This window comes from Mustela putorius, unplaced genomic scaffold (assembly GCF_011764305.1).
Source record: "Mustela putorius furo isolate JIRA1106 unplaced genomic scaffold, ASM1176430v1.1 tig00003846_pilon_pilon_pilon, whole genome shotgun sequence".
Classification (NCBI taxonomy): domain Eukaryota; kingdom Metazoa; phylum Chordata; class Mammalia; order Carnivora; family Mustelidae; genus Mustela; species Mustela putorius.
The window spans coordinates 16979139-17051227 of NW_025421999.1; the positions used below are offsets into that span (position 1 = coordinate 16979139).

Consider the following 72089-nt stretch of genomic DNA (forward strand, 5'->3'; position numbering starts at 1 on the left):
AGAAACATTTTACTTACTAGATTACCAGTTTATGATAAAAGGATGTAACTCAGGAACAGACAGATGGAAGAGGTGGGCCAAGCAAGGAATGTGGGAAGGACAAGGACTTTCATGCCCCTCCTGGTGCCCTCTCCCTAAACTTCCTTGTGTTCACCAACCCCAAAGCTCTCAGAACTCTGTGGTTTTTCTTTATCTATGGAGGCTGCAAAAGAGAGGCATGATTGATTATATCATTGATCATTGGCTATTGATTCAAATTCCAGCCCCTCTCCCCTCCTGGGACATCAGGGGGTGGGACTGAAATTTCCAAGCCTCTAATCACAGGGTTGGTTCCATTGACAACCAGCCCACATTCTTACCTGCTTTCTAAAAGTCACCTCATTAACATAACACACCTTTCTCACTCTCTGTCAACACTTAGGAATTCCAAGGATTTGGGAAGCTCTGAGTCAGAAATCAGAGGAAGAACAAATATGTATTTCTTATAATAAATCACAATATCACATATAATAAGGAGAATTTTAAAGTCCTAGATTCAGATACTTCTCAGCGTCCTGGCCTGTGAGATGTACATTTCGCCAGAGAGAAAGGAGTTACTCTTCTATAAGGTAGAGCCACCCTAGGAATCACTATCCTTGGGCCAACTAGTGGCCTGAGGTGTGCCTCTTCCCCAGGAACATTTACGGTTTCTCTTCAGGCTTTCTATGTGGGGAAGCATAAATATATTTGAGTTCAACTATTACAATTTTCCACAGCCAGAACTACTTGATGAACATTGATCTTTTCCTCTTCCTCCATGGAAATGTCTTTTATATTTTTACTTCAAAATATTATTTGGAATTGAGTAGAAAAAGAAGGGAAGAAGGAAAGACTGAGGCAGGGAAGAGAAGAAAGAAAGGGGAAAATAGGAAAACAGAAGATTATTGGTATATTTCAGTGATGCATTAAAGATAAAATCATTGTTGCTTTAGAGATGTACCTCATCATACCTTATCAAAATTATCATGCCATCTAGTTCTAAGTCTATTTGAAAAATCTTCTGAAAACAAGAAAACAGATATACTTTTAAAACAAAACAATTATAGTATTTTATTGAAAGAAAGAAAATATAGCAGAGTTCAAAAAGCTACACTTGTTATGCTTTATAAGAACAGAGGTTTACACAGGTTTTATGTATGTACACATTCATGACATTATATCACAAAATCAAAGCACCTTTCACTGCCACAGTGTTAGGTAACGAATAAAACTTATCCAAATTAGTCTTTAAAAAAATGTAAATCGATATGGTATATTTTAGGATTATGTACATATTCAAAATGTTTAGATATTTAAAAAATACATTGTTTTCATATGTGCACCACAATTATCTCCAATTCCCAAACTACAATGGTACCAAAATTCTGTTTGTCAAACAACAAAACATGAGATCCTGTAAGTTATCTGTAAACACCAAAGTTAACATTTGATTCTTCATCACACCAGTAAAGTGAAGTGGGTATTGAAATAATTCAGTGCCTCAAATTTTTTCTTATTTTAATTACCTGATTGTTTTAGAGAAAAATAGGGGGGAACTAGATGTTTTAGATCATGTTTTTCTGTTTAATGGAATTCTTGGGCTCTACGAAAAACCATTCTGCTCACTGGGGAAAGTTTGGAGTTTGAGCACATCCATTTTGTATGCAGTATATGTTAGAGTTTTATATATAATTGAGATCATAAAAAGTGTTCTTTTGCTTTAAAATAAGTTTGAAAATACTACTGTGGAAAACTGCTTCAAAATATATTTCATTCGGTTATGCTAACATAGTAAAAGAAACATTCCTGTCCGAACAGGTTCTCACAATTGTGTGGTACCTACACATAATGTCAATGACAACCTCAACTGGAAGTTTACAAAAAACTTTTGTCTTCATTAGTTATATCAAGTGATATAATTCTAAGTTTTTATATACATCTGTTAGGCTAGAAGGACTTTGAATGGAATAATACAATTTTATCATTAGCTAAATACTATGACCAGAGAACATTATCAGATTTTAGACCAACAAGTAAAAATAGAGATGTAATCCTTTTTTATGAAATGAATTATTTTAACATATCTCCTTTTAATCTTACATACTACGTTAAATAAAAATAATCACTTCTGAAAATGAGACATACTTATAATTCTGTTCCCTAACTTTAACTCTAATTGTATTTATGTTGTAAACCAAGTGAAAAACATACTTTAGTAATACTTAGTTTAAAAAAAAACACTTCGATGAGCACCTTAGAACTAAAATATCATTACAAAACATTATTATTTAAGAAAGTGGATGCCAAGACATAGTCTCTCTCTTATCCTCTTTGAAAATTATATCAATACAGCCAAGCATTTTCAAATACTGTCAGATTTAAAGAGTACCCAAGAGTTCCAATATTGAGGAACTTAAATTTTTTTGAACAAAAGAAACTGCTCTTTTTGCAACCCAAGCAGCCACCAAAAATCTATTTTCACAATCACCAGAGGGCGCCAGTGTCCGCAGCACGACTGGTGTAGGTGTACTCCAACCTTCAGGTGATACTTGAATTTGGATACTGCCAAGCTAAAAATGACTTAAAAAAAAGGAAATTGATAACTTCTAAAAAATTATATTTACATTCTGTAACACCTAGGTAATGTTGGATTGTTAGATAAATAAGAGAGTTCACTGGCCCATTTCTGGGTAACATTAATTTAACAGGATCTTATTAATATTTCTGAATCAGAAATTGAACGGATATCACTTTTAACAATGAATAAAAAGAGCATTACTAAAACTATTAACACTAACAATTCATTTAGCACCACGTATTTAGCACCAGAATCAATAATCAATATCGATAGTTCACACTTAGTAAAAACTTTAACTGAAAAGAACCTCAAAATGGTAACAAGTATATGGTTGGTTTTAATGCATTTCAGCAGCATTAACGAGTGAACTGTTAAACTTTGTAAACTTTTGATTGACCTCTCATAAGACAAAATTATATCATGGCATAATTTTTAAAAATAATTTTGCATGTGTTTAAATATGTCTCTCTCCACACAAATAATGACAATATTATATATATATATATATATATATATATATATATACTGTTTATAGAAACTATATATATCAAATATACTGTTAGGCACTGATAGAAATCTAACTTTACTCTCCCTAAACACTTTGGTAGGTAAAAGCTTCCATTTATGTCAAAATTTGCATCCTTTGATACTGAGGAAGACAGGGAATGGTGTTTTACAAAGGGGAGAACACAGAGCACAGGCTGTTACTTTTCCTTCCTGGACACAATCAAATTGCCTGTGTAGCTTATATATTCATTTACTAGTAGGGTATGAAGATAAAACACTTCAGCTGGTCTAAATGTGTATCAGGTTTGCTTCTGTAGATGTTATAAGTTGATTTAATACAAGCATGTATTAATGAGAAAAATGCACGCTGTTTCAGTCCAAATAGTCTGAGTAAATCGTACTGGGTCAACTTGCCTTCGTGTTTGGTCAGCTCTGTGCTAGAGCTGCACGGATCTTTGGAATGAATGTTTCCACGAAGGTTTCAAGTGAACGCTATGGCGCTGCCAAGTGAAGCTGGTACGGGAAACCCTGACGGACCACAGAAATCATGACGCTTAGACTACTGAACAGAAGCAAAAATGGTACTAATAAAAATTGTTTCCACCACATTTTAAAAGCAAACTTATCTGTCATAACCAGCAACATTAAGATTGTGCCTACACGACTTAAATACAATTCTGTAAAGAAATCCATCAGTTTAAGAGTTAAAATTGTCATTTTTCCTGATGACATGGAAGCAAAAAAAAAAAGTCCTGTATTGTGACAGAGTGTTTTCTTTTTTACTGTATAAAGGGTGATCTGAAAACTCTTTGCCATAGAGAGAGGATCTGTACTGTGGAATATGGAGAATACTCTTTCTTTTGAGTGATATGTTTGGAAATGAAAACCTCAACATTGACTGTTTAAAGCTGCTCTTAAGAAATATCCAATACCCAGACTCTTTCTGCCCCTGGGAATTACAGGAAGAAGGAGCCATCTTAGCACCATGGTTGAATGCTGTGAAAAACAGAGCACACTGTGGATATCAGCAAATTTTCATTTGCTTTTGCCTGGAAAATGAAACATTTCACTTGCCTACCTTACGCTACTCACTTTAAAAAGTACACATAGCATAACAAAAATACCCGTTATATTTTCAGCTGAGTTGTTAAGTTACAAATAAATGCATAGCTCTAGTTGTGATTTGGAAAGGATTGTGGTGTAAGTTATTCATGCCTAGATCCTAGGTCTTAATCTGGTATGTTTGATGACTTATCTGGATTTCTGATGCATCCAGAGCTTTATATTTAAGACATTTTTTGTCTTAATAAAATACAGAAAGGAGGGAATCCCTTAAATTGTTGCAATTCTAGTTTATAGAATAATTCTAACTTTATAGTTAAATCTAAAAATATATTCATAGACACATTTATTAAACACTTACTGCATTATAGGCACTCTATAAGAAGTAGGGATGAGAATCAGACAGTTTCTGCCAAAGAGAAGCTCATAAAACTTAATTTTTTCCAATAAGTTTCACAACATTAATGATGCTTTTACTATTCATAAATTTGTTATTAATATGGTAACTTTAGTCTCATAGGAACCTCTGTGAAATATGTAGCAAATATCATTATTCTTTTTCAGAACTGAGAAACCAAGCCACACAAGCAATCCAGCAACAGGACTGGAACTGAGAACAGTCATCTTTGTTTAATAGTACTTTTGCTACTTCTATAGAAGAACTCTAGGGAAATGTAAGTTGGAAATACTTTGTAGAGAAAGCATGTAAACTTCCCACTAATTAGCTTTCTCTCCAATTGCCCATAGCTAGATAAAAGTTAGACTGGGGCTTGAATCTTACTTACAACTACTTCTGCTCTCCAGTTTAGTCTCCAAAAACATTTATTTTTAATACAGTCTATGTATGTGCCCACAAAAGCAGAGTAGTATGATATCAAAAACTTTTGGTCACCACATTCAATTTGTAAAAAGGAATCAGACCAATTGTTTGTCATCATGCAAACCCAGAACTCCAGATGGTGGATTTTTCCCTCGTTGACTGGATTTAATTGTCAACTTTCAGTGCCTCCGCCCTGAAAAACTGCAAATGTGTAGAGAATTTTAAACAAGTAGCTTCCTTCTGTTATTTGCACTCTGGAACTAACCCTGTTTGCTTATGCTGTAATTCTATGGAAGCATTACAGAACTTGTGAAAACACACACACACACACACACACACACACACACACACCATAATATAAGATGTCTCGACCCAGATGTTGAATTTTTCTCTCTAATAGCAAATTCCTGAAGGAGGAAACATTGCATTTCCAAACCACATGAGTGAAATTGTCACAGTGACTTTGATTTGATTTCCACAATCCAACTTAATGGAGAACTGAAAAATTATTCTTCTACGTGGACACGGAATTAAGCTTTGCTAAGTAGTCCTTAGCAAATCATCTGAAGAGGGCCACTTTGCCAAACCCTAACCATGCTGTGCATGCAGGATCTTTATGATGATTGGAGGGATGCTCACCAAACAATGATGTGAAGAGATGCAAATGTCCTTGGCATCTCACATGTCTCTGGCACCCTTCACCCCTGCTGACAGGCCTCAGGATATACAAGACTCTCCGGATAAGCCCTTCTGAAGCTCTCACCTGTAATTTTTTGTGCAGTGACCCGGTCTCTGTCACTTTTCATACCTGTCTCCTAAATCTTAATTCTCCTGGGCTTTGTCAGGTTTTTCAGCGTCTTGCCTCCGCCTTCTGAATTCACAACTACTTACTCTGGTACAGTAATCCCTGGGCAGTTCAGACTCTTTTAGTTCCAAGTGGTGTAGCTACATTTTCCTGCTAATCAGAAGCCTTTCATATTACAGTGTTCTCATCACCTGTTTCACCTATAGGTGACCATCGTGGCATCTAGTTCCTCAAACTTACACTGACATTAGTTTGTTAAAAAAACTGTAATTTTGCAGCGAAATCTTAAACTGCATTGTTTCCTGAATATTTTTTGTGAGCTTCTTGAAGGCAGGAACCGTATCTCATGATTTTTGCATTATCAGAACATAACTAACAGAGTGCCTTGCACATAGGAAGCACTCAACACATGATTACTAATTCAATAAAAGAGATTAAGCAAAATGCATGACGTGACCTTACATAAGTTGGGCATATCCTTTGGTGAACCCAAATAAGACAAGATACCTCCAGAATAAAATCCTTGGTTGCTTAATTAAATTATTAAGCCCAGAGATCACTGAATGTTATCTCGTAAATTATCACTTTGTAGGTATTATAGGAATGGGAGCTGAAGATGTCCCAGCACCTCATATATATTTTTAGAATAGTGTAATTTTAAATTTCCCTCAAGTTAACAACTGAATCACATTATTGCCTGTATTACATCATCTATTATATGTCTCTGCATGTAAATATACATATACACCTATGTGTATATGTATATCTACATAATACACATGAATTACAGGTCAAATATATATATTTTATTCCTCACAAATGTAACATCTTCTTTTTGGAAAGTAAGTTTTAGAACTGGATGCCTCAACTATGTCAATACTACATAGACACCATTCTAACTTGGGCTTAGTGGTCAGAAGATAGAAATGGATGTTTTGATTACCTCAAAGATGAAACAAACAAACTAGACAAACACTAATTTATACAAGGAATAATAAAAGGAAAACAAGATTATTATAAAATATGTATAATATGTGCAAAACTCAATATATATATATGCCTATTAGTCCCAGAAAACATTCTGTTTCCTGGAGGAAAAGATAAGCTTATTTAAACCAGTATAGGTAGTTTGATGTTACTCCTGGAAAACAAAGATTATCAGTACAAGAGCCTCCGTAACTTGGAGGGCAAGCAGAACATGGTACTCCTACTTTATAGGGTGCTTCTCCAATCCAATTGCCCCTAAAAAAAGAAAAAAAAGTACAAAGATAACATTAGTGCTCTATTAGTGCTCATTTAAAGAAATGTGCTTGTCCTTAAGCATATGTCTGCATGGATTGACATGTAATGATCTTTTTGAGAAGTTTAGAAAGTCACTGAAAATGATATCCATTTCTTTCTTTTCTTTTTTTTTTTTTTTAAAGATTTCATTTATTTACTTGAGAGAGGGAGAGACTGGGAGTGAGCCTGAGGTGGAGGAGGTGTGGCACAAAAGGAGAGGGACCAGTAGATTCTCCAGGGAGCAGCGAGCCCCAGGCTGGATCCCAGGACCTGAGACTATGCCCTGAGCCCAAGGTAGACGCTTAACCCACTGAGCCACCCAGGCATCCCTCCATTTCTTATTTACACAGTAACTTATTTTTCTATCATACCTTACTTCTTAAATATTTCTCTCTGCAACACTTAGTATTATCTTAATTTACAGATAAGACGTGAAGCACTACAATGAATGATGACATCATTAGTCATCTGATGCCAGGCTCGATACTCATTCAATCACCACATCTGTGTCTGCCCTGTAACTGCCTTCTAGAGCATGTTGGCAGGACACACTCCCATTTCTAAACTCCTGCTAATGCTAAGAATGGTAATATATATATGCACTTACTATTTTCTGGGAGGCTTAGAAATGATGAGATAAGCAAGAAGTTGTCATGGTAAGAGATTAAGGGCTCAGGGAAGCAATTAAAGGTGATTTCAAAACCTTTACCTATGTGTAAACTCATAGCTTTTGTTTTTAGTAATACTATCTGTTTTTTGATAATGTTAAACACTGTGTTGTCAATCTTTTCATCTGTATTGATGGCCATGATCATAATACTACATCAAATTCATCATTTACAATAGTCAGAAGTAGCTACAATGTCTTACTGTTCAATTATGAGGGAGGTAATAGATGTATTTTCAATAGCATGGTGATTAGCCCTAAAAATAGCAACATAGCCATATTTTGAAGGAAACTGAATGGTCAGGAGGAAATTTCTTTGTCAATAGTAAAAAAAGTCAGGGTTGAAGATAAGACAACTGTAAGAAAGAGCCTAAAATATGAAACAGGTGGTTCTCATCTTCTTTACAACCTGAAGAAGCCCAAACAGCAACTCTTAAAGTGAATCTACATAAAATATCTGCTGACATCAGTCAGTTTAAAAATTCAGGATTTGGGATGCCCGGGTGGCTCAGTGGGTGAAGCATCTGCCTTTGGCTCAGGTCAGGGTCCTGGGACTGAGTCCTGCACTGGGCTCCCTGCTCATCCCTCTCCCTCCACCTGCCCCTCCCGCTGCTTTCTGTCTCTCCCACACTCACTTTCTGTCTCCCAAATAAATAAATACACACATACATAAAATCTTTATAAAAAGTCAGGCTTTGATCTACAAAATATTTATGGAGGAAAAGTTACCTATAAAAATGAAATACATGCTGATTAGTGATTCATACCACAAAAAGTCATCAGATTCCAAGAACACCCACCTCCATTTAGTTTATTGTATACTCTGCCCTCCGGATAAGATTCCTCGAGTATAATTTGGATAATGACACGTGCTTACTCCAAAACACTTGAGGAGGCCCCTTCTCTTATGAGTGTAACTCACTCCTTTATCCTAATCTCTCCTATTCTATATTAATAATCTCATTTCCCTCTATATCTTTATCCAAAGCCCATAAGTGCATATGGGCAACCTATGCTCTTTTAATGTCATATTTTTCTATTTATTCTACATAACTTTTTGAAATTACACAGCACATATTTTTTGTAACATAAGCTTAGAAATACATTTTATTATGCGTCAAAAGTATTACATATTACAAACTTTTACATAAATCACAGATTTTTACTGAATAGAGGACAATTACATTCAGAAGTAAACCGTCAACCAATGAACTTATATTATTTATCCTTCCATTTTTTGTTGTATTCCATCTAATTAAAATTCCCTTCTTTCACTCCTTCCCTCCCTCCACCTCTCTCTTTTTTTCCCCCTAAAAAACAGACTTGAGATAGCTTTATATTGGCATTGGAAAATTCACACTCAAATAACAGTCAAGTTTTTAAAACTTCTTTCATTGCCTAGGTTTCAAAATAATGGCTTTTTTTTTTACAACAAATTAAGCGTTTTAACACAATATCTTAATCTCTCATTGAAAACAATCCGATATCCCACCAATAATAATATTAGAAAAGTCAAATCAATGTTTAAAAACAAAACAGCTAAACAAATGAAATAAAAATCTCTTTCACCATTTGAGTACTCCGTGGCCTATTTATGTCAAGAAGAAGAGTAAAGTCTTAATAGGAAAATATAAAGTGTGAAACTGAAAATATCAAGCAAATGCACAGTTTCAATGTTTTTGGTAATGCAAACACATTCTACTTTCCAAACCTAATTATTCCAATAATTATGAAGGGGCACCATGGGGAAAATCGCTATTTTTCTAACTTTGCAAAAACACTGCCACTGGCATTTTACCATATAAATGAGTAATGCAGTTATTTGTGAAACGTTTTCTCATTCCCTCCCCATATTGGCAAAGCTGGAGAAAATCTTTGTTTGGGACTTACTTTGGAAGACACCAAGAGTGTCATAAATCCTTTTGCACATTTTGCTATTTACTCCAAATGGGAACAGACTCATGTATAAATATTGGAAGGTTTTATCGTCTCAAGAGTTATTGTTATCAGGAAGGCATTTTATCAAATGTTAACAAATGCTTATTTATACTCATCTTATAAAGAATATTTATAAATATGGCTATATTTTATAATCTTTGATCAATTTTCACAATACACTTTTATGTATGCCATAAAATATAACTAATGAAAAAATTGTGTTTTATTTTTCTTTAGATTTATTTATTTGAGATAGAGACAGAGTGCACACATGTATACAGGAGAGGGGGAGGGGCAGAGGTAGAGGGACAGAGCTAATCTGAAGTAGACTCCCTACTGAGTGGAGTCCTACCCTGAGACCATGACCTGACCTGAAATCAAGAGGGGGATTCTAACTCAACTGAGTCTCCCAGGCACCCCCAATGAGAAAATTCTAAATTTTCAATACTGAAACTTAAATCATGGCAAAGCTTTAATTTAAAAAGAAGTCACAGCATTTAAATTTCCCTTCTGGCAGTGAATGACTCCTTAGCCAACTATGAAATTAGTAAACTATAATTTTTAGTTTACTCTTAAAGGAAGAAGGACTCTGTTTTGCTTTCCCAGTGAAAAAAATAAGCCAACATTCTAGTACTGATAGCTGGGAATAGTGCAGTACTGATAAATTTCCTAAAAGATTCTTCTCTTTTTTTTAAAGAACAGTCAAAAGCCTGAAAGTACAGTATTTATTTTACAATTATCATGACTAAAAAACGGGTGAAGGGAATTTAGTGAGTTTCTGTATCTCAAATTATTTTGCCCACAATTTTAGCTGGAAATACCTATCTGTGAAAAATAACTGTTCATCTCATTATTTTTCAGGTATATGAGGTCACGGGAGACTTGAGGATTAGAGGCTATTATAATTAAATCTTATTCACATTAAAATAACTAGCAGACTGGAGATATTTAATATCATTAAAAGTTCCAAGAAGTAGAAGCCAGCCTAGTACTTACTTTGGGGCATAGTTGCATACCAGGTAAACTGCACGTCGCCACACAGCTCCCCAGACATTCATGTTTTGACAAGTATGAATTGCACATCCTACCCGATTGGAGGTGGCCCAAACCATCTGCAAAAATAAACCAATACATCATTATTGAAGCTAAAGCTAAGAAAATGCATATTCCCCAAAAGAGTAAGAGCATTGTTGAAACTATGAATCAAAAATTAACAAGACAATTGAAATAACCTGTGTATAATGTGTGCACATGGGGCCAAAACATCTCATAGGACATCTGGGGTTGCAATCCTGAGGATATGGGAAAGCATAATCTTTCACCTCATCATACCACGGCTTGACCAACTGGAGAATAGAGCGATATCTAGATACCAAGAAAAAAAAAAAAAGAGAGAGAAAGAGAGAGTGAGAGAACTTAGAGTATAGCAGTCGTAATTTATTGTGGACTCATGTTAAGTTGTAAGTTAATAGTTCTTTTTGCAGATTATTCATGATGACTCAGTAGCAAACCCATACCTCATAATTACCACCATCACCTATTCCTCCAAGTAGGGCCAAGCTTGAAAATGCCCGGGACTAAAGCAAGTGAGACTATATTCGTTTAAGTATATGTCTGGTTGTTTCAAAAAGAAAAATGCAAATTTCAGGAATCTTCATCTTTATCTTGTTTTATATTGTTAAAAATTTCTCCACCAGAATCATATATACAATTAAAAATTAGATAAATAAATTGTAGTTGTGATACTAGAATTAAATGTGTTTTTTCCCTTAAACTTGATTCACTTTAATTTTAATAATAGCACACCTGATTTTTCTCTTGTATATAGAAGAGAATGGGTCTTTGGAATCTTGGATAATGACATTCCTTGGTGATGGAAAAGTTAGCCTATCACTGGGAACAGACTTTCCCATAGTTGAACAGACATATATGACTATAGATATATGCAACCATGGGAAAGTTTCATAGACACAAGAATGGTTTCTGCCACACTGAAAAAAATTTCCTGAGGTGGGAGAGTTAGGGTATAGGCTATAACATATGCCTAATCCTTTCAAAGATTCTGTGACGTAAGCAAAGAATACAGGCTAAGAGAGCGTGTTCCAAGGGTGAAAGGGGAAACTGGTCTTATTAGGACCTTTTAACCAATTAAATAATCCTTGAAGACATCTGAAACAGTCCCAGGCCAAGCATCATTGCCTGACACATAGTGAGCACTCAGTAAGTATTTGCTTATATTACTTGAAGGTGGTATCACTCCCCCTTGGGGTCCCTAAGTAATAAAATGTGTGGATGAACAGTATCAGTGAAACTGCTTCCTACCTTCCAGTTCGTACAGAAAGGTTTTGGCCCAAAAATCTCAGTAAATAAGAAGGTCCATGGTCCCAAATGCAAGTAGCTGCCCACGCCTCCGCAGATTTTGCAAGATTTTCATCCCAAACCTGTGAAGGGGAAAAAACCTTGAGCTTTACCAGTTTTGCCAGTAACTGACAAAAGTTAAGAGGAAGAAATGGTACTACGATTTCCTAAAGTTCTTTCAATTCTGGTTTCTTAGACTATTTTCACTAAAGAAAGCAAATTCACACCATTGATATTAAAAGTTCTATAATGTAATATGATTATATCACAGAAAACATTACTGTTCTTACAGTGTCATCCAAATCTGAAGTCCAAATATCAGTTTTATTAACAGAGGGACTAACAAAAATACCACATCCATCTAGATGTAGCTTGGGGACACATCATACTGACTACTGAATTTTTAATCCACCCGAGTCAACTGATTTTCCTTAGATGTCATCTTCATAACAATGAGGAGCGATGTTATTAATGTATCTTAAAAACTAATATCATCAAATTATTTATTCAAACTGATCTACCCAAATTAATAATGTCTAACATTATACCGCAATTTTTAAAGGTCAAACTATATTGTTGTGTTACGATTCCCAAGGAGCCTTCATATTTTACAACATTTGAATCTTTGGTAGTAATAATAGTATGAGAACTAAATTTTAGTGTGTATGAACTAGAAACAAATTATGATCAAGAATAATTTGAACTATGCCACATAAGACTTCTTTGAAAATATAGTATATTATAATTCAATTAATAAATTAAGAAAAATAGTAATTGTTCTCAAAAAAGGAAGTTGTTTACATTGATAAGGGTGTTATTGACGTATAATAACTTTTATTTAATTAAAAAAACCTGTGGGACAAAATTGAATGAGCCTTAGATTTAATAGATATTTATATTAGTTACCATATAGATTGATATTTTCATTTCTAAAACTGTATGGGGAAATGAAAGCAAGAATTTGTGGACCTGCCAATTATAAATCAACCTAAAATGGTAATCTATTTTATTAGATGCTTCTGGTACAAAAACACAAAATAGAGAATATTTATAATTCTTGTAACTCAATATACAAAAAATGCATTCAAACATTTTCCATAGTAAAAATATAATTTAGTAAAGTATTTTTCTTCTCTGTAGAATGGTTTTAATTGAAGTTGATAGTTTGTATCATGACATTATTTCCTAAGTTATTTAAATATTTAAATATTATTCTAGCGCTCTGAAAAAAATTTGTCCGAATTTTGACTAGATAGTAGCATATGTTAGAAGGTAAGAACTTGCATGAAAAAAATACATGTCAATTTTATGATTACTCAAACTCACATGGAGCTCCCCATAGGAAAGTGTATAGATGTTCTTCTACTGATCATTATTTTTCTGTTTTTCATTATTTTATCTTATTTTATTTTTTATTTTTTATTTTATTTTATTCTTTATTTTTCTTATTTTATCATTCTTTGATGACTTTCTCCTTCACCAGGTTGTATGGAGATAAGTAAGACTCACCTACATTAGGGTTGATGGTCATGAGTTCACTTTGAGTTATAAGCTTTCAAGAAACTCATGAGACTGCTTGACTAGGACACAGGGAGGCTTAATTTTACACAAGGATGATGGGATACATATATTTAGTTAAGATAACAATGTATTTAAGGGAAGAGAACTTATTTTAGTGACTTTGAAATAAAACAGGCAAAAATCAAAATAATGGATGAACTTTTCCAGAGACACTTTCATCCCATGAGGCCACCTTCAAAAGAAATTTGTTAGTTACTCTGAAGTTGTTTTAAATTAGGAAAGCAATGTCATCTTACATATACTTATCTAGAATTACATTAAGGTAAACATAAGGTTTGTATAAAATGAGAAGTATTTAGAAAGAATCTGGAGCAATTCTATAGTGACAATGGCCACATCTTAAGGAACTATAACAAGACACACTTTTCTAGAATATCATCTGCCAATTTTGAAGATTAAATTAAATGTGGCAAAATATTACACAATGCCATTTTAGTCGGTGAGCAATCAATGATATATACAGTATCAAAAACTGAAAACACTCTATCATGAGAAACTTTGTACTACAGTTTTCACAGTTACTTAGGTCAGAGATAAGTTTTATGAATTACTGTTTCAAACTCCTCCTTTGTCTTATCTGTAAAAATTTGGGCAAAGTGTATCAACAGTGTGAAATAAATTTATAATTAAAGTCACAAGATCTAAGGACTGGAATTAACTTTTAAAAACATTGGGGTACCTGGGTAGCACAGTCATTTGAGCATAGGACTCTTGATTTCAGCTCAGGTCACGATCTCAGGGTCTTGAGATCAAACTCCAAGTCAGGCTCCACACTCTCTCTCCTGCTCTTCCCTTCTTCCCCACTCTCTTTCTATCCTTCTCTCTAAAATAAATAAATAGGGCGCCTGGGTGGCTCAGTGGGTTAAGCCACTGCCTTCGGCTCAGGTCATGATCTCGGGGTCCTGGGATCGAGCCCCCATATCGGGCTCTCTGCTCAGCAGGGAGCCTGCTTCCCTCTCTCTCTCTCTCTGCCAGCCTCTCCACTTACCTGTGATCTCTCTCTGTCAAATAAATAAATAAAATATTAAAAATAAACAAACAAACAAATAAAATCTTTATAAAAAAGTATTTGTTAGGCTGATAGTGGATTTATCTAGTAGTTATTCTTTTGAAGTTTTCTCAATCAAATATGGATTATAGTTCACTGAACTACAAAATAGCATAATTAATTCACAAAGGAATTCCAGATGGCATGGCATCAAAAAATTATGTCCCCTGATGGGTTCTTAATTAATTGTAATCACTTGGGGAAAAAATGCATCTAAGTATTATTTACATATTGAACTACAATATATACTCAGCTCAAGAACTGCTAAGAACACTTTCCTATAGTTTTATCCTAAAATATAAGCACAGCATGGCACAGATAACACTGACCTGAAAATAAAAATATCGTGTTCTAACCCTAATTATACTACTAAGATCAATTATGGTGAAGACATGTCAATTATTTTCTCCCATTTACCTCATCTGTAAAATAAGATTGGATGAGGTCATTTCTGGGGAACCTTTCATCTCCACTTCTCATGATTTAATATGCGTGAGTAGCACCAGCATCAAAGCCAGTAAGATGTATGTTATACTGGTCTACAACTTGCTCAATTCTAGCCCTTTCCATTCCATAGAGAGGATAAAACCAGATTTTTTTCAAAATAATTAACAATATTTAAAGCTGTTAAGAATTTAGAAGTAATTTACCATGTATAAGTCTATCTTTATACTCATTCATATATTTAAAAAAATATTTTAGGGGCGCCTGGGTGGCTCAGTCATTAAGCGTCTGTCTTTGGCTCGGGTCTTGATCCCAGGGTCCCAGGATCCAGCCCTGCATCGGGTTCCCTGCTCGGCGGGAAGCCTGCTTCTCCCTCTCCCCCTTCCCCTCCTTCTGTTTCCTCTCTCACTGTGTCTCTCTCTGTCAAATAGATAAATTTAAAAAATCTTAAAAAAAAATAAACTTCATATTTTATATGTCAAAATCTGTATTTATCTGAAATATTTCCACTCAAAACATCAGTTTGGATATACAGATGAATCCTTTATGTATGGCTAAAAGCATTTTTACTTTATTAAAATGTTGGCAACAGTTGGGGGGGGGGATGAACCACAATTTCATTCCCCAAAAATATCTTACATGTACAAACCTTATTAACCATGATAAGGGATTTTGATTAAGAAGACAATGTATTTAGAATTACTGATGCCTACATTTTTAGGCATGAGTTTCTATGTATAAATATTAAAATAAAAATTTTGGGGAAGATGGTTATGGAGAAGGGATAATCACTTTCTTCTCTCTCCATATTTACTTTAAAGGAACTGATGGGAGGGATTTCTGCCTGTCTCTATGCTCCTGAAGGAAGATGCTAGAGAGACTGATAGGCATGGACTTCATCCCACCCCCCCAGAGAGCTGGTCATTTTGACTCCCCTTGGGAGACATGGTCCAGACATACCCACTGCAGGAGAAGTCAAAGGGGCTATACTTTTTCTTGCTTCTTTGTCCTCAAATAAGGCTCACACTCATTCTATAGAGAGGGGAAGATCCAGCTTGAGTAGGGAGCTCTGAAATTTAAGAATTACATCAACCACGTCAACTGGTGAAGTTAAGATCTATGTTTGCTATCTGTCTTTCTTCTGGAGTTACAGCTTCCAGGAGTAAATGGGTACATTATTTATTCCCTTAAGATCTAGTGGTATTTAAATTTATTAATATGATGAGAGGTCTTTGAGGTTTGAAAATAGCAAGCAACAATAACTTTATTTAATAACAGTAGGAGATTTCAACAAAAAAATTGTGGCTATAGGGAGTGGTCCAGTATGATCTTCTTTTTCCTATCCAGAATCTCTAAATTATAGTGAATGTGGCGAAGCACAACCATGTGAAAGAACTCCTACAACTTACGAAGTTCAGGAAATGAAGATGTAAATTGCTTAAGCATGTAACTTAACATATAGGTTTCTGGATGCTTGATGGGTAATATATCTGCTGAATTTTTCTAAGTAGGTGCAGCATTTATTTGAAATTATTTTATTTTTTAAAAGATTTTATTTATTTATTTGACAGAAAGACAGAGAGAGAGAGAACAGCAAAGCAGGGAGACCAATGTGGGACTCGATCCCAGCACCTAGGGATCATGACCAGAGCCTAAGGCCGACAACAAACTGACTCAGCCACCCAGGCAATCAGAAATAATTTCAATATTGGATCCTGCAAATACAGCAACAGAAAAGAGCACACATGTGCATTCTATGGAATGTCTAGTAAATATGTAACATACTATTTGTTACCTTTTGTTGGAAAAACTAGATATCTGATACTTGGATTTTATTCAACCAGGTTGAACATCCTGTATTTTTGGGTTTTGCCCTTCTAAATAGGTAAGATGAGTTCACAATAAATTAAGTTGTAAACACTTAAAATTTGATCTTGCCTCCTAAAAGTGAGGCAAAAATTAAGAATATTATGCATGGAGGCACCTGCTCAGTCGGTTAAGCATCTGCTTTTGGCTCAAGTTATAATCCCAGGGTTCTAGGATTGAGCCCCACATCGGGCTCCCTGCTCAGCAGAGAGCCTGCTTCTCCCTCTACCTCTGCCTGCTGCTCTGCCTACTTATGCTCTCTCTCTCTATTTCTCTGTTGAAGAAATAAATGAATAAAATATTTTTTAAAAAAATATTATGCATGGATACTCAAAAACATTTACAGGACATGCTAGAAATTAGATATTATGATTAAATTAGTTCACAAAGTAAAGATGGCTTAAAACAGTGTGAGGTGTGTCCTATTGCTCCAAATGCTTTTCTTCCAATCCTTGCTGTTAGAGCCATTTAGTTGGTTGGCCTATAAAAGGACTGATTTATCTTTGTACTAAAATATTCATCATGAACTATTCTACTTGTAAATAAAAGTTAGCATCTTGTCTGCAGCAACCACATAGTTGGACTAAGCCCTAAGAGATATCCCAAATTCAAACTGATGTCATTTAAATATCTGCAAGAGTTCTGGCTCCAAGAAATAGGAGGTGTATGAAAAGAATGTAGATTCTCATCAAGTTTAGAAGTCTTTAGAGCTTGAGCCAAAGAAATACCAAGTCAAATCAAAGAATGTTGCAGTATGGGAGAAGTTTGCTGACTTTCATAAGCAGACAGAAGAATTGAGTAGTGACATGATCCAGCCAGGGATAAGGTTGTTTTGCCAGCCATCCATGAGTTTTGGTATCCACAACACACTGACAGCCAGAATCATGAAGCACATTGACATCTGAAGTACCCATCACAGTCAACATCTTGGACAAGAAGTGTACTCAGACTAGAAGGCATCCCTAAAAATTACTTGGGAATACATCCTCACATCTTTGACATTGTTTGAAATGAAATAGTGCTTTTTAAAAAATGGGTAAGATATTTTAAATCCACACATAAGATTTAAATGTAGGACTGTTTGAAAGAATCAAATTTAAGGTATTAGGAAAGAATTTCTGGCTAAGGAACCTGTGTGTACTTGATATTAAAAATCTGTAAAGGTTAAGAAAATGTGCCTATTAAAGCAACAGGTTAGACTTGTAATTTCAACATAAGTACATCAGTGAGTAATTATTTAACGTGTTTTTAAGTTGAAAAATATTAGAAAAATCTTAAATTTTTAAAATAGCACTGCACAATTTAAAACTGAAGAGTCACTGTATTTCTTAGACTTTTAAGATCCTTTAAGGGGAACCTGGGTGGCTCAGTTGGTAGACTGTTTTCCTCCTGCTCAGGTCATAGGGCCGAGCTACATGTCAGGCTCCCCACTCAGCAGGAAGCCTGCTTTTCCCTCTTCTCTTGCCCCCCACCCTGTTCATGCTGTTTCTCCCTATCTTTCTCTCTCTGTCAAATAAATAAATAAATAAATATTTTTTAAAAAAAGATACTTAAATGTATGAAAATAATTTTCAATAAATCAATTGAAATACTTTTAAAACCCAGATAAATGAAATGTATACATGCGGCTTAGTAAATTTAATTAATTAAATCTGCTGGTAATAAATATTAAATAAATGTGTCTGTCAGAATCCTAGATTTATAAATAGGACAAAAGATTAATGAATTGTGACTAAATTAAGGAAGAACCAGGAATACTAATTTTGGCCTCTTGAAAGAATCTATTCTGCTCATGGATAGTATCTTTGAAGACATAAAATGCTAAAAATAAAAATAACACACTTTGAATTTTCAGAGGCACATTTCTTTTTTTTTTTTTTTAAAGATTTTATTTATTTGACAGAGAGAGAGAGAGAGAGATCACAAGCCGTCAGGCAGGCAGAGAGAGAAGGGGAAGCAGGCTTCCTGCTGAGCAGAGAGCCCGATGTGGGGCTCGATCCCAGGACCCTGGGATCATGACCTGAGCCGAAGGCAGAGGCTTAACCCACTTAACCCACTGAGCCACCCAGGCACCCTCAGAGACACATTTCTAAATTGGTTATTGTCATAGATACTATGGTGACAATGCCATTGGAGAGAGTTTGGCGTGTCCCATAATTATGTTGCCATTTCTTATATATTTTGAAAAAATGTAAAGTTAATTTAGACAGACATGCTTTGAGGTTTTAAAGAAATAACTCATCTAAGAATGTTTGATCTTTTCCTAGGTTAGTCAAATTGGAAAAGGGGTACTGGCTTACGAAAGTGAGAAAGAACCATTACAAAGAAGTTAAGTGATGATAAAATTATTTCCTCTGAGGGCAGCCAAAAGCTTTTAAAAAGCTTCACATGCATGATTGTGGTTCTGATTTGAAATTGGTTGGTTTTTCCCTGTTAGGTATAAATGTGCCCAAAAAGGACACTGAAAGTGGAATATAGAGACCCAGTGTTAAACCAGGCAGGAGGGTAGAAATGAGCTTTGGTAAGACTAGAGAGGGATGGGTTGAGGTCTGGTTGGGTGGGGCAGAAGAAGAGAAAATGCCTTCTTATGGCAAATTCTGGGCATTGGTTAAACTAATGAAACTGATTCTACTTTATAGAAGGAGATAGTTAAAGGAATTTGATTAAAAAAATTCCCTCAACCCTCAAAAATAACTACAAAATATGGGAACACATTACATTACAAAATAACAAAGTAAGGTCTGAAGCATTTTTTAAAAAATTTATTTATTTATTTATTTATTTATTTGACACAGAGAGAGATCACAAGTAGGCAGAGAGGAAGGCAGAGAGAGAGAGAGAGAGAGAGAGGAGGAAGCAGGCTCCCCGCTGAGCAGAGAGCCCGATGCGGGACTCGATCCCAGGACCCTGGGATCACAACCTGAGCCGAAGGCAGTGGCTTAACCCACTGAGCCACCCAGGCACCCATTTTTTTTTTTTTTTAATGCTTAAAAGAAGATAGCTTGGGTGGCTCAGTGGGCTAAGGCCTCTGCTTTTGGCTCGGGTCATGATCCCAGTGTCCTGGGATCGAGCCCCGCATCTGAGGGGGGTCTCTGCTCAGCGGGGAGCCTGCTTCCCCTACCCCATCTGCCTTCTTGTGATCTCTCTCTCTCAAATACATAAATAAAATATTTTAAAAAAATGCTTGAAAGAAGATAATGAAGACTTCCCTCAGGTAGAATGAGAACTACCTTTCATGTAGGTGGGAGAGGAAAATTTCTATAAAAAGATGATGTAAAGTGGACTCTTTTTTTAGAGAGGATCATTGCCAATGACATAAATTTATTAACAAGAAACTAAAAAAGGCCTCTCTTGACCCCTTTTCATCTTCCAATCAACCATCATTCTCTCCTTTCTCTTGCAATTAAATTCCCTGAGAGTTGTCTTAACTGAGAATTCCCAGTTTCTCTTCCTCCCTTCTCTCTTGAGTCCACAACTGCACACTCCCACCCCACCTCCACCGCACCTAAGCTGCTCTTATCAATGTCATCAGTGGCATTTCTTGGTCACCATTTTACTTGTTCTAGCGGCAGTGTTTGGAATGCCTGACCACCTACTCTTCCTGGTCACACCCCATCTCTTGGTTTCAGGACCCTACATTTGTCTTGATTTCTTCAGGTGACTGCTTCTCCTTATGCATGCTGACTCCTCCTCATTTCTCCAATCTCTGTGTGCTGGAGGGTTCTCAGGACTCGGGCCACATCTATTTCTCTTTTTCTCCCCCTTTGGTTCATCTATATTCAAGGCTTCAGAAATCTCATCCAATCTCACAGATTGAAATACCATTTATATGCTGGTGGTATGGTTCCACATTTTATCTGCAGTAGTCGAATTCCAGACTACTTTAACCACCTTACTACTTTCAGTCTCTACTCAGCAAACCACAAACTGAGCTCCAGAGAGTCACAACCCCGCTTCACTTCCTAGCCCCTCACCAGCTATTCCTGTAGTGTTCCTTCTGCCAGTAAATGGCATTGCCCATCTTCTCATTCAGGAATCACCAATTCTGTCCTGCTACACTGTTACATTAGTATACCGCTGCTGTTGTGCTATAAAAGCAGAGCTGAGTGGTTGCAACATACGCCATATTTACTACTTGAAGAAATGACTACAGAAGAAATTTACCAACTGCTGTTGTAGTCGCTCTGGCCAAAAATCTAAGTGGTCATCTTTACTCTTTCTTTGCCTCATAATCTTAATCTGTTCCATCAGCAATTCCCTTCAAAATACTGTACATTCCGAATACAACCAACTGCTCATCACTGTTACTGCTACCACCTCTGTCAAAGCCAACATAATTTGTTATCTGGGTTACTGCAAGAAACTCCTAACTGAAGAAGTGCTTCGTAGCCTTGAAACCTCAATATATAAATTAATGAGGGCATGGATAAAAGATAATAATACATTCAGAATTTGAAGTAAAAGTACTTAAATATGACTAGCGTTTAGGAAAGAAAGTTCCAGTGCTTTAAATCTATGTATGGCTAAATCTGCGCTGTGAAATTGTACTTGACTTAAGTGCTTTGAAAATATTAGAGCTCTGTATAAATATAGTCGTATTCAAATGACCGTGTTGGGGGGACGGTCTAGTAAGGAAAATGAATAAAGTAGTATTGATTGTAAGATGGCAAAGTTGCATGTCCAGAGGACAGTTACATGGGGAAAAAATAGACTCATAAATGAACAAATCTGCCCCACCCAAAGAGGCTACTCCTCTCTAACCAATTGCTGACAAGTAGGAAGTGGGCTTAATGTCTCTAGAACTTTCCCCTCTTGAGGATAATCTGGAAATACAGGTGTATATGTAAAATGTATCAACTTTAACATTTGACAAAATATTTTTAAAAATGTAAAATTCTGTACAGTTCAATATCATGCAGAGCAAATTGAATATGCCCACTAATTAGAATGGTTGATGGACCTACAGTTTATGAATTCTAATGTAAGGTATCATTTTCATAATTACACTCACATGGATGTGGCATCTTCCTTCCTAATACCCACAGATGGTGGCAGGAAAGTGTTCTGGAGCCACATTTGCCCCAAACCTCCTACAGCAGACTTACCACACATGGGCTGCTGTTTTGTCCTCAACAATGGAAAATGCAAGAAACACATATTTTCAGATTAACCAATAGAACCTCAGGTAATGCATTCATCTAGACAGCCAGTAAATGAATATTCATTGGGAGGTCTTGGGTACTGTGAATTCAACAGACAGTAGGGCAAACATGGACTTTATCTTAAAGTTTAGGGAAGAGACAGATAACAAAAAACATTAGCAAACAAATAAATGAATAATTGCCAACTGTAATACATCACAAAAATACATTATTATATAACAAATTATATATATATACAATGTATGTAATACATTATATTAAAAAGCTCCAGAAGAATCATGTGCTACTTAAAAGTTTGCTTCTTTTAAAGTTCCCTTAGTCAATCAAGTATATTCCCAAGTGAGCATGATATCATGTTGCAGACCCAGAAGGCCCACATGATATTTTGTGAAATTAGGTATGGAATAATTTCAAGTGAAATTTTGTGATAGTGTAGAATTATCACTGGGATAATTTTTCCTTTGGGTTAACCCATTAATTTGTTCAATGTACAGTCTCTTGACAAACAAGTGGATATTTAAGCCACGTAATATTTTCCTCAGCTCAGTTTTGTGTCCTAAACCATGATTGAAGAAATTTACCACTTGGGAAATTACTCCAGGATCTTCTGGGAAACTTTCAAGAAGATAGATGCTTAGCACAATCCTGGACTTATCAAATCAATGTTAAGAATGGGGATCTTAAATGTGTGCTTACAAAGTAGTTCTGTTCTCTTCTGATTAGAAATAATTATCTAAAGCCTTCTTGGTGGAAAGGCATTTTGATTGCAGAAAACTTTGGGCCTCCCCTCTCCTCTCCTGTTCCTACTCACCCCCTGCCACACCACATGGAATGCTCAAGAAGAAGGGCATGTTTCTGATAGTTAACATTTATTAATTTTCACATGTAAGCACTTATATCAGTGTCCTTCTTCTATACTCTGGTCTGTTATTGACTGAAGTTTAAATAAAAATTAAAAATAACATTTTGTCCTGAATATGCCTCACTGTCACAGATGCTAGATGTTAAACTCCATGAGAATATTTATAATGTGTAGTCAAAGAACACAGAATTATTGGAGAGAGAGAGAGAGATCATTGTGTATGTTGCTATACAAATGTGCTAACATCATTCGCTCTGAGAGTGACAATTTCAGAAGAAAAGAACATGTATTCTGTGGTTACCTGGATATGAACACAAAAATAACATGGTATTCACAGAGCTTATTTAGACATCATGGAAAATCTAAGTGGCTTTATTACTAAGATATTACAAATAACATGGGAAGAAAAATATACAGAACTTTCTGAAAATCTAAAACCTTAAAGAAAAAGATACAAAATTTAAAAAGACCCTGCCCCTCTCTCTGCTCGGTGGGGAGCCTGCCTCCTCCTCTCTCTCTGCCTGCCTCTCTGCCTACTTGTGATCTCTGTCTGTCAAATAAATAAATAAAAATCTAAAAAAAAAAAAACAAAAAAAAAACACGACCCTGCCCTAGGCCTGTGGGGTGGGTGTCTTTTTATGATAATCTGTGACCAGCAAGGAATAACTAACCAGACCCTAAAAAGGAAGTAAGCCATTTAAGGTGCTCAATGGTAATATCAATAGAAATGTTTAAAAGGATTTAAGTACCCTGGTTAGCTTTCTATAAAAGACCAACCCTAAAGGCCCTTACTGTCAACCCTATGGGGACCCCTTTCACTCTTGAGAACTTTTTCTGTATCTTCACATAATAAACTTCTATCGCTTTATTCACTCTCCTTTGTCTGCGAGATTCATTCGTTGACTCTGCAGGTCAAGAACCTAGCTCTCCTGCATCGTATCTGTCTATCTACCCATGCTTTCACTGTCTCTCTCTATCAAATAAATACATAAAATCTTTAAAAAAAACACAACTTTCTCTTCTGCTTATACCATCATTTGTGTTTCTATTGTCTGATTTATCTTTGCTACATATCCTATTTTTCTGCTTCCTTATATGTCTGATACTTTTGATGTCAAACATCACGAATTTTATGTTGTTAAAAAAATAATTCACAGACCTGTACCCCTGGGGATAAAAATATATGTTTATAAAAAATAAAAAATTATATTAAAAAAAATAAAATAAAATAAAAAGGCAATCACTTTCCACTATAATGACACTGAACCTGAATTTAAAACACATAGATGTGACCAATATGCAATTCATGAGGATACAAGAATATGATTCAAATCAGCAGAAGGTGCCTGCCAATTCTGCAAACTTAACTTTAGGATGCATTCACAGAAGTAGAATAAATGGAGAACGATTTGTCATTGCTACTCTGCACTTCTCAGATCACATAAATTCTAGGCACCTCACTGTAAGAAGAGCACATATGTATTGGAACCCAACTGGAATGACAACAGGATGAAAGGACATTCCTTGCTCAGAGCCACTCTGCTCCCATTTCCCAAAACAATTTAATGGACACCATTCATGTGTGTATGTAAAACAGCATGGAGTAAAAAGTGTGAGGGGAGTACACTGATTTTCTATTTATTTAATAGTACGATTCTTACCTTTTTCAGTATTTTTAGAAGGCAAATATCTCTTTGCAACCTTCCCTGATAGGCTATGTTGGCCATACTCTGCATGCAAGAGGAGGCATATATAGATACTTAACACAAAGCAGCTAACGGCTAAAAAAAAGCTGGGTGATTTGAGGTTAAGGGTCTGAGACCTCAATGTTCACAGTTCTCAAAGACTTGACGCACTATCATAATGCAGAGTTTTCCTATATGGTTACCAAGGGTAGAAAGAATATTGGGAATAAGATTTGATTCCATGTGCAGAAATACTTTCTAATATTCAATGAGTTCCTCAGATCAAATACATGTAGAGAAATACCTTAGCCAGTGGTCTCAAGAGCAGGAGATGCATACAGGAAGGGGAGCATGTAACATATGGCCTTTCAAAGCATGGGCTTTTTTGTCCTATAGAACTCCTTCTCATCATTTCGGTTTACCTGCTGGGTGATGTTGGTAAAGTTATTTATACTCTCCAAGTTCCAAGTTTCCTGTTTCTAAATGAGAAAAATTGTCTTCATATTTCAAGACTTCTTTGATGGTTAGACAAGATCATGACAGGAAGACTATTAACACAGCCCTAGGAGGACAATGGTGTAGTTAATGGTAGACATTATTATCACTGGGGATGCAGGCACTGGAATGGTGGTGATGACGAGTGAACTAGAAGGCTACCTAAAATGTGAAGCAGTGTAAAGTGTGCTTTTGATCATGTTATCTGGCAGCCTAAAGTTTAAGAGACTCCAAGCTTTAATCTCAACAAAGCAGGCATCAGATAAAGTGAAAACAGATAAACCCTGAAGCAACTAAATAATCAGAAACAGAATTGCATATAGATAATAAGGAGTTTGCTTTCAGAGGAATTAACATCAGACGGTGAAAGATAAAAATTAGAGAATATTTTAGATATCTTAAAACTTACTAATTCCCCTCCTTAAATCCCTCTTTAATATATGTTTTATCTTTAAATTTTAAGATCATTTGTTGATGGATTCTAGTAAGAATTCTCCTTCCCACGGAAATATAATATCCATCACCTACTACTTAATACTGGAAATATGAGCCAGGAAGACATTTTCATGTGTGGCTAATTTTTTTCACCAACTCAGTGTCGCAATAATCTAAAAACTGATTTCTTGATTGTTAAACTATCCTGTGATACACAGGCATAGCTCACATCTTGCCAGTGACCACGTGGTCAGAAGAATTCAAATGCCTTTCCGCCTACCTACTGCCTGCAGAAAACATGATCTCGCTGGAATGCAGAGAGAGAGATTTGGTAGAACGTTCACATTTAATGAAATTATAAGACATGAATTTGATGCACTTTTTAGGAGAGAAAAATAATTGTGTCCTGAAGCAACATTTCTCAACTGTTTCAGTTTGGAGTATGTGGTGTGAAATTTTAAGAGTCATGAAAAGTTTATTCTAAAAACACAACTTGTTGGGCATTATTCCATATTCACCTAAAAAAAAAGAAAATGTTTGGTACCTGATGTAGACACTATGGATAACAGGCTGGAAACGTTTGAACCTCATGCCTCAAGTCTGTGATATATTTTATGCCAAGCATTTTCCTTGACCAGTTTAAGCTGTTAGTCTTGATTTTTCTCTAACCCCTAACTACACCATTCTTCAGAAATTCTCATAGACTATTAAACATCTCATGTTCATAACTATTTAATGGCCACTGACTAGTACATGCTTTTTAGATATGTTAAGTTCTGTGAATGTTACAAAAAATAAAAAATTAAAACATTAAAAAAAATAGATATGTTAAGTTCAAGACACCAGCCCAGAGCCAGACTAGTCAACCCCTATTATTCTGAAATCCTCTGATTAGCTTTCAAAAAACCTTATCCTGAGCATATCCAATGAACAAGGTGGGCTTGGTCTTACCCAGGCCCCTGAAACAGATTTGGATTTGTGTGGATTTAAGCCTCAGCACTTATTAAAAAAAAAAAAAAAAAGTACATGAAACTTTCTTATAAAGACTCTTGAGTATATTCCTAGACATAAAATCATCCATCCATACTGTCTCTGTGACACTACCTTACCCCAATTATGCAAAGTGGTTCATGTTGATTACCAAAGTATACTCCTATCCAAAAATGTTTATAGTAGAGGAATGTTCCCTCCCACATACTAGCTACTTTTCCTAACCTTTGTAGAGGTGTACCCTGGATAATAAACCTGCAGCCACTGAATGACTACCTGAAAACTGCTCTTGATTTTGTGTTCTTCAATCTGAGAAACCCAGCTGTCCTTCACCTTGAAGCCAGAACAACCTCTCTGAAATTCAAATGAATTATATAACCTTCCTGCTTAAAATATTCAGTAACTTCCCTTGATTTTATAATAAAACTAAACAAGTTTTTGCCTGCCTTCTCCAGTCTTATCAAACATCATTTTTTTTTCTCTCATACACAACATCCAAGTCATACTGAATTTTTACCCTTGCCTTCAATGTACCATTCACCTCTTAGAGCACCCTACCACACCTACTCCACCTTCCCTACTTCAACACCTTCAGCTTAAGTCTGGGCTAAATATGTTTCTTGTAATCCCAGAACACCCTGTATGTTTTCCTACTTTAGCACCTAACTCACAGCATTTGCACTTACTTATCTGCTCACAATTCTTCCTAAAAAGAGTGTCTTTCTGCTCCCCATTGAATGCCCCAGCCCAGTGCCAGGCACAAGAGTAAATATTGTGGAATGAAGGATAGAATAATGAATGACTCTTGCCCATCAGACCACTATAGCCACGTGTTCTTTACACGTGGCTATAGTGGTCTGAATGCCCAGAAAATGTTAGAAGACTTCATTCAGGTGTTCCACAAATATTTATTGAGTCTTCTCTGTGGAACAGATATGAAGCTAGGTTCTACAAATACTCAGCAGGAATACAATAGATTTATTTTTCTACACTGTTGTATGTGGTCAAATATCATTTGCCCTCAAAAAAGCAGTGTTGTGGGGCACCTGGATGGCTCAGTGGGTTGAAGCCTCTGCCTTCAGCTCAGGTCATGATCCCAGGGTCCTGGGATGGAGCCCCGCATCCGGCTCTCTGCTCCGCAGGGAGCCTGCTTCCTTTCCTCTCTCTCTGCCTGCCTCTCTGCCTGCTTGTGATCTCTGTCTGTTAAATAAATAATTAAAAAAAAAAGCAGTGTTGTAATACTAGGAAATATAGTTGACATATATGTATGGACTTCATGAGATTCACGGCTTTTCTGTCTACCACCTAATGGTAAGGTTCTGAATCATACTGTGTTAATGTTTCCATTTGCACTTTAGAGATTGAATTCAGAATGGTCACAAAGAAAATGTTCTCAACCTTCAGCTGGCTCCATACATGAAGAGTTGAACATTCATATATAAGTAACAGTAAGTAATATTAAGCAACATGCACCTTGGAAGAAAATTCCTACAAAATGTGCCCAGTCTCTGTTAGAAGCCAAGACACTTAAAAGGCTCTACATCTATGAGAACAGGAATGTGGAGTTCCAAAAGCTCTGAAGAAAGTCTGTCAGCAGTCTTTCTCAGTTCACTGCTGGCTGGCAAACAGGTCTCAGGAGGCTTTCTAGTAGTAGCTTTCTAGTAGTCATAAAAGCATTCATCGAAAAGATTTAGGTTAGACACATCAAATTTCTCATGTTTATAACAAGAAAATTGAGCTATCCTTCCCAAATGAGAGGAAAATGTGCCATCTGGGACAATATAGGGTTTCATTAAAAAAAAAAAAAAAAGACAAGGATAGACATATCAAGTGTTTGGTCAACTACTGAATAAAGAAAAAAAAAGGAGTTTAACATCATCAACATTCTCTTCCACATAAGGCCCAAATGAACAAAATCAGCATTTTCATTATTCCTGCCTGAATCATAAGTTATAGTAAGCAAATAGTATTTTGGCTATTTCCAAGGATGGATTAATCTATTCTCCATTCATTCATTGGAGTCATGCTTTCTGTTACTTTACTACCTGCCATGACTTGGTAATTAGTACTTTTCTCTTTTCTAGAAAAGTCTAAGAAGCCTTAAGTCCTTTTAGCTCTGCAAAAAATACTTGCAGACACCAAACAAATGAAATGGATCACATTATCAACAGAGTCAAATTATGTTACACTTTCTCAGCTTTAAGTTGCTTGGTTCATATCTGTCATTATCTTTTCACTGTCCCTCACCTCTTTTTCCATTTTGTACACCGACTACAAAGACTGTGTTTCCACACGCCATGCTTCAGTTAGCTGTTCATACCTGTTGTGGCGTACGGGCAGGTGTCTGACTCCTTCTTACCTAAAGAAGTGGCACTGTTAACTTAGTGATTGCCATTTCCCCAGTCAACTTCATTGACAATTTGAAATACATCAACTTCTAGGGCCATCTTTCCAAACTGCAGCTCTGACGCTACTCTAAAACTTCGATAGCCTCCTTAATCACTTTTCTATGAAGTGATTCTCAGTATTTTCTCAAACTCCTCAAAAATATGGCTAACACATTATACTCCTCATCTCCTGGTGATTTTGTGCATGCATTGCTTTATCTGCTATCAGTCAACGCTTCCCCTTCCTGGACATCTATCTCAAATGTCCCTCCTCCAAAGAACCTTTCTTGATTTTGCCAATAAGAGATTATCACTTCTTTCTTTGATTTCTCCATGATATTTATCTGTATCTCACTGATTACATCAATCCTACACAACAGTGCATTATATTCAGTATAATGCTGAATTATATGCTTAGTGTTTTCTTTCTTTTTTTGGTTTCTCATGGTTTTGTTTATTACTCTAAAGACAAAGATTTCTGTTATCCTCTTATGGAAGGAACTCAACATTTTTAAGATCAATTTATTCAATTGACCTGTATTCAAGGAATATCTTACAAATTCTACTCTATGTGTGAGTCTTGCAATTTCATTCTTTGGGGGAGATAATTCTTATTCTAAGAAACTAGTGTGGTTTGTGGTTTAGAGTCATGGTTTAAGCTGCCCTTAGAAGAATGAAAAACAGCTGGTGTCCAAGAAGCTCTGGAAATTTGTCAATAAACTAATTGTGGAACAGAAGCCAAGAGTAAAGAAGTTTGACTTGCATATCTTAAGCCCTATCTATTGTATTACTATTTTTTTAAAGATACTGTGTTTAGAAAATTAGATATTTTAAATATGTATTTTTTACTAAAATCATGGACAAAATATCCAAAGAAATATTATATAACTGTAACATAAATGTCAACACTCCATTTAAATTATTTCTACTTTATTTAGTCAAAGGTACACTGACATAACCAAGTACTTAAAAGGAGATAAAATCATTTAATTTTGAGGGATTATTTTAGAATTTAGGAAAAATTTTTGTTTTAAACTTTAGGTGAATGTGATAAAATATCATTATACATGATAATAAAATTTCCATTAAAATATATATCAAAATTGATACTACTTGTAAACATATAATGATTCATAGAGAATTCAATTAAATCATCAAATACATGTTGATCACTGTCTATACTCAAGAACTGGTTCAAAACAAATAGAGATACAAAGGTGAATAAAAATAGATTTAGCACCCAAAAATCTTGTAAGAACTAAAGAAATAAGTATAGATTTTGATATTGATAAGAGCAAAATAGCAGACATGAAGGGTTATTTATAGCAGTTAAAAGAACAAGAAATTGATGAGGTGCCTGCATGGCTTAGTTAGTTAAGTGACGGACTGTTGATTTTGGCTCAGGTCATGATCTCAGGGTCCTGAGATTGAGCCTCCAATAGGGCTCCCTGCTTGGGGTGTGGAGCCTGTTTAAGATTCTGTCTCCCTCTGTCCTTCCCCCTTTAAAAAAAAAAAAAAAGGAAAAATTGAATATGGTCGTGAGGGTAAAAAAAAATCAATAAAGAATATAGCATTCTGACAAAACTTGAAGGTCAGGGTTGTAAATCATGAAATAAGTTAAGGAAGAGAAAGATGAAGAGAGACAGCCTGGAAAGAAGGTTCAGAGAGAAAAGTTGTGGATGAAAGGAACCCCCATCTTGCCAGCACATTTAACAAAAGCCCTGAGCTAAAGACCATCTTCAAGGAGGTTCCCGCAGCTACTATCACACACTGATGAGGACTTAAACAAGTGGCTAGTGGTCCTGGTGAGCTAAGGGTCCTAAGTGTTTAATTTACATAATAAGTGTTAGGAATGGAGCTCACTTTCAGACTGCTCACAGTCCAAATCAATGCTGAACAGGTATGTGGTAAATTGAGATCTATATTTTTCGCCTGGCCTAGAGATTAGTCATTTACAGTTTGTGCTGCAACCTCCAAGTAGCCTCTTACATTGTAGTTTCCTCAATGAGTCTTCATGAAGGATCCATGTGACTTATTTCAATGACTTCATTTATTCAAACAGTCTTTCTAACTTACAATTTCATTAAATTGAACACAGTTTTCTAACCAAACTAATCAGTTTTGTCCTTCTCAGGGCCTTTTCCATTGCTCTTCCCTCTACCTGGCAAGTTCTTTGCTCATCTATCAGTGTGGTGGACTCCCTCACCTCTCTCCAGGACACTCTTAGTGAGGCCTTTCCTGGCCATCCTATTAAATTTCACAATCTCACCACAACCTACTTTATTTTTCTTAACAACCTTATCACCTTCTAATGTACTATGTACTTTTTAAAATTTATCTTATTTATTGTCTGGTTTTCTACCCAGGAAGCCAAGGACTGTCTATTTTATTCATGAATGTAACCCAGTGTTTAGAATAGTGCCTGACATATAGTAAGTGCTCAATAAATAATAAATGAGTAAGTACATGGGCAAATATGCAGTATTTACATGACAATTTGATACAGTTATATTTAATTTTATAGAACTTACTGTTCCAATTACTACTTCTCATTACCTTAACTGAGTGAAGGAGGATTTATAAAACATCTACTGACATAACCAGCACTCTATCTGGTTCTTACAAAATAAATCATATCTTAGCTCCTATATTGAGAAATAAGAATAGAATAGAATAGAATAGAATAGAATAGAATAGTAATACTACAAGATTTCAGCTGGCATTTTAAAGGAGGAACAAAGATACCCTGACACCTTCAGGGGCTCCCCCCAGTGGAGCATTTAATAAACTTAGCCAATGGAAAGATGCTTTCCAACACAAGCATTGGCTTTGAAATTCCATAGATCTAAATTCTAACTCCATTAATACCATTCACTGTCCATGCCACCTTGGCCTACTCATCTACAGAAACAATTAGCCAAGTCATTGACACATAGAAAAAAATTAAATAAATGCGTGTGGAATGAATGAATACTTGATCAGTGGGGGAAAATATAGCCAGAAAGGATGTGGCTATTTCAACCATTTATACTGTGTTGTACCCCACCTTTACTCATGATGATCCCTCTGCCTTCAATATCATTAGAATAGTGAATTGCATTATATATAGGTTGGTTATTATCTATATTATTATTCCCATTTTAAAGATAAGGAAATGGAATCTCACACACATTAAGTAACTTGTCCAAAGTCACAAAGTAAGCAACAGTGTTAGGGTTTGAACGCAGAAGAGCTCACCTCTAAAACACTTCAGCTGTCTTCACCCTACTTTTGTCTACGTAGTGTTGTGATTGGCACCAGGAATTATTTCCTAAACCCACAGTCTATATATTATACTTTTCTAATCTCATTTAGAATCTTATATATATTTTTCTCCTAATTTATGGTAACTAAAAAACTTATTTGTTCTTTTTTCTATATCCATATATCACCTTCTAGAAAGTGCTGTTTATCGGAGGTCTATTTTGTTAGGCTCTGATCTACTTGCTCAGTCCTTCAACTCATACTTTCCTGATTACAGCCCTATATGGCAGGTACTATGTTTATATTCATATAAAAGATGATGAAAATGAAATGAAACGTTCATACAGGTTGTATTTCAGGACTGAGGTTTGAACCCAAACATTTAGATTCCAAAGTCCATTTCTTAACCATGAGGGTATAATGCTATTCCTAAACCAGGACTGATTATATCTCCTCTTCCAATTTCTTTACAGAAAACTCCTAGGAAAGTGCATTTTCATAGAATCTAAATTGTACTTCTATGAACTATGACTCTCTTACTTTTGGCAAGTCTATTTTCCCTCTAACTTTGACTTCTGCCATCAGTCAAACTTAAAAAGCTTATTTAAGTAGAAGAGATGAATTGAGAAACTGAGAAAAATACCAAATTTTAGGTCACTTATAAAAAGGTGTTAGTGGTACCACCTCTTCTCCCCAACTTAGAAAAACCAGGCTGTGGTCATCATTGCCTTAAAGGAGTGTCAAGCTGTGCTCTTAGAAGGTACTGGACTCTAAACCATAAGCTTACATAAATACAAAACACAAAATAAAGCAACTTAAAAAAGCACAGCTATCCTTTCAGTATCAACTCAAGGGTTTTGTTTTATTTTTTACTTCCTAAGTATTCTTAAGTAGAGTGATTTAAACATAGAGTGCCTATTTTTAAAAGAGCAAAGAATGTGTTCATGGCAAGTTGGAACAGCATGCAAGTGTGCTGGCTTCACTGTTATCTGAACGACAAAGCATTAAATCACAAAGAGGAAAAAGTCAGCATGTTCTCTGAAAACACAAATAGATTAGCATCAGGAAGAGCTTTGTCCCAGAAAGGGAAGAGACACCTACCCAAAGATAAATTATGTACACAAAACCTATAATTTAAAAAAATTTTTTCAAGAAATGTTTTAGCTGAAAAGTATGACTATTAGTTACACAAACACAGAAATATTTCCATGTGAATATTTTTTAAAAAGTGTGTCTTTCAAATGTGGTCAGTCAACTCACCCCATTCTTTATCTCTGTTTCTTATGTAAGACCAGATTCATCAGTGGTTACGGAACTCACAAAACAAAATGAGAACCTCCCCTCCCTTTAATTCTATGATGCAACAAAATTTAAGCTTACTAGGCATATAAGAACCTTTCCTAAGTTAAAATGTATAGCAGAGGGACACCTGGGTGGCTCAGTGGGTTAAAGCCTCTGCTTTCAGCTCAGGTCATGATCTCAGGGTCCTGGGATGGAGCCCCACATGGGGTTCTCCCCTCAGCAGGGAGCCTGCTTCCCCCTCTCTCTGCCTGCCTCTCTGCCTACTTGTGATCTCTTTCTCTCTCTCTCTGTCAAATAAATCAATAAAATCTTAAAAAAAAATGTATAGCAGAGCTCCATATCCCTTAACATATAAACACTCTTTAGGTTCTTCAACGAACAATTTAAATCCAGCATCCTCACTCGGAACTCAGAGAAAACAAATTCCTCTTACCATATATTCCATGTTTGCTGCCGGTGGGAACACCTTGCCCCGAACTTGATTATGGTAATCAAGAATGGCGATCATGTCATTCTGCGAAATGTAGCGCTTCCGCCTGGCTTTGGGGATATCCGCAGAATCTAGTTGTGCTTTCAGTGCTGCTTCAATATCAGTGAAATTATTGGTTGGCGGGGATGAGTCAGTGGAATTGAGTAAGACCACGGCACTTGCTTCACAGAGAAGGGAGAACAGGAGTGCACTGCTGACTGCAGAGACTGCTATCATTTTGAGGAATGGAGGAGGAGAGGCCACCAAGTGTACTTTGCTTTAAAGCAGAAAGATAGAGTTAGTACCTATGAGAAAAGAAAAAACAGTGGGGGGTGGCAGTGAGTATGAATTTACAAAGTTATCATTGGGAGCATCGCTGGATTTGATTTTCTCTGAAAAATTCAAAATATTGAACTCAAGTCTAGGAAACAACCTACAGTAGTTGTTATACATTTCCCTGGGTGTTATGAGGCAGATTCCTAAAAGAAACTTCCTATAGCTAGAGAAAAATAAACAACATGATTACTAACCCTAAAATGAATGTGGGCCATTTGCCCCAAATGCCTGAACCATGTAATACATTACTGCATATTTTCAGAGGGAAAACTTTAGGAATTGAAATTAATCTTGAGAGTGAGAAGGAAAAATGCATCACAGGTAACAACAGAGAATGTTCTGATAATGTGTCCCAGACATATATGGACACCAAGGGATAGAATACAAACCCAAAAAAAGTTATATTAAAGCCAATCTCATTTCTAAAAAAATAAAAATAAAAATGTAACCTAGTATAAAACCAATGCATGCAAAATAAACTTGTTGAGCTAAAGAGCTTACCTCTGCAGAATGCCAAAATGAATATATTGTTCTTCCAAAAATTTAAAGTTCTTTGCTAGGTTGTAGCATGAACTCTTATAAGAGTGTGTCTTATTACAAGCTCTCAGAGAGCAAAACTCTGCAAGGTTTGAATGCTGTTGGCTGCAGGAGCAGCTAACAGCTTTTATATGTCACAGTCTGCAACTTCCAGAAAGGGCAGTCTTTCTTAGGGTCTTTCTTAGCCAAAATCAAAGGGGAGGGGTTTTGGATAGAAAAAACAGTGATTGGGTGGCAACCTTTTTATGTGGGTGGTGAGGAAATTGAGTCACACCCACAGCTTACGAAGTACAAACCATAAAAGACAAACCCCTTTTCTCTGGGCTTCCACCTTTTCTGTGAGTGGTTAATTTTCCTTATTTAAAGCTTTCTAGTTCCTGGTTCCCATACAAAAAGGAGGAAAAAAAAAAAAAAAGATTGAGTTCTTGAAACACAGACGGCTGAGTAACAAGCAGTACATTTTTTATAAGACAGTAAATGACATGGGAGCTGAAAGAGCAAGCTGATATTAAATCAAGAGATCAGCTCACATCATTAATCTGGGTGGCCACAAATATGACTCAAGAGGGATGCCAGGCAGATCAGTAGTAGCCAAACTATAGCATATGATATTAGGATGATAGATGTTCAAGTGGTTGTACTTTCTGTCTCCATGTGGCTTTATTCTTCTAGTTTATATATTTATTCTCTCCCTTTGTCTTGTTTCACCCTCTCTCCATTTTTTTTTTTCTTTCTCCACAGAGGAAGGCAGCAAATTACCTGCCTTTTACCTGTTTTGTATACAATGTGAATAGAGAAGCTCAGGACAAATGACAGTAGCCAAGATAACATCTGTTTCAGGTTTAAAAGCATATAGTTGAAATCTAAGCAGAGAGGGGTTCAGACTCTCAGGAAGCATACTGAAGGGCATAGCATAGAGGCCATGAAGAATTTAACAGCAGCAGCCAGCTGCCAACAGTAAAAAGTGCTTTCTCAGAAAGATGGCAGTGGAGCAAAATCTGTGTCCAGCAAGAACAAGAGCCAAGAATGCAAATGTTAGGGCAATCTACAATGAAAGGACCCTCAAAAATGCCATGTGTCATGATATCACTAGTAAAATGTGGACCATTCTCAGTCAGTGGCAATAGGAATCCTGGAGGATACACACTATTCCGTTTAAGAACTTACTTACATGCACTGACTTGTCTAGTTTACCAATGTGATTGTCTCCTGCATATTTCAGCAGGAAGAGTACTATGTGAATTTACAGTCATCAGAAATGATGGTCATGTGGTTAGAAATACACCAGACTGGGAGCCAAGTTTCCTGGGCTATATTCCCAGTTGGGTCTTCAGCACTATGTGTGGCCTGATGCGTACTGTTTAACTCTTCACTGGTGCAGCGAAAACTGGGAGGAAAAAGGTACATATCTTATGGTGAGATCTACAACTTCCAATTCCTTAAGAGAGCAGTAAGGCATTTGAAACCAGAAGTTTCTCTGAATTTCAAAGTACAGTGATGAGATGCAGTCTTAGATGTTAACAAGGGTCAAGCGTTACCAGATTTTAATGAGATTTAAGCTCCTAACTAAAGTCAAGTCATTTTAGAAGAGCTTACTGTATAATACTGCAAGTTGTAAACAGGAATTAATTAGCACTGGAGAACTGGAAAGACAAGAACACAAAAGCACAGGAGGTGAACAGGAAGAGAATAAAATATTAGAGCAGCTTGAGAGAATGCACGTGGCTGTCCACAGTTACAGATGTTTAACAACTGGAGCTGTCCAGCAAGGGTCTCACCTCTTCAGAAGGTACTCATGGCACCTTGAATGAATCTCAAGAACACAGTGTTAAGGATTCCTGAATTGAATAGGAAGTTAGGCAACATCCTGTCTGTGGCCATCCAGTTCAAAGATCCCAGGACATTTGAGAATTTAGTGCTAGCACTGATTAGCCTTTATCTTTCAATATATCTCCATAGCTTTCTGGCCTAAATGGGACTAAAGGACTTTTATTAGCTAAACATCAGAGATGAGCTTTTCTTTCTCCAGGGTGGCTGAGCTCTTGCTTAGAGTCTCATAAAAATTAACCACTACTTCCAAGGTTACCTCTTTGTCATGTCCACTAAGAGATATTGTCCCTCTACTGAGGTTCAAACTAAGGGACTTCCATGGGGATAAAAATGTATTACTTGAGTAATGTGTCTGGACCACAAATGAGTTTCCTCTAAAAGGAAATAGAGGGCTAGAGGAGGAGAAAGAGAAGGAAGGAATTTCTGAGTTGGACCTAAATGGGAGATTACCTCTTTGAGTCAAATACATGAAGACAGAGCTGATAGTTGCTTCATCTTGAGACCCTGAGGCATGTCAATGATTTCAGATGTCTTTCAACACACATGGATTATATTGTGGAATTTCAGACTATTAAGGAAACCCACAAGGCTATGGAATCATAAAAGGAAAGACCTGTGGGAGGAGAATTAAAAATTCTGCCTCCAAGCAGACGTTATTGCCAGGAGTATTTGAAATGCTTTGAAAGTAATTTTAATTTTAAAATACTTGCAAAATTAAGGGGCATACATCCAAGTTGCCAGTAAGAGAACTATTAATGAACAACTAACAATGAGGTGGTTCTTTATAAGATATCTTCTTGAAAAAGACCACTAACGTGTTTAGAAACCTTAGGGGAATGCTTGCCAACAGTGACAGAAATGAAATATAGCTATTGTACTGGAAAAAAAAAAAGAAAGAAAAGAAAACACACATATGACATATACAATTGGTAACAATTACTTTCTACCTTGAAACCTGTGAGAAAATGCTTATGATTTTTAAAATGAAATAAGATATAAATATCCCAGAAAGTGCTTAGTGAATTGTGATGTGCTGTATAAATAGAAACTATAATTGTATTCTCTCACCCCCAGGACAGAAACCCCAATCATCCTATGCTCCTCACTCATTCTCCCCTTGTTTCATATATCCACTGGCTTTGTACAACATGTGGATTTATTTTGTTTTTATTTGAGCATTGTTGACACACAATGTTACATTAGTTTCACGTGTACAACTTGATTTGACAAATTTATACATTTTTCTCTGTTCACTACAAGTGTAGCTACCATCTGTCCCATTATATCATCACTCTTACAATATCACTTACTATATTCCTTATGCTGTAACTTTTATTCTCATGACTTATTCATTTCATAGCTGGAAGCCTGTATTTTCTACTCCCCTTCAGTTTTACCCAAGCTCCCATCCCATTTCCCATGGCAACCAACTGTTGTGTATTTTATCTCTGAGATGTCTCACCAAACTACCCTTTTTGTAATAGTATTATTATGTCTTTTTAAAAAATTTCTCTACTTATTTATTTTTATTTAGTCTTTACTTAGCTTTATTTGTTTGTTTACGTATTTATTTATTCAGTTAGTTTTTTTTTTTTTACTTTAACTCCAGCTAGTTAATATACAATATTATAGTAGTTTCAGGTGTACAAAATAGTGATTCAACAGTTCCATACATCACCCGGTGCTCATTATGATAAGTGCACTCCTTAATTCCCATCACCTATTTCATGCATCCCCTATCCAGTTCCCCCTGGTAACCAACAGTTTGTTCTCTACAGCTAAGAGTCTGTTTCTTGCCTCCTCTCTCTCTCTCTCTAAATTATTATTATGACTTCTTAAAGTTAATCCCATTTTCTTTTTCTAGGATTACTCTAGTGTCTCTCCTCTCATTCACTAGTCACATTGCTTTTCATTCTTGAAAAGCAAACAGAATAATTTCTCTCACTTACATGTAACACTTTTGGCTGCCCATTGCCCATAAGATCAAGTCCAAGTGCCTTGAATGTACAGGGGGCTTGAGAGTATAGATCAATATGTTATTATTAAAAAAGCTCAGCAAACTATAAGATAACTGCATAAACGGTATATTAACTTCTCTTCATTAAAATATTTTCTTACTCAATTACAAGTCTCAATTGCATTCTAGAGCCATCAATATTTACAGATGTCTAAGTGAGGTTTGCAAACTTTTTCACCAGATTAACCATTAATAATTACTAATCAATTTATGATATTTCACATAAAGGGCTGATATCCAAGATCTGTAAAGAACTTATCATACTCAGCACCAAAAAAAAAAAAAAAAAAAAAAAAAAACAAATAACCCAGTCAAGAATGGGCAGAAGACCTGAAGACACTTCTCCAAAGAATACATACAAATGCCTAACAGACACATGAAAATATGTTCAACATCACTAGCCATCAGGGAAATACAAATCAAAACCACAATTAAATACCACCTTACCATGATGAAATACCAATTTAAACCAGTTACAATGGCAAAAATTAACAAGAAAGGAAACAAGTGTTGGTGAGGTGTGGAGAAAGGGGAACCCTTCTACACTGTTGGTGGGAATGCAAGCTTGTACAGACACTCTGGAAAATAGTAAGAAGTTTTATCAAGATGTTAAAAATAGAGCTACCCTAGATACATATGCAGTAAAAGGAAGGGGCACATGCACCCCAATGTTCATAGCAGCCATGACCACAATAGCTAAACTGTGGAAGGAGCCAAGATGCCCTTCAACAGATGAATGGATAAAGAAGATGTGGTCTGAATGTACAATGCAATGTTACTCAGCCATCGGAGAGGATGAATATCCACCATTTGCACTGACATAGATGGAACTGGAGGGTATTATGTTAAGAGATAAGTCAAGCAGAGAAACACAATTATTATATGGTTTCACTGATATGTGGAACATAAGGAATAGAGTGAAGAACCGTGGGGGAAGGAGGGAAAACTGAGTGGGAAAAGGTCAGAGAGGAAGAAAAACCATGAGAGACTCTGGACTCCAGGAACCAAACTGAGGGTTACAGAAGGGAGAGTGGTAGGGAGATGGTGTAACTGGGTGATGGGCATTAAGGAGGGCACGTGTTGTGATGAGCACTGGGTGTTATATGCAACTAATAAATCGTTGAACACTACAACAAAAACTTATGGTTTACTATATGCTGGCTAACTGAACACAAATATATATATATACACACACAGCAGGTAACTGATGAAGGGTAGAGGACTTGTAAGAATGATAGATTTTGGGGGCACCTGGGAGGCTCAGTAGCTAAGCATCTGCCTTGAGCTCGGGTCATGATCCCGGGGCCCTAGGATCGAACGCTGCATCAAGCCCTGCATCGTGCTCCCTGCTCAGTGGGAAGCCTGCTTCTCCCTCTACCACTCGCTCTGCTTGTGTTTCCTCCCTCGCTGTCAAATAAATAAATAAAATCTTTAAGAAAAAAAAATGACAGGGTTTTGGTGTCTAATATGTACTTCCATTTATAATGTAGAGGATCATGAATTTATTGGTTCAGAAAATGCGCAGAATAAACATTCAAAATATTCTCAAATTTTGAGCTTTGTTTAATACCATATATATAAAATATATAGTTTATATGTCATATACTTACACAAATTTTACATATTATATAATAATATATATAATTATGATGCATAATACAAAAATACTGCATTTTCAAAGTAGTTGATAAATTTTGTAAAATATACATAATACTATCTATATATAGTATCATTTATTTTACTATATTATTCAGTACTGTGAAACCAGATTCAAGGTTTTGCATTTTAATTTACCATTCTCTCTTTTTAAAAATATTCTTTTATCTTTTTTTTAATCTTCCTAACAAAAAGTAATTAGGAACTAAATGTAATATAATATTTGAATGATTATTCAAATAATCATTTATTTATGATTATTCAAATAATCATTTTATTTTTCTTCAAGGAAAAAAAAATTTAGGTGATCTGTATTAAAATACAGAAAAAAACCGTAAAAATTAACAATTTTAAGTATAACCAAACCTGAGGTTTCCCACTGGAAATAGTTGTGAAAATCATAGCTTCTGGGAAGAACAAATGTAGGTGAAAATGAAGAACATAGGACTATTGTATTTTTTATTTTAATTTTATGGAATTAGAATAAAATACATTAATTTATTGATAAAAATTAATTTGGTAAACAGCACAGATCAAAGTATGTTCACTGAACTAATAAACATGTAAAACTGGGAATGTAGATAAAAGGGAAGCCACATTTGAGTTTGCTTAGAATCTCTCTCATTGGGTTTGATTCTGTTATAGGAACTTCTAACAGACTAGAGCCACTTATCTTAAAAATTTAACTACACTCCTAGAAAAACCCTACTGTTTTAGAGGCTCCTTGTCTACCTTTTTTGTCCTACTGAATTTAAGGCTAGGCTTTCAGCTTTCTATAATTCATGGAAGAAATGGTGTCCTGAATGAACATGTATGTAGTAGTTGCTACTGTGGATATTTCATGGGCCTGGAATAAGACAGGTTAGATTTCACTCATCTCAGGGATTGTTTTAAGGCTTTAAAACAAAATGTATGAACACCATGGCCTATGGTTCCTTCAAGGTCTATAAAAGACAAAGGCACTCTTTCAGTTTTCTAATCAATCTTTAAAACAGGCACATACGTTTCCCTGCCTCCCCTAGACATCCTTCAGAAATCTTGGATAATAATCTCAAGGCTTTTAAGACCAATGTATCTGGTGGATAAAGAAAAGAAAAATCTCACAGCTTAACTGGCCTTCATAAATTTATGGACTTTGACAGCCTTGAAGGAGGACAGGCATGAAGGAGCTCTTCAAACAGCCAGTATGTTTGTGTTGGTATCTACAAAACAACCAGCAGGAGAGCTGGGTCATTCTCCACTAAGAGGTTTCTAGATACATTAGACTTTAATGAGTATGAACGTGTAACTATTTGGCTCCAGGAGGTATATAAAAAACATTCATGGTGAGTAGATAAAAGATGTAGTTACAGTGGTAAATTCTGGCATGAAATATTGGTTATATCTGGTAAAACACATGAAGAATCCAAAGTACTTAAAGGCAGATAGTTGGAGTTGGGGTGTGGGTGTTTGTTATTTTGTGAAAGGAAAAAGGAGTCAGGTGTTAGGATCATATAGAAATTGTATGGTTATCCTACAGAGATGAAAATCCCTGAAGTTCTATTCTAATACATATATTTGATATATATGTGTACACACACATACAGGTATATATACATACATATACAATATATATTATAGCCTTTAATATATAGATATTATATATAAACACATATATGTGTGTGTATGTGTGTGTGTGTGTGTGTGTGTGTATATATATATATATATATATATATATATATATATTTCCATTCCTTAATGTTTAGGAAGTTGTTGCTAGAAAAGAACAACAGCATGATGAACCAAAGATAAGATATTTATTTTCTGCTTGCCAAGAATATATCAAAATAAAACCCAAGAGGTTCATGTTGTGGTCAAGTAGACTGAGAGATTTTAACGCACTTTTCCGTGGCATGATTTCAGACTTTGCCTATAGTGGGTATTCAAAAGATGTTTGTTAAATTTGATAAATAAACAAATGCTATATCAGCATGGCCTTTTCCTAATCCAAGACCTCAGCACACAGCCAGAAAAAACTTGGGCTTTCCAACAGTCATCTGCACTCCAGCCAGAGTCATCAATTCTCCTTGGTCCTTTCACTCACTATGAAGAAGGTCTGGATAAACTTTGTGGGAAAGTCTTGTTAGCTGCCCAGTAAAAATTTAGAAATGAACATATGGGATGGTTATATTAGGCTGTGTGGAGCCATTAGTCAGATTATCTATCACAAAATCCATCATTTGTCATTCACACATACCATGATTAGAGGTGTGCAATAGGGCAGCTTGAATGAAGAGTCACAGAAAGAGAATTAAATATGTGCCATTCCAGACATTTGATAATAATCTCAGACTATCTGGTAATCAACAGTTTTGGAAAATTCTTCTGAGTAAAATTATACATAATGGGTTAATATTCCAAAAATGAAAAGCTGCAAGAATGATTATTCCTCCCTTAAATCATGTTCCTACAAAGCCTGCCTGCCTGCCACTATGATCCCAAGGAAGGGAATGGGTTAATGATACTTCAAGGATAAGGAGCTTTCATATAATAGAAGTCTTTTCTAGACAGAAAGGAATAAAAAGAACGTTCTTGTTCCAGGGAACATAAGAAGAAAACCAGGAAGATAAATGCTACAGTTATAATTTCAGCTTGCATTCCTGGCACATGAAGCATGGATGGCAAAAAGTAGATATTTCATATACACAGAGCAGAAGGCCAACAGTAGAAAGACGTTGACTCACTTCCAATTTGAGCTTTTAGAAAGAAAGCACATTGCAGGGTGCCCCCATACCAGTATGAAATTTCCACTGCATCGTGCTCCCTGCTCAGTGGGAAGCAGAGCATGGCATAATTGAGCAGAGGAGAAACTGTGATATATGCCAAATCTCTCTCTGATCATAGATATCACAGAAAGCAATTTTCAGCATGCTCTAGTGGTAGAGAGATTGGAGGACAGAAGAGGGACAACAATGCAGAATGAGGTAACCTTGTATCAGAGGCTGCAAGCGGAGGTGGAGAAGCCAAACCAAGAGTGACAAAGAACAACCTGATTGAAATTCTGAAGACCTGTAATACCAGGAGAGCTGATAAAATCTAGTAAAAAACAAAAAGCTCTATCATCATGAAATTACCTAAGATTTCCTCCATCCCTTATGTCCTCATGGTCAGGATGGAGGAGAAACCCTAAACTACTGAGTATTTACTCCAAAGAGATTGAGTTAACCTGTGAGAATGTGAAATTCCCTCTTTTAGCAAACTGGAGGATCTATTTGCCCCCAAATGCAACTACCTAGAAGTGAAGGCTTTTGGAGATTAAGGAAAAGAAAAGAGCTAAACTGCTTTTGGAACCGTCTTGAATTGTGACACATAGACTTTGAAATATGCTGTAGATGTTTACATCAGATTGTTTGGAAGATCTACCTAGACTGTCCAGATGTTATCTCTGGATTAAGCCAATTGTCAACAGAGAGCCACAAATTTGGACCACATTCCTTTGAACCTGCTGCAATAATGCTTCACCTGTCTTAAACATTGATTAGTGAATCACTAATAAGCCTCAGGTGTAAGAGTGCTAACTGAAAGGGGAATGGTGCTATCTCAGTAATTCTAGGGATATTGTTAAACATGTTGTCAACCACATCTAGTGTTTCCATCAGAAGTCTTAGTATGAAAAGTCTGTTTCTTATAGATAATAGCAAAAAATATTTCTCCACCAGAATTTGTATGTTTTTCCTTTGGAGAGTTTCAAACCTTGTAATTCATTGTATTTCCTTTTCTGCTTAGGTTAACAGAACCTGACAGTCTATTTCAGTGTCTGCTGTTGACTCTAGAATTGCATATCTACATATCCACCTGTTTTTATATTCCTGGTCTATTTGTATTTTTGCCAGCCATGATTTTAAATTATTACTTTTATTTTAACATTGTTCTTATCTATTTTTAAAGATTTTATTATTTATTTGACAGAGAGATCACAAGTAGGCAGAGAGGCAGGCAGAGAGAAAGGGGGAAGCAGGTTCCCTGCTGAGCTGAGAGCCTGATGTGGGGCTTGATTCCAGGACCCTGGGATCATGACCTGAGCCAAAGGCAGAAGCTTTAACCCACTGAGCCACCCAGGCACCCTCTTCTTATCTAGTTTTAAATGGATAAATATTAGATTAGATTAAATTAAGCTAGATTAGATTAAATACTCTTTCATAATAGCAAATAATAATTGCCATGACATATTGAGACTTCTTATAGTAGGAACTCTTAAAAGATAAGTTTAATCCTCACAAAATCTTTAACCTATGGAAAAGTTCCCACACATCTTTATTTTACTGCTGAGAAAACAGTTTAATGAAACTAGGCAATTTACTCAAGTTCACAAAACTAGAAAATGCTTGAGCTGGTCCCATTTAAAAAGAAAAGAAAGGGTTCAAGCTTGGATACAAACCTATATCTTTCTGAAGGCAGAGGCTGATCTCTTAGTTGCTATAGTATGCCACCATTTTGGAGGAAAATGAGATTTATATAAATGAATTATCAATTATTAAACAACTATGAATTATTTACTCATTTTCAAGCTTCTGTTGGGCACTAGCGATCACAAAAAAAAAAAAAAAAAAAGAAATAAAATAGTAAGTCACCCTGCATTCCTAGGGTCTTAAGTATAAATTATAGAAAAAAATTATAGAAGGGAATTTGTAACTAAATTTGCTCACAAACTAAATAATAAAAGAAAGTCATCTGGAAATGTTTAAATGGAGGAAAAGATCCAATATTATGTTAATTGGGGATTTCTTATCAAGAAATGAAAATAACCATATAAAGTATGGTTAAGAATAAAATTGGTGGAGGGGAAGACAGAGCCTTCCACAGAAGGGAATAGGTAGAAATTAGGCACATGGACAAAAATGACAAGAACAATTTTATGACATAAAGTGATTAGATTGTAGTCAAGGAATAAGGTTTCATAAGTGAATCACTAATAAGGTTTACATGCCTCGAAAATTCTAAGCCTAGAAGCTTGGGGAAAAAGTCTGACTAACAAAATTCCATTTGAGGAATAAATGGGAAGTTAGTTTGCATGTGTTGCATGTGTTGAGTCTGAAATGATATCCACTTGGAAATATCAAGCTGTGAGGAAATGGTAATGGTCAGGATGTATCACACTGGGATAGATGAGTACTGGACACAGAATATACTGCAGGCCAGGTTCTGCCCAGAAACCAATAAACACTAGAGAATTAGTTAATATGTGAATAAGTAACTCATCTTAGTCCAGGCAAGGGAGCAGGTGTAAAGTTTGAGAAGGTTATATAAATGAGAAAAAGAGGTGGAAAAGATCTTGGTGGTGGTAGGGAGGGAACCAGAACATACACTCTCTCATTTGAAGCCTAAGCTATATGTTGTTAGGTATAGATGGGTGATTAGATAAGAGTGTATACACCTGGAAGTAAACAAAGACTAAATTCCATAAAATTTAGTAGACTGTGATTACAAAAATAGCACTAGACTTTCAAGATACTCTGAGAAGACTAGAAATAAATATAATCTTCAAAATAGAGATGCAAGTGAGATCCTTGAAATTGTACTAGTTACTTAAAGTAGGGTTGGTTCAGAGAAAAAGTTCAGAGAATAGTCTTCGGATAACGATACGTGTTAAAAGTAAAAGAATAAAAATCAAAGAAAAGAGAGGAAAGAATGATTAAGACAAGGAGAAGAAGAAGGAATTATTCTGGGTTTCTTCCAACTACGATCATACACATCATGTTTCACCCTAATTTATCTGCATTTAAAGATTATATAAAAATTAGTAAATACAAGCCATACAATGTAGTATTATAGAAAATAAAGGCCTTGATTAATTTGAAGGTGTCATTGTGTAGACCTGGTGTTCCATGTACATGTAAACTACTGATTATAACATGTGTTTTGAAAAAATTTGAAGCATCTACTTACCACTTGATACTTACCACTATGTATTATGGTGGAACCCCATATGCCTTCTCTGATGTGGTTGTCCATATGAGAGTCTCTAATGAAATGGGCAACAAATGCAAGACAAATGTGTACAAAATGTCAATGGTAACATTGATTTGTGATATGTAAAAGCACCTTTTTAATCTTTTATCCCTATCAGTACACTGATATCATAAGTTGATTTTGCCATATTCCCCTTAAAAGGCATAGATGGCCTACACCAACGACCTCCCAAACCCCACCCGACCCACTCACAGCTTCTCATTCACTTTACCTTCCTAATTCTCTTAAAGCAGAGCTTCTCAAACTTTAGCATTATCAGAATCATCTGGAGAACAAGTTAAACACAGATGGCTGGGCCAGGATGAGAGCAGGATCAAGAATTTGCTTTTCTAATATATTCTCGGGTCATGGTAATACTGCTGGTCTAGGAACTACGAACACTATGACTTAGAAGAAGATTGTAGTTACTTGTATTGTTAAAAAATTGTTAATTTCTTACTTATCTCCTTGAAAAAGTAATAAGGTAAAGAGAAGACTGTCTCTTGTTTATCTCTGAACTCCCACTGGGCAGGGATACTATCCAGTACAATAATAAACATGGACAGAATGGACAGATTAACCCTCATTTCTATCTCTCAAGGTTTTTTTTTTTTTTTTAATGTGTATGCCTATCTTCTAATTTAGTATTCCCCACACACCCATACTTAGAATAAGAAACTACCTCTTCTCTCAAAACTTAAATCTTCAAACTTGTGAACTTTATTTCCTCCATTTCTAGAAGGGATAAATGTAGAAATAAAACACTTCTGCAATTATTCCTTCCCTTTCCAGGATCTCAGTATTTTGTCTCTACTTATTTACCATTCCCTGATTCAAAATTTATACATGCCCTGCTTATTCTAGAACAGTTTTTGAATATTATTTTCTAATGCTCTAGTCCACTCAGCTTCCCTCCGCATTTACCTTGTAACTTTGGTATGTCTTCAGTCCCCGGCCCTGGGTCCTTTATCACTTCACGTACCTCATCAAGAAGGCTGTGCAGAGGTCTTTGCCTTCAAACTGTACCTCTCACTTAAATCACAACTTCATACTCTCCACTACTTTCTATTAGATAACTCAAAACTCAACAATACCAGAATGATTATTATATACTTCACAAAATATTTTCTGTCAGCTTCTCAGTCTCTATTCATGTCACCATTGAATGCCTATTCTTAGTATGTAATGTAGCCCAAACTTACCACTTCCACCTTGAAATAGCTGTATATCCATTTTTCTCTCTCCATTTGAACTTTGATCATCTTATCTTAGGCAATCAGGACATGGGATGCCAAAATACATGTTCAATTAACTAACTTGACTTCAGTTTTTTTCCCAATTCCTACATAACTAACTCATTATTTACCAGAATTTCATAAACACCCTTATCTTGTTATTCCTTTGTTTGAAGTTCCAAAAGACTCTTATTCCACAAACATAAGTTCTTCTTTGTCATGCTATCTCTTCCCATTTCCCATTAATACTAGGCTAGTAAGGTCAGTTGCCTCCATAGATGATAATGCCTATCACAACCGTGGTGGCTTTGCTTAGGATGTGTCCTCAGCAGCATAAACGTACTTCTTCTTCCCTCTGCATATCTTCCCTATGGGCTTTCTAGATCACTTCTACAAATTGTCTCAAGTCCTTTATCTCAAATTCTTTGGGAGACAAAATGGAGAAGTACAAATCAACATTTATCTCACCTATCACTGATATTTTATTCTGTATTTGATTATATGTTTTATTATTCCTTCTCTGTCATGTGTAGAATTAATCTTCAAACTGTCACACAATTATAAATTTCTTTTGGACAAGGACTGTATCATCTATAGCTCCATACTACAAAGAAAAGCTAAAAATGTATTAGTACATATATGAACTCAACAACTATTTTTTGGCTGTTATTTATACACCTAAAGGTTAAAAGGGATGCATCTTACCTTAACGAAAAGTACAGATCATACTATGAGTGGAAGAAAACTATACAAAAAAGTTTGAATTGTGATTCATATAAGCCTTTAAACTTTTAAAAGTTACCTTTAGAAAAAAAAAAGACTGCACTTTAACATTTGAAGTGCAACTGTCTTACACAAACCACTATGTACAATCTTTATCTTTTACTATCAGTAACTAAAGCAAAGAGAACAATTTCCCAACATTGTGGTGGGAAAATCATCCTGTAATACTCACTTTTCTTGCAATTTTCAGTTGCTTATTAAACAATGTTTTGATGTGTACATACTCCCACCACAGTGTAACGTCAGCCATGTAGTCCTTTAACTCCTCCAAGTTTGTGCTCTTGGCAGAAGGCCACATTGTCCAGCCAACTTCTTAAGGATCTGAAAAGTAACAAGTGGTACCCAGAAGTTGTAATGACCCTATAACACAAAACGTTTTTCTTTCCCAGAAAATAGTGGGAATTAATCCATAAGACATGTAATGAGTCTCCTTCCTTATTTCTTCCTAGTTCTAAAATACAAAAGTTTGTACAAGCACAAGACTCACATTTACTGTTAAGTTTTTTCATATTCTATGGGGAGAAAATGAGAAGTGATATAGCAGGGCAACAGAGAGCACGTACCCTGGATATACGTAGTTGCTCTTCAGCACATATCCCACACTACTACTTCCCAGCTCTTGAATGGTCAGCAAATTACCCAACCTTTCTTAAGTCCAAACCTTTTTCTTCTTAAAGAAGGGATAATAACCTATCTCACACAGCTGTGAGAATTAAAAGAAGTAACATATGGAAGACACTTCACACAAATTCTCTCTCTCTCTATCTCTCTCTCTCTCACACACACACACACACACTCCAAAGCACATTTAGGGCATCTTTGCCTATGTCCTGGGAAGAGGGAGGAAACTGTGGAACTGGGGAGGTAGACAAGAGAGAAAAGGAAGGACGGTGTCTAGATTATTGATAAAAGGAAAAAGGAAACACGTCCTTACAATATTCTAATTTTCTTTAAGAGGTACAGAGTTGATAAGATAATCATAGAGTGATAGAATTTAAATTTTAATTTAACATATGTGAATTTAAAGTGTGAATTTAATGTAATGAAAAGGAGAAGAAAGAGGGTAAAAGGAAACAACTATAACAGGGACACAGTGTCCCACCCTGCTCATAAGTGCCGTTCTTTTCTCAGCCTCAGTTGTAAGGTTTTCAGACTAGCTGCTATACAACAAAGCAGACTAGCTGCTTCAACAAATCCTGAAGAAGGTTTGGATTGAGAAAACTAGAGGAAGGAACTGAGGAAGAGAGTGAACAAGAATGTGTAGAACACATGGACTGTAACCAGCAGTAAAGTGATTCAGTCAGAATGTCTGGGAAAACCCAGATGGCTGGACCACCAATAAGGAGGTGGTGTCACACTGTTCTAGCACATTGAGTAACATTTAGAACAGAACAAATTCAAAGGTCCTTTTGCCTTTCCCCTTGTTCTATTTTCCCACCAATACTGATGACCTCTGTGCTCACAGCATATCTGTGCATCATCTGAGCTACATGAGTCCACTGAATGATGCACTTGTTCAGAAAGAGATACATATGACTATCCAAAAGTTCAGGCCAACTCCAGAGGGTGCCAAGCAAGATCCACTTCAACAGATCATAATTTATACTGGCAGCTGGACAAACAAAAGCAGAGTGACGCATGAACCAGCTTAAGAAAATTGCCAATCCTCCACCAACTGCTTGTTATATTACTCTTAAGTGTTTCTAAATAGGTCAGTTAGAATAACATCATGTGGGCCATAGTAAGTCAGAAGAAAATAAATGTCACTTTGAGCAAGCTGAATTCTTCCTTTAAATGCCTCCTCTTTGGTCCTTTTAGTTAACCATCATCTGGTGAAGGGTAAAAAACAAAATTGTCATGGTTTTGTAGTGGTCAGCAGTTTCAATGATTCACATTTCAGCGTGGCCCTGTGACAACTGTGGGTCTTTTCCAGGTGGTTTTTGGCATTACCTACATAGCTGGTCATACGATGTATTTTGCCTTGGAGACTGGAAGAATAATAACAATGACCCCATCTCTCAGAGAACCACAACTTCTCTCTGGCAGATGTTCTGAGCCAAAGCTCTGAGATCGTGAGTTCTAGGATGTGTAAGGAGTTCCAGAGTCTTGGGTCACCCAGCCTCTCTTTCCTCAATATTCAAATGACAAGATAATCCCTGGAAGTGTCCCAAATCAGTTCTTCTGGCTGAGGTTAGGTCTCATGTCAAAAGTGATCTCTAATAAGATTTTAGCCAGATGGGGTTGTGTTCATGGTTATGCACATCTGGAAATGTAACCAGAGGAACTAGGTGAGCAATGATAACTATAAAGGGATGTTGATTTCTTTTTGCTTGTATATACTGTTCTATCTATAATGGTTTTGAGGGAGAAAATTACCAAGATCTAGTTATGAGGGAAGGAAATAGAAAAAGTTAAAAGGAGGAAGGAGGGCCTAAAGTGGCATTTTTTTTCTTTTGGTATATTAAGATGATGTCTAATAGTCCTACTCATACTCTTTTTTTCAATGTGAGCAAACAGAATCTCTAACTGTTCTTAAATACCACTAGTTCAGAAATTTTACTAACAATTACTAAGTGTCAATTTTGGGTTATAAAATATTTTTATTCTACATTTTACATTTTTGTATTAGAAAGTATTAGAAAAACCAATGAGGTCAGACAAAAATGAAAGAAGTAAAATTAGTCCAGACAATAATGAGTTCAGGAAGATAGCAGTATCAAAACAATAATCACTTAGCTGATGCTATTGAGTTTGCTTGCATGAAATTAAAACTGATAAATTACTATACTTTCAGAGAAAAAGAGAGGAAATCTACTTTGCAGTCACCTTAAACAATTATATGTGAGAGCTTGAAATTATCTTGGAAATTATTCTACCTCATTTTACTTGGGAAAACAGACAAAGGAACATTTCTACTCAATTCAGTTTAAATCTGTCTCTATAATACAAAAAAAGCTGCATGCAATGCATGCTTAATAATGCTAATAAATGGGGGTGATCAACACAGATGTTTGTTCTATTTTTATCTATAGATGGAGCATGAATAAGAAGGCATCAGTGAACATGCTGGCTGAAAAAGGATAGAAGAAAACCTCAAGTCATGCACGCTAAAAACAAATAAATAAATAAAATAAAATAAGGGAGCTTTAGACAAAACAGTGTGACCTGAGAAAATGGAGACCAAGGTGCTAAGAGGAAACTAGATGAATTTGAGTAATCAGAATCTCTTTGATGTCATATGATGCTGAATTTTACACTAGGAATATTTTAGGAAGGATGTTAATTTATACCTTTCAGGTTACGGAATTAAAGAAAATTTAGTGATAAGTTAAAGGGAAGACAGCATATTTAGGACCTAGATGGATGGAAAACAAATAATGATTAGTGAATAATAAATTGCTGATTGTTGTTCTAGAGTGTGGAATGGGATGCTACCAGATGAAAATAAATGATTGCTATAGTGTCAGTATACAAAAAATACAAAGCAGATTATTGGATTAGAACTGGATATGAAAGTCACACATAAATTCTCAGCATATCCATGCTACTTAACATGAAATCAGGTCCTCGGGACATTAAAAAAAGAGCTAACCTACAATGAAGCAATTGTACTACTGGGTATTTACCTCAAAGATACAGATATAGTGATACACATAACATCCCAATGTTCACAGTAGCAAAGTCCACAATAGCCAAAATGTGGAAGGATCCAAGATGGATGATAAAGCCTCAATGGATGAATGGATAAAGTTGACGTGGTTCATATATACAATGAAATATTACTCTGCCATCAGAAAGGATGAATATCTACCATTTACATTGATATGGATGGAACTGGAGGGTATTATGTTAAGTGAAATAAGTCAGTCAGAGAAACATTATATGGCTTCACTCGTATGTGGGACATAAGGAATAATGCAGAGGACAATATGGGTGGGGGGAATGAATGGGGAAAAAATCAGTGAGGGAGACAAACCATATGAGACTTGACTCTGGGAAGCAAACTGAGGGTCGTGGAAAAGGAGGTGGGTGAGGGGATAGGGTAACTGGGTGATGGGCGTTAAAGAGGGCATGTGATATAATGAGCACTGCGTGATATACTCAACAACTGATCATTGAACATTAATTATATCAAGTACTAATGATGTGCTATACTTGGCCTAATTGAATTTAAATTTTAAAAAATGCAACTTTGCTAAGTATAGAAGAGAAGGGAATCATTACAGGACAAAGAAAATGGTCTATAGAAGGAGGAAAATAGAATAAATTACTCTTAAAGGATTTCCAATAAATACTTTGAATAAATTACTTAATAAAGAAATTGTTGAAACCTAGTGATAGAAGTTTATTTGATTCAAAAACAAAAAATGCTTGGCTTCTCCCTTCATCACTACCATGTTCTGACCTCCTGGTAACTCATCCTCAGTCACTGAGAAATCGCTACTTGCATTGCCTCTCTTTCTGTTCAAATTTCTGCTATCATACTAGAGGATATCATACTAGAAATCTACATTTCATAGAGTTGTCATAGAATTTTTACTTTGTAAAGAATCTTCACTAAACTTGGTATCTATACTCTGTGACTTTAGCAAATTTCACCTTCATTCCATATTCTATAACATCCCCCACCCCCATTCCCAGAGTCACATTTTGAGTCTTGTCAATTGCATGTCAAAAATCTTAATTTCTAACATCCCATTTTGTGACTACAGGTTATGTAATAAGACCTTAAATTGTATGGAAAAAAAGTGTTGCTGGGAAAATAAAGCTAATGACCTTGGATGGAGCTGTGAATGGCATTATGTCCAGCCAGAGAAATATTAAGTCCTATCTATTCAGTAATTTAAAATTATTAGTATTTTCATTGTTACTATTATTTATTAGTATGAAGCTACTTTTGTGGCTAATTCTGGAACACAGTTTTGGACTAAAAACATCCTACTGATTATCTGAAGGAAGGGACCTAAATGTGAGAATGTGAATTCGAAGAACTCCAACATCAAAGGACCCCAGGAAGGATCAATATTAAGAGTACCACACATAGTCATAACATCAACTGATGAAAAACAAAGTTAAGGAGAAAAACCTTAAACGCAGCCAGAGAGGAAAGAAATACATTACTTAAAGGGGAAAACAACAATATTAACAGACCAAAAAATAAGAAATGACATCTTATAAGTGCTGGGAATAAAAGATTATCAACCCAGAATTTTATATCTAATGTAGTCATCCTTCATATATAAAGGAGGAAATAAAGACATTTTCAGATCAAAGAAACGAGAAAATCCAGCGCTCGTGAACCTGCACAATGAGCAGTACTAAAAAAAGTTCTTCAAAATAAAGAGAAATTACCAGTGGAATTACCAGTGCAATCTTAGATCCATAGGAGGGGATTAAAAAGCTTGGGTATGTTCTATATGGTTCTGGAGTTAAGATCCTGTGACAAACATACATTTTCAAACAATTTTACTTGTAGTTCTCAGGAGTAGAAAGATTCTGTTATGAATATATATGTGACAAGTAAATTTGATATGCAGATGTTCCACAAAATAAGTATGAAGTTTAAAAATAGAGATTAAAAAGTAGATGGGCATTTCTCTCTAGACAGATTGGGACAAAGCTGACCAAAATGATTCAGAAGCCCAAGAACACTATTAGAGGATCTGGCTATTGCCTTCATAACTTCAGTGTAGATTATATTCAAAGTTTCCAGGATTCAGGCAACCAAAGGAAATAATTCATACATTATGTAAATGTTAAAGACTGTAAGGTATTTTATTTTGTGGTCTTTGGGTAATAAGATTAACCCAAGTGACTGTCAAGAGGCTATAGGAAAAGCCCAGGCCCTGCACAGGGACAACTGCAAATATTTCTACTTTGAAGTGAGTGCAAAAGTTGTCAGCAATGGTATAGTGACCATTAAGGAAGCAATTTAAATAGCTCTTGATACTTAGAATAAATGGGTCATACCACTTATTTACAGCTTTCTGAATTTCTACTCAATCAAACCACTTCATCTTATTGCTGACTATTGCAGTCTACAGTCTATCCTAATGAACTCATACATACCCACCACATAATTACAAAGGAGGATTATATGTTCTATGTATGCTGGAATGTATTATGTACTAAAGTAGATATGTATAATGTACTAATGTAATTAAACTTTCTAATTTATTATTAAATGAGTAATTAAATTTATTTTAAATTTATTATTATAATTAAAAATACATGTTTATAATTTATAATAATAAATTATTACTAATTTATTAAATTAGTGATTAAATTATTAAATTAGTAATTAAATTTTATACTTTAAACTTTAGACTTTAGACTTTTTATTTTTTAATTGAAACCTTAAATTTATATTACTACTTCATTAGTGCATGGGAAAAGGAAAATCTGCTCACTGAGTAGTCTATTTACTAATCACGGAACCTCATATGCATAAATTGTGAAGGGTGTCTAACAATAATAGTTCTTTAATTATCAAGCTAGAGAAGTAATACTGATAGAGATAACCAAAAATATTAGTTATTATTGTTTTTTAAAGATTTTATTTATTTATTTATTTAGAGCATGAGTGGGGGGAGGGGCAGAGGGAAGGGAATAGAGAGAATCACAAGCAGAATCTGCATCAAGTGTGGAGTCTGACATGGGGCTCCATCTCACAACCCTGATTGAGATCATGACCTGAGCCAAAATCAAGAGTTGGACACTTAAATGACTGATGCAGGCACCCCAATATTAATTATTATTAAAACAAAATGTGAGGGGCTCCTGGGTGACTCGGTCAGTTAAATGTCTGCCCTCAGCTCAGGTCATGATCCCTGGGTCCAGTGATCAAGACCTGCTTTGGACTCCCTGCTCAGCAGGGAGCCTTCTTCTCCCACTCCCCCTGCTTGTATTCCCCTCCTAGGGTGTCTCTTTTGCTGTCAAGTCAATAAATACAATCTTTAAAATAAAAATGAATATCTTAGAACAAACTTCAAAAACCACCACACATACTTTTTTTTAAATTTTTTTATTTTTTATAAACATATATTTTTATCCCCAGGGGTACAGGTCTGTGAATCACCAGGTTTACACACTTCACAGCACTCACTAAAGCACATACCCTCCCCAATGTCCATAATCCCACCCCATTCTCCCAAGCCCCCTCCCCGCAGCAACCCTCAGTTTGTTTTGTAAGATTAAGAGTCACTTATGGTTTGTCCCAATTCCATCTTGTTTCATTGATTCACCACCCATACTTTTAACAGGAAAGGCAGGTTATATTTGAATTTTGTTTAGACAGTTTAGTAGAAAGATCTTTGTTGGGTGAAAAGGTTCATCTTATATTTTAGCAAGCCTACCAAAGCAGGTGGTTTTCATGATGCAGTAATTGCCCAGGAACTCAAGTTCACTTGCTAATTATCTCCTTCAAATTAAATGGGAAATCCTCAGCCTAGTCCCACAAGTTTGATTAGTCAGGATTTCATGCCATTTTTTCTGCATTGCTTATACTTTTGATTCATTTTATAAAATTGTTCATTTAGAAAAGTTTTAGGATATAAAATATATCATAAAACCTCTGATATTTCCCACAAGTTGGGAATATCTATATAACACTCTATTTCATCTGGACACCTTGGATAGAAAGCAGAATGTATAAGGTGTGTAGTTGTTTTTCCCACCTTTCTTCTCTCTTTCATTTACTGACTAAATCCCAGATGTGGATATTTAGTCTTGTTCTCCCTCCACTGGGAAATTACCTCATGCCTTCCCTGACTCATGAGCTATATACACAGATACTGTAGGTCATTTCCCGCTAAAGTATTATATTTTGGGAGCAGAATACTAAAAAGTTTAAAATAACACAAGTACCACAGTCCAAAAGTCTGAAATTATCTTTGGAAAAGTCTCTGATATTTTATATTGAAAAAGTAGAGTGAGCATTTTCACCACTTAAACTAGACTTTTATTAAGTATTTATGTATATTATTAAGTATAATACATAGACATTGCATTTAAGAGGAACAAAACTAACAAACATGAAATAATAATGCAATAATACACAAAAACATGAGACCAAATGCTAAGTGTACAGACACACACACACACACACACACACACACTATTGGTTTTGTTTCTCTGAAGAATCCTGACAAATACACAAGGCTTTTTGGGTAATGTGTTTTAATTTCTCTATCAGACTAAACAGATTGATAAAACCACATATTCTTAATTTTGTTGTCTCTGACACTCACATGGTACTAATAGCAAAAGATTTAGTCCATTCTGTAAAAAGAGTAAACCAATGAAGGCCCAAAGTTGAGTGGCCCTAATGAATGAACATAAGTGAAAATAAAGAATTTGAAAGAAGCATATGCTCTAAAGTCAACGCAGTGTAGGATTGTCTGTGTATTTATTATTGAAGCATTAGAAGAAACTGAAAATTAGCAAAAGGGAGGAGGGCAGAGAGTAATAACATTGAACAATATTTGGAGTTTGGTTAATTGGCTTCCTTATAATTATTCTTCTTTTAGTACAGAGGAGTGATATTGAAATTTTTGAGACAAAGAAGGAAGAGCAGGGTGAAATGCATAGAGAGGAAAACACAAATATCTGAATAGATATCAAGTTAGTAAAATTTTCCCATTTGCTTCTTATGTAGGCCTGGAACTATGGTCTTTTAAAATGTCTATTCCTTCTTTTCTGTCTCAATAAATAAAACTGGCCAAATGCTATCTGGCTGTTAGCAATGTGACAAATCATGGTTCTCACTTTATGATTTCATATAATTATCTTATTAATAAGACTGGTCCATTTTTTTTCTTTCAACAACATAGATATAAGAAACAAAGATTACTTAAAAGCTTCTAGAATTCTGGAAAAGGTAATGGAAATGTTTAAAACACTAGAGGTAATTAGTCATCTATCTGAAGCCCATGGATTTAGATAAAGATCAAATCAATGTTGATCATCCTTAATTCTACAAATCAAACATGAATAATGTTAATTTTGGAATAAAAATAATCTGGAATATGTTTATTTTTATGAAATTTAATATTCCAGATGACTCAAAGTAAAGAATCATAGTACATAAAAAATGAGATTGCCTATTATCAGTCTTACTGGATATTTCCATTGTGTCAATTTAGCATCAGACTAAGACTGATCTAACATGTATATTGAGCGTCGAATACAGGCTAGGTTTATCCACAAGGTACACTCGGAAAATCACACTTTAAGGTAAGTAGTATTATCCTAATTTTATATTCCAACATACTAAGGTTTCAAAAGGTAAATTAACTTGTCAAAGATTAAATAAGCTAATAAATTTGAAGCTGGGATTCCAGCCAAATTCTTTTGACTCCAAGTCCAGTCCTTTTTTTGATTATGCTCTGCTGGATTGAGTATAACTTCAAAACTTTTTTAGATGGCTAGGTCTTTTTTGAGGCCAAAAAAGGGACTGTTTTGATATGTTTTAGATAAGTATGAGAACCTTGCCTGTAAATGTATTCCAAACCATCTTTAGAACTCTGGATACCACTAATCTTAAATCTCTGCTATTGGGAAGCTGCATCTCCCAACTGTGTTTTTTTGTTTGTGATCACAAACACAGAAAATGGCAAGGTCACAGTATACTGGTTGTCCTGGAAAACCTACTGGTCAACATTATGTGTTTGATAAATAATTATTACCAGCTTAAAAAATATATAAATAAATTGTGAAGTACTGGGAACATTTATAATTAATTTATTCCAAAATTTCTGTGTAAGGTTAATTCTGTAGGGGATTAGAAATAAAACATTAAGGATAAACATTTATAATTTATAAGGAATAATTTCACCAACTTTACAATATGGTCTAAATGAAACATAAGATCTTTTAAAGAATTGATGGTCATTATATTCAACAGAATCTATGATAGTAATGAGTTCAGTGTCTAAAAAGCAAACATAATGACCAGGCGACCAAACTTGCCTCAAAAATCACTATATATATATATATATATATATATATAATCAAGCTTATCACAGTTGTTTAGATGCATCACGTTGATCAGTTCATGAGTTGTTTTCTATGGATTCTGAAGACCAAACTGATTTAGGAAAATCAAAATTGAATTTTTTAAAAAAATGTAATATAGAGACTACAAGAATAAATGACTATGAGAAAATAAATGGTTGGCCAATAAATATTTCCTCACATTCCAAACCATTTTCGTACCTGAATAACCAGATGATTCAACTCTTAAAAAAGAACAAAACAAAAAACCCTAATGAAATATAGGAAAGATCAATGCTACACTTGCTTAAACTGATGTTCTAATAACGTAGACTCATGTGTGGTTATCATCAGTATGTTATGTGAGCATTAAAATGTGTCCTGCATCTGACTCTTCCAACCATTTCGCTGTCTCTTTCCCTCTTTTTCCCTTCAGTTGACTTTCTTTTCACACTTCTGACACAACATTCTGGGAGCACTTGGGGGAAGGGTGTACTTCTTCCTATTCCAAAGTCAATTCAGCAACTTTAAGAATTCTCTAAGAAATACTTTCCTCAAATACATGTGATTCAGAAAGAGTTGAAGATGTACATCAATTTTCCTGAAGGGAGAATCATATATTTCCTCATTTTGAGGGTAAAACAGAGACATAATGCAATATATTTAATTCTGGCATACATAATAGAAATGAGAGATAGTATAGCTAATCTAAACAGTGACTAGTACAAAAATTATTTGCAGTGAGTTAATTATTTACACTTGTTCTTTGTTTTGGGGATTTGGGGGGGGGTAAAAGGCTTATTTTCTCAATTTTGTTTCTTATGCAATTAGTTACAATGAATATTTGCTTCCTAAATAGGATAAGCCAAAATAAAGATCTCAGATTTTCACATAGAAAAATATACCCAGGGGCACCTGGGTGACTCAGTGGGTTAAAGTTGCCTTCAGCTCAAGTCATGATATCAGGATCCTGGGATCGAGCCCCACATCAGGCTCTCTGCTCCGCGGAGAGCTTGCTTCCTCCTCTCTCTCTCTGCCTGCCTCTCTGCCTACTTTTAATCTCTGTCTGTCAAATAAATAAATAAAATCTTAAAAAAAAGAAAAGAAAGAAAAATCTGCCCAGTAAGTTCATGTATCTGAGTTGAAAGTGAAAATTTGAGAAAATGGTGGTTGCAGAAGCTTTCGAAGAACAAAACTTGAAATTAGGAAGAGAATTCAGAGAGAAAACCAAAGAGAAACTATAGCCTGTAAAGTATAGAATAGAGTCTAGTATTCCAGGAAAGTACATGAAACCTCAAGGAATCAGAGAAAATAGCGAATCAAGAAGAGTAGGAATTGTTTAATATTTTCAAAATCTAGCTTGCTCAACTTCTTCTGAGTTACTAAAAAGGCACAAAGGATTCATAAAAGGGGATAAATAATACAGTGTTTTAGCTGAGTTACTTATCATAAGTGGATTAGCAATGCACATGGGAAACTTTGGCCATAGATTTTAAAGAGTCACAACCAGAGTTTATCAACCCACAGACATCTGACGACAAGATGGGAAAGTTCTCTTGGATCTTAGATTAGTGTCCTTGTAAGCTTTTCAATGCTTCTCAGAACCAGGAAATTACACTAGTTTTCTTTTGGTTCCTAAAATTTGGCTTTTAGTCAGAGTTAAGGGCAATGTTAGGTGTAAATCACAAGAGTACTTGGTCCAACTAAAATATTATTTTTGAACTGGGTCTTAGACTAGACCTTCATATATATCAGCTGTTCCCAGGCAGAGTAGCAAAAAACATCTGTTCAAAAAACATTGTTTATCTTATTCTATCTCTTAATATTGTGCTTAAAAATGATTATAAGAATACTAGGGGAAAGACCCAGCTTTTCTGTTTGAATTCACAGACAGGAGTATTTTATTTAAATAATAAAGCAATAAAATATAGGATCAAAAACAGTTCTCTAACTGCTTCATTTCTAGAAATTGTGGACTTTTAGTTTTAGGAGAGGAGAGTCTGTTACACATATTTCGTTATCTTCGACCTTCCTAAGACTCTTTCCCCTCTTCACTCCCTTCTCTGCATTGCTAGCCCCTGCCATGTTTCCTTTCTTTCCCTAGCCAGGTCCCCTCAGTAGGCTCTAGTTTTCAGTTCTGTCTATGGACCCATATGCATTCCAGACTGGAGTAGTACATATATAAGAACTCACATTCCGTATCTAATGGGTCTTGAAATTAGATCTTGTTGCCCATGATGATGAATTCTAGTTTCCAGCTCTATCCCTAGGTCTCAGGATTCTGAATGACTTCTTTCCACTCCACTTTTGACTCAGGGCACAGTTCTTATCTTGTGGTCCTGACTAGCAAGCTCATTCCTCTTAGGGGATGAAGACAACTTGAGCCTTGTTGGTTCCTGGGTTTGCTAATCCCCTACTCCAGGAGGCTGGATTCTGTGTCAATTTTTGCTCCTTGATCAGTAGTAGATTAAAAATACATGCTAAAGGGGTGCCTGGATGGCTAAGTGGGTTGAAGCCTCTGCCTTTGGCTCAGGTCATGGTCCCAGGGTCCTGGGATCAAGCCCTGCATCGGGCTCTCTGCTCATCGGGGAACCTGCTTCCCTTCCTCTCTCTCTGCCTACTTGTGATCTCTGTCTGTCAAATTAATAAATAAAATCTTTAAATAAAAACATGCTAAAATCTTCCACTGGAATGAATTTGGCAGTTGTTTTCCTCATATTTCAGATGTGTAAATATTACATGTCACAAAGGAAAATGTACACTGCTAAGGAATTTCTGAGAAAAGAAAGATTTACCTGGCTTTCAAGAATCAGGGAATTCTTTGTGATCCTGGTGTCTCAGGTGAACCTTTAAAGATTGGCAAGTTTTTAGACATATGGATAATGAAGGAAAAGAATAATATGGGAAAGGGGATATTTAAGTTAATAAATATATAGATAATATACAGGTAACTGTAAACACGCCTGATATACTTAGTGGAAATGTAAGCTCTTTATAGACAAATAATAGGAAATGCATTTGGAAAGGTAAATGAAAGCTTGATTAGGCCATGCAAAGACAACAAAGTTTTCTGAACAGCAAAGAGAAAGGAGAAAGCTACAGAACCAATATTTATTGAGTGCATATGATGTACTTGGCACTTCTGTGTTCTCTTATTTAATTTTTGTTGCCTTGATGACCGTCCATTCACTAAATATTTATTTTTACGTTCTTTCTCTATGAAAAGCAATATTGAAGGCAGCGGGGATATAATAAGTTAACAGAGTACCAAAAATCTCATTATATAGCCAGAGATGTCAACTCACAAAGGGTAAACAGTGTACCTAAGAGCTCATGCCAGGCTTAAAAGCTGTATCCATCTGATTTAAACACTGGTTGTTGCCCTATAACATGCCCCTTCAAATCATGCTTAGAATTGAACTTGATGAAGAGTTCATCTCACAGAACAGGGTTAATTTTCCATTTCCTCTTCCCTTTCCTTATTCCAGTTTCTTATTAATGCTTCTTATACCTGTGGACATCCCACCTGTTTCTCTGAGTGCCAGTGTAAGCATCCCTTCCTTTTGAACATTTCCTGATCCCCCATGATCCCTAGTGGAGCATCCATATCTGAACCGCAATATCACAGATAGATCACACCACTAACATGGGTCAATATTTTATAACTAGTTTTAAGCTCATTAACACAGATATTTAATTCTCTTACTTGATGGTAAATCCCTGGAATCTGGGGCTTTAAAAACCGATGAAAATGTTTTGGGTTAGGGAAACAGTAAGTGGAATGGGCCCTCCTTTGTCTCGAATGAAGCCTTATCTAATAGAAAAGTCACATGTGTACCCAGAGACACAATAATAGGATGATCCTATAGAGCAGAAAGGAGTGACCCCTCTATACCTGCAGTAATACCTCATATAAACAGGCAAATAGTAACTGGTTTTTGGACAAAGAGGTTAAAATATTTACATATTTATTCATGACAATATGATTTCTGATATGTTTCTTTGAAGGTATTCATTTTTAAAATATTAAATGTGACATACTTCATTTTAAAAACATGGAAAGAGACATTACCTTATACTTTTCCTGTTGGAAAGCAGGAATGTTCTTCCTACTGTACTCGGCTGTGCTTACACCTTCCTTCTTCAGAGGTCTAGATTTGAGATTGCCATAAAGTTGGCCTTCATTCTATCTGATTTTTCTATGCCACTAGAAACAACATTTTCCTGGTATTTCTATTGAAAATACTTTTGGCTCATAGTATTTGGCTCTCTGGTCACCGTGTACATGCATGGGGAGGGGTAAAGGTGGGGGAAGGAAGGGGACAGCTTTACAGGCTGGCAACAAAATCCTAGAGCAGCATGTATCAAAACAAACCACACAGAGTATTTTCCCAAGCCCCCAAGTGTCTGGATTTCATCTCAACTGAGAATAGGGAAATAAAGACAAATGTCAAGACTGCTTGCCTTTAGAAAACAGAATGCCTTGGTGGTCTCAGTGTAAAGAGTTTCTTTCTAATGCTTTAGAAAGCATCATCATAAGTAAATACATTCAAGGACCCTCCTTGAATACATTTAGTGACTATGTCCATTTATTTTTAAGTAGGACCTTTGAGTTTCACAGACTGGTTTCCAAGATATTGGTTTTACTAAAAATTTGGCAGAGAAAGGAAAGACGGGTACAGCCAGAAAGACCTTTGTCATCAAGCTCTGCTTTGTTAACACTAAACAATGCAGAACAAAGTAAATGAAACGGAGATATCTTTTCTTTTTTTTTTTTTTTTTTAAATATGACAGCTAATATTTATTGGGCATTTTTATCAGATACTATTTTATAGACTTCTATATTTACTTCCCACGACAGCCTTATGAAATATCTACTTTTTTTTTTTTTTTTTTACTATTCAAAAGTTTCTGCCATGGCTATAGAAATATGCACAGGCCCCTTGACTCCTTTTCTCAGCTTTTAGAAACTTTTCTCCTTCCTGGGGAGTGTTTTTCCATTGGCCTTGATTTGTTCTCTAATTTGACAGTTACTCTAAGCCAACAATCTCAAATAGTTTAAATATTATTTGGTGACAAGTTATTCCAATTTTGAAAACTTGAAGAAACTAAAAACCAAAGATATAAAAGATCATATGGTAAATTAGCATCAGAGCTATAGCGTTCATCTGCCTTTAGAACATTATGTTCATAAAACTGCATGTACAAATATATGTATATACATACACGAACACATCTATACATATAAATATGTCTATGTACATACATATATGCACATAAACGTGTGTGTGTGTGTGTGTATTTCAATAAAGCAGATCAAGGTAGTGTAGCTTGTATAATGAGATGATCTAGTATTGAGTCTTAGCTCCATTACTTACTAATTACTGATGTTGGGCAGGCTTTTTAACCTTCTTAGCCTTACCTTGCTTATCTGTAAAATTTGGGTAATGATGTTCACCTAACTTATTTTCAGGATAAAATGTTATATAAACCACCTGGCAGGAAACTTCAAAGTAGGAACTCAATATTATTATGGATACTGCTTTTGTTTAATGTCCCAGTTTTATCCAAGAAAATAACTGTAGAGGTTACACTAGTTTAAATAGCCCAAAAAGATGCAAAAGCTTTCCTGGAAGGTTTCCACATGAACATTTTTATTTCTTTCCCTTCCTCTGCCATAACTTCAGTGTGCTTACTACTAGTATTATTCCAAAGCAAAAAATAGTTGGTCAGGTGTATACCAGGAGAATAAGCATGATATCATTGATTAAATTATGTTTTTTTTTTATTTTTTTCTTTGTATTTCCCTATATCATGGTCTTTGGTCTTATAAACCATTCTAACAATGAAAAAGAGAAAGTTTATTTAGTTAACCCGTTTAGTGAGCAAGTCAATTCCATTTTTAAAAACCATCATTTCTATTGCTTTGAGGAATTGGCTTTTTTTCTCTCCCAGTGGACCAATCAATTAGGTTATAATACAATTTGTGTGGCTCAATTACAGAGAATTTCTCTTCTCTTTGCTGTGAAAGCAAAAACTGTATTCTTTGATGTAATAAGTATGAAGAACTATTTTCTTCACTAGTTTGGTTTCCTAGTCCATGGAATCATGACTTAAGTATTCACAGTAGTGATTTGATTTTAAGCAATTATTACTATGGTAATATAACCAAGCATGACTTTTGGATAAAGGTCATGAACTCACCACTAACTTCCAGGATTAGTGTGATGGACATTTAGGAATTATCCTTTCTGACAGGAATCTGATTGGGTCTGTTTCAGTTTTAGTACATACTGCATCATCCAGGAAGTGCAAAAGCTCCTTGCCAGTTTATTTTAGTAACAAAGAGTTAAAGGTTTTGTTCAGCTTTTCACATTTGAAAGGAGGATGTTGGCATGGGTGTTTTTTTTTTTTTTATTTTTCCCCAAGACTTGTGGAATGGTTTGATAAGGATTGACCAATTAACAAAGCAAAATATTTGCCAAGACAATGGCTATCTTCATGTTTGCCTTGAATTATAGGCCTCTTTATGAATTTTTCTAATATTCCATATTTTATCTATGCTAGGGAGACCTAGAACTCTTAATATTTTTGAAGTGATTGGTTTTCTTCTCTCTGTAATCTCTGTACTTTAAATTCAGGATATAAATTCAAAATTTGTGCCTAGAAATTACATGCATCTCTGAGTTCATTCTAATGGCCTATGGCCAATCAACACAAAGATTAAAACTTAAGATGTAAGATTTTTTTTCCTTGTTAGTATAATTGGATATGTTAGAATGGTGGCACTAAATTTTCTACCTTCCCAATTTTTTCTTGGAAGAATAAACTCACTAAATGCATTAGACATAATTAAATCATGGTGCCAGCATTGTTGCTCTTGTTATTTCAGTGAGAAAATGCTGCCCTTGAAGAGGAATACTTCCAGGAAAGGCCAGAAAGTAAAATAATTAAAATGCTCCTGGTTTTTAGTTGGCTTAACTGGATATTACCAGTAACTCTTTTTGTTCCTCTGTCATATACATATAATTTCCTTTCTACATGTAATCATGGATGGCCAACATGCTTTTGTAATGCTTCATATGTAATAAATATTGTCTCTCACAATAATGAGGGCTGGGAATCTATTGATTAAAATCTGATGCTTCCCAATCATATCTAACATATAGAGTGATAAATATCATATTATGATTGCATTAGCTCAGCTAGTGGTAAGAAAAATTGAAGGGAGGGGATATTGTAAAAATTTTAAAACCCTCCTTAGTCTATTATACTTCCATTATACTTCCAGTCTATTATACTCCTTAGTCTATATACCTTATATCATTTACCATCTCATTCCCCAAATCACACACACACACACACACACACACACACACACACCCCAACAGAATATCCAAAGAACATTTAGTTGCCTCATTTTCACAGAAGTCTGATTAGTTTTTTGATCACACAAGTCAGTGTGGGATGTTGAAGGCCATCTTGAGGACTGACTACCATAGTCTAAAATCTGCAACTCAATGTCAAACATGCTGTTAGTCATCTAACTCTCTAAAGGAGTCTCTGGATTCATATAACATCCTAGAAAATTCTGCTTACTTAATGAAATACAGATAGGATCCTAATTCAAATAAAACATTTCTCTGCTAACTGTCAAATTTAGTGATTTTCTAGGAGGCTGAATTGGAAGGTCCTTTTGGACTTGAGTAGTCATGGAAATTTTCATGGTTGTAATAGTGAGTGAACACTTCTGGTTACCTCCTTGCCAATGAAATAGTGAAGTGTATCACTTAATTTATATGGCTTGTAAAAGTCTTTCACATACACATGTTTTATAATTACAATTAAACAAATGATGTGTCCTTGTTGTGACAATTTATTAAAGTTCTTACAGTTAAAGCAGTGTTCTCAACAAGGGTGATATTGTTCTCCTCTACCCCTGACCTATTCCAAGACATTTGGCAATGTCTGAAGACACTTTTCATTGTTATAATTAGATGGGTTGACATTGTAGTAATTTAATGTATAGAAGCCAGGGATGCGGCTAAACATTTTACAGTGCATGAAGATACGCTCCTTATCCCCCAACAAAGAATTATCTAGTCCAAATGACAACAGTGCCAGGAACAAGAGACTCTGAGGTAGAGGTCATAAAACAGGATAGGAAATTGGAGGATTTACTTCCTAAAGCTGTTCCACTCATCTGCTACCCCACAGCTTCAGTAGGATCAATGGTCACATTATTTGTTGGGTTTCTATCACTCATCCAACAAGATGTTTTCTAGAACCTGTAATGTTTCAGACAAAGGTCAAATAATCATGAGCAAACACAGACTGTGTCTAAGTCCTTGTAGAACTTAAGTCTTGTAGGGGGGCAGATCAAATTATTATATTAAAAAGTATATGATTGCAAACAGGAACTTTTAATGAAATGGAATTTTATTCCATAAAAAGAATTAAGATAGGAAACTGATAAAATATATGGTTCTAGAGAAGGCTTCCTTTGGAAATGTGCTTCAGCTGAGACCCAAAGACTGAGCTGGTAAAGAGCAGGGGAGGAATATTCCATGTACAATGCCTTGTGGCTAAAACACAAAAATAAGGGGGAGTGGCCCCAGAAAAAGGTGAAGAAAGAAAGACCAAACAATGCCATGACTGTGAGCCATATTAAGGATGTAATTTACATGTGAAAGGCAAGGAGAAGCCATGAGACAATTTTTATGCAGGATATTGGCATGACCAGTTTTATTTCAAGATGGATGAGCAGTGAGATTCAAAAAAAATTTTTGCTCAATGTCCCAGTGTCAATCTGGAGGAAAAATTGGAATGTCACAGTGCTCTATTACAATCTTTTACCATTCAATACTTCATCAATAACCTGTATGAAAATATAGAGGATGTGCCAAACAAATTAAAAATCCTGGAAAGAAACCCTACTATTATAAACAATAAAATACTTAAAACCCCAAATTACCTCAATAAACCAGACTAGTGTACTTAAAAAAAAAAAAAAAGTGAAAGCAGGAAAGATAAATGTAAAAACCTCAGTTTGTTCTTTTAAATGAGTAAGTTTGAAAGACCAGTTACAGGACTAGCTCTTCACATGAAAACATCTAGATGTTTTAGCTTACTATGAGTCATTATTCTATGGTTGCCTAAAAGAGCCAACACAAGCTCAAGTTAAGTTAATGAAATAAATAGTCTCTGCATTTCCAGTCTATGTGGAGAATACTGTTGTCACGTCTGAGTGCCAAAGAATAAGCAGGACATTTAGAAACTACAACACATTCATATAAAGGCAAACTGTATAGTCAAGGAAACCAAAAAAATTATTTTAAGAGTCAGAAATCAAAATAAATCCTTGGACAAGAATTGTAAAGGATAGAACATATTATATGGCTGTGTGAAAATTTCCTCATCATTTGAAAATTAAAGCAAAGGCTATGAGATTATTTATGTTCTAGAGCTTTCTGATTGGAAGGGAAACTCTTAATTGAACTAAGTAGAGGCATTTTCTTTTGATTCTCTTCTAAAAGTCTATGATCCTAAGTCCTTAAGTTCTGGTTGTCAAATATCTGAACCCTCTTTCTACACATGGTAAATTTCTCACTTCATGAATCTTTTTTTTTTAATTTATTTTTTATTTTCAGCATAACAGTATTCATTATTTTTGCATCACACCCAGTGCTCCATGCAATCCATGCCCTCTAAAATACCCACCACCCATGGGGCACCTGGGTGGCTCAGTGGGTTAAAGCCTCTGCCTTCGGCTCAGGTCATGATCCCAGGGTCCTGGGATCGAGCCCCACATCGGGCTCTCTGCTCGGCAGGGAGCCTGCTTCTCTGTCTCTCTCTGCCTGCTCTCTGCCTACTTGTGATCTCTTGTCTGTCAAATAAATAAATAAAATCTTTAAAAAAAATAATAAAATAAAATAAAATACCCACCACCTGGTACCCCGACCTCCCACCCCTCGCCCCTTCAAAACCCTCAGATTGTTTTTCAGAGTTCATGAATCTTTGCGGGAGACAAACTTTTACTCACTCAAAAAACCGAAAATGCTGAATCTTTATTTTTACAGTCACCTTCGCATAGTCTTACCTTAGTCAGTCAGAAGTACCTGCTCTGGACTTTGTCTAGTGAGCTGACAAAACAAAAGATGAATCCTTTTTGGAAGTGGTTCCATAATATCCAGAATAATAAAAAGTGGGTAGTGGTGGCCGTTCAGCTCTGGGCAGTTGCAGCTGTACTGCTGTCATTTACAGCCTCATTTATGGTCCTGGCTGTAGCCCAGCCTCTCTTACTCCCACCTGTTTTCCAATGGTGGGAGGGTCCTCCATGGGGTCCTCTAGCTTTCTTTAAGATTCTATTTCTTTCTTCCCAATATAATCTTTAAAAAATTTTTTAAATTAACATATAATGTATTATTTACTTCAGGGGTACAGGTCTGTGAATTATCTTACACAATTAACAGCACTCACCATAGCACATACCCTCCCCAATGTCCATAATCCAGTCACCCTATCCCTCCCCACCCACCCTGCAGGAATCCTCATTTTCTTTCCATAGATTTAAATTCTTTTATGGTTTTTCTCCCTCCTGATCCCATCTTGTTTTATTTTATCCCTCCTTATCACCCACAACCCCCAGCCCTGCCTCTCAAATTCCTCATATTAGAGACATCATATGATAATTGTCTTTCTCTGATTGACTTATTTCATTTAGCATAATACCCTCTAGCTCCATCCACCTTGTTGCAAATGGCAAGATTTCAATTTTTGATGGTTGCATAGTATTCCATCCCATATACATACCACCTCTTCTTTATTCATTCATCTGTTGATGAACATCTAGGTTCTTTCCATAGTTTGGCAGTTGTGGACATTGCTGCTATAAACATGAGTATGCACATGCCCCTTTGGATCACTACATTTGTATCTTTAGGGTAAATACCCAGTAGTGCGATTGGTGGGTCCTAGGGTAGCTCTATTTTCAACTTTTTGAGGAACCTCCATACTGTTTTCAGAGTGGCTGTACCAGCTTGCATCACATCAACAGTTTAGGAGGGTTCCCCTTTCTTCAGATCCTCACCAACATCTGTCATTCCTGACTTGTTAATTTTAGTCATTCTGACTGGAGTGTGGTTGTATCTCACTGTGGTTTTGATTTGTATTTCCCTGATGGTGAGTGATGTGGAGCACTTTTTCATGTGTCTTTCTGCCATTTGGATGTCTTCTTTGCAGAAATATCTGTTCATGTCTTCTGCCCATTCCTTGATTGGATTATTTGTTCTTTGGGTGTTGAGTTTGGTAAGTTCTTTGTAGATTTTGGATATTAGCCCTTTATCCGATACGTCATTTGCAAATATCTTCTCCCATTCTGTCAGTTGTCTTTTGGGTTTGTTGACTGTTTCCTTTGCTGTGCAAAAGCTTTTGATCTTGATGAAGTCCTGATAGTTCATTTTTGCCCTTGCTTCCTTGCCTTTGGTGATGTTTCTAGGAAGAAGTAGCTGTGGCTGAGGTCAAAGAGGTTGCTGCCTGTATTCCCCTCAAGGATTTTGATGGATTCCTGTCTCACATTGAGGTCTTTCATCCATATTGAGTCTATTTTTGTGTGTGGTGTAGGAAATGGTCTGGTTTCATTCTTCTGCTTGTGGCTGTCCAATTCTCGCAACACTTTGTTGAAGAGGCTGTCTTTTTTCCAGTGGACATTCTTTCCTGCTTTATCAAAGATTAGTTGACCATAGACTTAAGGGTCCATTTCTGGGCTATTCCATTCCATTGATCTATGTATCTGTTTTTGTGCCATTACTGTACTGTCTTGAGGATTACAGCTTTGCAATAGAGCTTGAAGTCTGGAATTGGGATGCCACCAACTTTGGCTTCTTTTTCAACATTCCTCTGGCTATTTAGGGTCTTTTCTGGTTCCATATAAATTTTTGGATTATTTATTCCATTTCTTTGATAAAAAACTGATGGTATTCTGATAGAAATTGTATTAAAAGTATAGATTGCTTTAGGTAGCATAGACATTTCCACAATATTTGTTCTTCCAATCCATGAGCATGGAACACTTTTCCATTTCTTTGTGTCTTCCTCAATTTCTTTCATGAGTACTTTATAGTTTCCTGAGTACAGATTCTTTGCCTCTTACAGATAATTAGGTTTATCCCTAAGTATCTTATGGTTTGGGGTTCAATTGTAAATGGGATTGACTCCTTAATTTCTCTTTCTTCTGTCTTGCTGTTGGCTTATAGAAATGCAACTGATTTCTGTGCATTGATTTTAGATCCTGACACTTTACTGAATTCCTGTATGAGTTCTAGCAGTTTTGGAGTGGAGTCTTTTGGATTTTCCACATAAAGTATCATGTCATCTGCAAAGGGTGAGAGTTTGGCTTTTTCTTTGATGATTCAGATGCCTTTAATTTCTTTTCATTATCTGATTCCTGAGGCTAGGACTTCTAGTACTATGTTGAATAGCATTGGTGATAGTGGACATCCCTGCCATGTTCCTGACCTTAAGGGAAAACTTTCCATTTTCTCCCATTGAGAATGATATTTGCTGTGGGTTTTTCATAGGTGGCTTTGATGATATTGAGGTATGTACTCTCTATCTCTAAACTGTGAAGAGTTTTGATCAAGAAAGGATGCTGTACATTGTCAAATTCTTTTTCAGCATTTATTGAGAGTATCATATAGTTCATGTTCTTTCTTTTCTTAATATATTGTATCACCTTAATTGTTTTGTGGATGCTGAACCAAACTTGCAGCCCAGGAATAAATCCCACTTGATCATAGTGAATAATCCTTTTAATGTACTCTTGGATCCTATTGGCTAGTATTTTGGTGAGAATTTTCTCATCTGTGTTCATCAAGGATATTGGTCTGTAATTCTCTTTTTTTATGGGATCCTTGTCTAGTTTTGGGATCAAGGTGATGCTGACCTCATAAAATGAGTTTGGAAGTTTTCCTTCCATTTCTAGTTTTTGGTGTTTCAGGAGAATAGGCATTAACTTCTTTAAATGTTTGGTAGAATTCCTCTTGGAAGATGTCTGGCCCTAGGCTCTTGTTTGTTGGGAGATTTTTGATGACTGCTTCTGTCTCCTTATTTGTTAAGGATCTGTTCAGGTTTTCTATTTCTTCCTGGTTGAGTTTTGGTAGTTTATATATCTGTAGGAATGCATCCATTTCTTCCAGATTAACAGATTGGCTGACGTAGATTTGCTCATAATATGTTCTTATAATTGTTTGTATTTCTTTCATGTTGGTTTTGATCTCTCCTCTTTCATTCATGATTTTATTAATTTGGGTCCTTTATCTTTTCTTTTTGTTAAGTCTGGCCAGAAGTTTATCAATATTTCTAATTCTTTCCAAGAACCAGCTCTTAATTTTGATGATTTGTTCTACCGTTCTTTTGATTTTTATTTCATTGATATTTGCTCTGATCTTTATTATTTCCCTTCTCCTGCTGGGTTTAGACTTTCTTTGTTGTTCTTTCTCCAGCTCCTTTAGGTTTAGGCTTAGGTTGTATACTTGAGAACTTTCTTGTTTCTTGAGAAAGTTTTTTATTGCTATATACTTTCCTCTCAGGACCCCCTTTTGCCGTTTCCCAAAGATTCTGGGCAGTTGTGTTTTCATTTTCATTTGTTTCCATGAATTTTTTTTTTAGATTCTTCTTTAATTTCCTGGTTGACCTACTCATTCTTTAGTAG

The 72089-nt window shown here is 35.6% G+C and overlaps 1 protein-coding gene across 2 annotated transcripts; it reads right to left on the reverse strand.

Moving 5' to 3' along the window:
- Window positions 1–6893: 6893 nt before the first annotated feature.
- On the reverse strand, window positions 6894–35014 carry PI15 (peptidase inhibitor 15). Of its 2 annotated transcripts, none has more exons than XM_004762330.3 (6): window positions 34841–35014; window positions 33968–34280; window positions 11999–12117; window positions 10909–11041; window positions 10673–10788; window positions 6894–7032 (listed from the first exon to the last, which is right to left on the reverse strand). In XM_004762330.3, the coding sequence occupies exons 2-6, from the start codon at window positions 34238–34240 to the stop codon at window positions 6897–6899; spliced, it is 777 nt and encodes a 258-aa protein (XP_004762387.1). In that variant the 5' UTR covers window positions 34241–34280; window positions 34841–35014; the 3' UTR covers window positions 6894–6896. The 2 variants fall into 2 exon arrangements, with proteins under 2 accessions (XP_004762387.1, XP_004762386.1); XM_004762329.3 differs by having other exon boundaries at window positions 33968–34308.
- Between the last annotated feature and the right edge of the window lie 37075 nt (window positions 35015–72089).

Coding starts and splice junctions, on each gene's coding strand:
- PI15 (XM_004762330.3), bottom strand. CDS start 34,240: ATGATAGCAGTCTCTGCAGTCAGCAGTGCACTCCTGTTCTCCCTTCTC. Junction 12,118..33,967: donor CAGCAAACATGGAATATATG/GTAAGAGGAATT, acceptor TCCCCTTCACAG/GTTTGGGATGAAAATCTTGC. Junction 11,042..11,998: donor CTTTCTGTACGAACTGGAAG/GTAGGAAGCAGT, acceptor CTTGGTATCTAG/ATATCGCTCTATTCTCCAGT.